The sequence below is a fragment of the Martes martes genome (assembly GCF_963455335.1).
Source record: "Martes martes genome assembly, chromosome: 9".
NCBI lineage: Eukaryota > Metazoa > Chordata > Mammalia > Carnivora > Mustelidae > Martes > Martes martes.
In genome coordinates, this window is record NC_137896.1 from 92,663,259 (window position 1) to 92,735,347 (window position 72,089).

Sequence of the window (72,089 nt, forward strand, 5' to 3'; positions counted from 1 at the left end):
TGCCTACTTGTGATATCTCTCTCTGTCAAATAAATAAATAAAATCTTTAAAAAAATAAATAACCTTTTATGAGATCTGTCCATGATGACGTATTTGTTTTTAATAATTTATTGGAAAATAAAGTAAAAAGTGAAAAATAATCATCCACAGTTTCATCAGAGTTTGACACTTTTGTTAATTTGATTTGTTTTCTTCCAGATGGAACATATGAAATATATAAATAAGTTGTTTTGTCAACAAATACTAGTCTATACTTTCCCAGTTATTTCTACATATAAATGCATGATATTTGATTTATCAGGTCTGAGATACCTGGAGATTGTTTTGGTTTTGTTTTGTTTTTTTAAGATTTTATTTATTTGTCCAAGAGAGAGAAAGAGCAAAGGGAACAGCAGGCAGAGGGAGAAACAGGCTCCCTGCCAAGCAAGGAGCTTGTAAGGGCCTGGATGTGGGGCTGGATCCCAGGACCCTGGATTCATGACCTTAGCCCAAGGCAGACAATTAACTGACTAAGCCACGCAGATATCCCAGAGATGGACATTGTTAAAGATGGATTTAAGTTAATAAAGACTAAAAGGAATTATTCTCTACTTTAGAGTGTATGAGACTCAATCAAGACCTATGGAATTTATGCCATTCCCAAGAGCCTACAGACAGATTATTTAGGAACATAGAAAGAATTCATAAAACCTTCTTGCTTGCAAGATTATTTACATACCAGATCCAGTAACTCCTGATATGGTATTTTTAAGGTCATAGATATAATGGGGTTACACTACAGTCATTTGCTTGAAATTAGATTCAAGATATATAGCAATCTCTCCTTAGATCCCATCCAAAGTCACTTAAGATCTAGCAAGATTCCTTATGGAATCTCAAACCACCAATGTGAGCTGATAAAATGAGCATTCTTAGTATCAAGTCTAGTAGAAAAAGATTTTTGTTTAGTGTATGGGTGAAATAATACCTATAACATGTTTTTCATTTTAAATTTTTTTTTATTTAAATTCTAGTGAGTTAACATACAGTGCAATATTGGTTTCAGGAGTAGAATTAAGTGATTCATCACTTACATAGTAATTTTAATTAACTTTTCTATAGTGGCTCAGATTCTTGATGTTTAAATTATATGCATCTGACATATTGACTTAGAGAATTAAGAATGGCAGAGGTTTCAGACATTACAAATTTAGATACTAATGGATTTGAAAGAACACATTTCTTTTTTTCATTCTTTGTCAAGTTTTTGTTTAAATTCAAGTTAGTTGGGGTGACTGGGTGGCTCAGTTGGCAAAGCATCTGCCTTCATCTCAGGTCATGATCCCAGGGTCTTGGGATCCAGCCCCACATCCAGCTCCATGCTTAGCAGAAAGCCTACTTCTCCTTCTGATAGCCACTATTCCTCTGCTTGTGCACGTGTGCTCTCTGTCAAATAAATAAATAAAATCTTTAAAATAAATAAACCAATAACATAATAAAATAATAAATATTATTTATATATTATATATAATAAAATAAATAAATAAGTTAACATATAGTATAACATTAGCTTCAGGTGTAGAGTCTAGTGATTCATTACTTACATACAATACCCAGTGCTTATCACAAGTGTCCTCCTCAATACACTTCACCTGTTTAACCTGTTCCCCCCCATCTCCCCTCTAGTAACCCTTAGTTTGTTCTCTACAGTTAAGAGTCTGTTTTCTGGTCTGCCTCTCTTTTTTTTTTTCCCCTAGTTCACCTGTTTTGTTTCTTAAATTCCACATATGCGTGAAATCATTTGGTATTTATCTTTCTCTGACTATTCTGCTTAGCATAATACTCTCTAGCTCCATCCATGTCATTGCAAATGACAAGATTTCATTCTTTTTGGTGGCTGAGTAATATTCCTGTGTGTGTGTGTGTGTGTGTGTGTGTGTGTGTGTGTGTGTATGTATGTATACACCTCTTCTTTATCCATTCATCAGTCGATAGACATTTGGGCTCTGTCCATAATTTGGCTATTGCTGATAATGCTACTATAAATATTGGGGTGCATATATCCCTTCAAATCAGTATTTTTTCAAAGATTTTATTTATTTGAGAGAGAGAAAATGAGAGAGAGAGAGAGAGAGAGAGAGAGCATGAACATGAGGGTGAGGGGCAGAGAGAGACATAGCCTCCCCACCAAGCAGGGAGCCTGATGTGGGGCTAGATCCTGGGACTCCAAGATCATGACCTGAGCGAAGGCAGTTGCTCAATCAACTGAGCCACCCATGTGCCCTCAAATCAGTATTTTTATATCCTTTGGGTAAATACCTACTAATGCAATTGCTGGGTCATAAGGCAGTTCTATTTTTCACTTGTAGAGGAACCTCTGTATTCTTCCAGAGTGGCTGCAACAGTTTGCAGTCCCGGTAACGGTGTAAGAGGGTTCCCCTTTCTCTTTATCCTCACTAATATCCTTTGTTTCCTGTGTTGTTAATTTTACCATTCTCACAGTATCTCTTTCTCTCATAGTTTTCTGGCTTAAAAATTTTAAGGACCAGTACATATATCTTGGGAAAATTCATGTTGAATGCACACATATCTATTAACTAATATATGTCAGTTGCTTTTACCTACAAATTCACCTAACTTCCCCAAGTTTGAACCAGTCCTTATAATTATAATTATATAAGTGTCCTTATAATTTATAAACCAAAAAACTGTGAGAGAGAATGAGATGCCCAGGTAGCATTAGTACTATAATACAAATAAAATCTGACCCTTAAGGACACGGATCTTTTCTATTTTCACAAATAGCTCCATAATAGCATTACATGCAACATATGCTACATATATACTTCCATACAAGTTTATAGTCATATAAAAAAGAACCACAAGGCACCTGGCTGTCTCAGTTGGTTAAGTGTCTGACTTTGCATCAGGTCATGATCTCCGGGACCTGGGATCCAGCCCCATGTCAGGCCCCCTGCTCAGCAGGGAGTTTGCTTGTCTCTCTCCCCTTCCTGCTGCTTGTACTCTCTCTCAAACAAATAAATCAAAATCTAAAAAAACAAAAACAAAAACAAAAAAAAACCTAAATAATGTAACATAAATCATATTCACCTAAAATAGTTGATTTATAAACTAACTAGACATATTTGATGTTAAAACAAGAAAAAAGGACTTATCTGTTAAGAGGTCAGTGAGAATGGATTAAAATGCTGCTTCTCAAACTTCTATATGTATTTCATGGACATCTTGTTAAAGTGCAGATTTAACTGTATTAGGTCTGGAGTGGAGTTTAAGGAGCTACATTTCTAACAAGTGTAGGTGATACTGATGGTACACATCCGTGGACTACATTTTGAGTAACCATGAATTGTAGGACTAATTATTTACAATTCAAAAAACTAAGCTTTCTTTTTTATGAGGAGCTACCAAAATGAAGACAGAAATCTACACAGATGTTTTTAAACCATATTAGAAGTGGCAAGTACTATGACATTTTTTTTCTGTATGATTTTTTAATCTTCATGGATTAGATTGGCTAACATTGGTACAAAGCTGACAGTGTCTCTTGTACCCATGTATCTACCTAAAATATTCAGTTTCTCTCTTCTCAGCAGGTAAGGTCTCATTAGCACCTGTGATTTAAGAAGCCCAAGTTTCTCCCAACAAGATGTGGTTTTATTAATATGTGTTATATTTATATATCTCTCATTTTATGATGTTATTATGTGCAACCAAATGTATAGTTATTGCTCTAGGACCTGTTTACTTCATAAATATTGATGGCTGAAGGTGTGAATCTTGCTAGGGTCTTTGCTTCACTATGTGAGAGTAAACATTAAACAAAAATGACTTAAGAATAAATGAAAATAATAACTTGTCTTAAATGGCAAGGAAAATGACAAGAATAAGAAAATGAAAGTCATGAAAAGAATATGTTTGCTAGCTGCTAATAAATTTGAATGTTATTATTTTTGAAGAAATAAATATATGGACATCTAATTATCTCTTTCAGGAGAATTATGAATTGTTCACTAAATATACTGTTTGAAATACCTTTATTTGGTTTTTCTTAGCACTGTGGTATATTGTAAATGTTTAACAACTAGCTTTCTGTAATAAAAAAGCCAGATTTGCAGCATTTTAAGATAACCACAGTGTAAACATTCACTATGGTCAATTTCAAGCAACCAACATGACATTTGTGAGCATAGAGTTAGGGAAAGGTGCACAGATGGGTCTCGCAGGCCAGTAAAAGACATTTCTAACACACCACTGATTTAGTAAGCTAGAGCACCATTTTGTTTTAAAAATGTATCATAATTGTCAATGAACATTCTTTGTACAATGTACTATATGTTTTCAATTATAAAATGTGGAAAATGCAAGTAAGATGAAGACAAAATTAGTTATAAATCTAACATCCAAGGATGAGAGAATTTTTTTATCATTTTATTTCTTGAGAATTTTTATTAATATATCTACATGTATATTCGTTATAAAATTAAAAATCATTTATTTCATTTTTGTGTTCTAACCATTCAGTAGATTATATATTAGGATTTACAACAATAGTTACTTATTCCTTAAAAATGCATCCTACCTTGAAGCTATATTCTATCGATATAATAAATTAAATCTATTCTCTATAGTTGAATAATATCTACACTTAGAGTTGTTTCAAAATTAGAACATAGTAGGTTAAGGAACATTCTCAAACAGAATTCCTTGTGTTTATTAACCTCTTGCTTCTTCAGGGTGAGTTCATAAAAGGGACATTACTGAGTATAAATATGTGATTAGTTTTAAGATTTCTGATATGTGTTGCTAAAAGTTTAAACTGCTATAAGGGTTGTCTGGGAGGACCTCTTTCATGAAATTCACACGACCTTACTTAGGAAAGAGAAAGAAAAAAAACATTTCTGAAGTTTAAATAGACCACACAATATCTCATTTAATTTTTAAATCTTTAACTTTATTGACCATTTTCAGTTTTCATTTTTGAATTGCCTGTTAACATAGCTGACCGGCTTTTTTTTTTTTGCTATTAATCTAAATAGGATTATTTATTTAGTAAATAATAAGATATTTAGTAAATAACTTATTTACTAAATATTTACTAAATAAATAACTTATTTAGTAAATAATAAGAAAGCATGACTTTCTCTACTTCTTAAACTATAATACTGATATTTTCTGCTAACTGATAATAAAGGAAGGATGTCCAAAAATCATAATCTATTTATCCTCCCTTCCAACTTCTATTTTTCTAATAAATTTAATGTATGCTCTGACTGCCCAAACTATCATTATTATTATTATTATCATTACTATTGTTTTATACAGTAGATACTCATTTTAACTTACCCATATATATACTATTTTGCTATTCCTCATTATTTCATTAATCTCTAAAATACCACCTAGTATCATTTTAGTTCTGCTTAAAAAATAACCTTGACTGTGGATTCTGTATTGGTGAGTTACTTAAATTTCAATAGTGTGAAATATCAACTTTGTGAAAAAAAATTCAGTGCATATGAGATTATAGATTGGAAATTATTTCCTTTTAGCACATCGAAGATATTTCACTGTCTTCTGGCTGCCACTCTCCCTCAAAAGATAGTTCTGAATCCAAAGACTCTTTCTTTGAAAAGTGCTATGTTTATTCTGCTGACTGTTCTAAAAGTTTCTCTCGTTTACTCTGGGTATCTACAATTCTTCTGTTGTTGGGCTATGAATTGCTTTCTGTTTTTTATGCTTTGAGATCATTGTTGTCTTGCAATTGGATAATTTAATGCCTAGTGGAAACATCATCCCTGTTCTCGCTCTCCTTTCTTGATCCCCTAATTATATATGTCAGATTTTTCATTGTTTCCTACCCTTTCCAGTATAATTTCTATATTTTCATGTCACCATGCTTGATTATGTATATTTTATTCTGACTTATCTGTGGGATTAATTCTTTTTTTAGCTATGTGTATTCTCAAATCTTTCCACTATGTTTTCTGTTTATTTTTCACATAGGAAATGCCAATTTAAAATTCAAATTATTCAATGATATGTTTATATTTTCTTTTCTATCTCCACAGTAATTTTAATGCCTGGAATAATTCTGCTAGCTGAATTAACTCTAGTTTGTTCTGTTGTTTGTTGTTTGTAATCATTTTCATTCATGTTGTTTTGTCTCCTGTGTTTGGTTATCTTTGATTTCATGCTGGATGTTATATTTGAAAAACCATCCTCTTCATTGGCAACATCCATGATAGGGTGACAGAAACTGACATTATTTTACATTTTTTCAGTTTCTTTAATGCCTGTTTAATGTAAGACAGATGGATTCTCATGTCTACTTTTGCTTTCAGTGTGTTGTGATATCAAATATTGCCTAGCCTCTAAAAAACTCTACTTACTTTATACCTAGTAGGGTAGGGAGGGAAAACAGATAGGGAGAGTGGGAGGGAGTGAGAAAGAGAGAGAATAGTAAAGTGAAATAATATCTTCTTTATGTCCTCTGTACCACACATAAAGAACCACTGATTTAAACAAATTACAATAATAGAAACTAAGTGGCCTAATAATATGCCATACTGGTTATTATTAATTTTCCCATACAGATGCCATCTCCAACTTTTATGTCTATTCTTTTCCATGAGAAGATGACCTCTTTTGACTCCCTTACTTAGGCTGCCTTGCCATTGAAAGGCAAGTGCAGAAATGTGGAGGGAATGAGGTCTGATGTAGGCCATGGGAACCTCTTTCAACCTAACTTAACAAATTCTGCAGCATTTCTTCTGTCCCCCATCTACCACTTTTCCTTAGTTGTCACATCACTGTTTCATCCCTTTGCCTTTTTAGAGATCAGATATAAATGGCTTTATATTTTTCCTGATTCTTGCTGCTTCACCATCTTTTGTTGGTTCTCTTAAGCTTGTCCGAACCACTGAAGATAGTTGAGACCTTACTGATAACAACCATTGACACTGATGCCTTTTTTTGTAATGTTGTGAATGTTAGCCCCAAAACTACAATGTTAAAGAAATACCATTTTCTTCTTTCCTCTAAATCACGTGGGTCTACAATCTTCCATCTTTATGGACAAGTAGAAATGTCTATCCTAGTTGCTATTTCACTAGTAAAGTGCCTGGGAAATGCTAAAAGTACTCCACAATAGGTACCCTCGAAGACAGCCCCTGATGATCTCCACATCCTATTATTCATATACTTAGGTAATCCCACCTTCCCCATAAGTGTGGACTAGACCTTTGACTTGTTTCTGAAGAATTCTAAAGAAATATTTCACTTTCAAAATTGTTATAAAAAGATGGTGGTTACTATCTTGGGTAATTTCTCTCACACACTCTCTGTTTTTAATGGCTCATTCTGGGGGAAACCAGCTTCCATGACGTGAAGTAGTCCTGTGGCGTAATCCACAGGGTGATGATACCAAGGCTTCCCAAAACCCACAGGAGGGAGCTTAGAAGTTCCCTCCATCATCTGTTTGAGACAAGCCTTCAAATATAACCATAGCTCCATCTGACAACTTGACAAAAAATTCAGGAGAGATCTTGAGCCAAAATGCGTTCAACTAAGCCATGCCTACATTCCTGACCCACAGAAACTGTGATGTAATCAATGCTTATTGCTTTAAGATGCAAACACTTGGGATAATTTGTCAAGCAGTAATAGATAACTAATACAGATGTTTCTTTCTTGGTTTATAAGGCTTATCTCTTGCACTCTTTGCTCAGGCGCAAATCCCCACTTGACCTCTTGTCCATCTCTTCTCTGTATCTTTCCTGAGGCAACTTCCTAAATGTGTACACCTGCCTAGACACAAAATCACTCATCCCTCCTGATGTCTTCCCACTTTTCAGGGGCATTGCTAGTAAAGAGGGTGAATGTCCTCACACCACACTTTGTTCTCAAGTCCCATTGATCTCTCTGCCCTTTCCAAACAAAGGAAATATTCTTTCCTTAAATTATTAAAAAATTCTACCTGGACTTTGTGATTTGGGGCACATCACATGATCTCAATGTGCCTAAAGGTTCATAAAAGCCTCATTACCTCCAATTGTCAACTTTTCAACTCTACTACAGTGTAGGAGGAAGAGTCACAGAACTTGCCTTTCAGTTTTCTATTGGTTGAAAGGGAAATTACACACACAAATTAATAATTTCACTTTGCCTCAGAGCTATTTTTCTTATGCCAAACTCACTAGAATTCTATAATCACAAACTTCTTTGTAGGAAATGGCTTTGCAGGTCTACTCCAAGCTCTCTCAGTATAAGATCAAACTTAATAATTTGTTATTAAATGCTTCAGTGTTATGACTTTCCCCTTAATGAGTTATTCATTATGATCCACCTCCAAGTGGAATGTATCTTTCTTTGTCATTGTTTGTACATATTTATAATAGTTTTATTTTATAATTCAGAAAGAGATCATATTCTCAGACATTGGCATGTCTGAGAAAGTTTTTGAAACCTTTACATTTGAATCACAATTTAACAACTATCAAATACTTTGTTCTTGTGATCAAATGTATCTTTCTCTGTAAAACTCCATTGTCTTATAGCATTTAATATTTTAAAAGTGATGTTTGAGGAGAATCAGAATTTCTTTTATATATAAGCTTATCACCAGGGACTCAAGGAAAAAACTTATTTCAGTCAACCTGCAATTTTGGTATCTTTAAAATTATTTCCACTGGGCTTATTACTGGCCTTGTAGCTTAGTCCTTCCATTATCTATACAAAACCTTCACCATGGTTGTCTTCATATGCCAACAATCCATCTGTATAAAAGCGAGCTAATTTTAATATATTTTATAGTCAATTCTTATCTCTCAGGCTAACACTGCTGTGTTTTCTACATACTACTAATTAGTCTTTTCTGTGGTCTCTGAAAGATGAATTACAATATAATCTGTGTTTTCCCTTTCATTCTGGTCCTGCAAACCTTGATTTATGCTAATTACTCTTCAGAAGGGTGAGGATAAATCATATTTTTGCAATTTTCTTTAATGACACATTGTTTTTGTCCATTCGGGCTGCTATAACAGATCACTATACACTGTGTGGGTTATAAATAACAGAAATTTATTTCTCACAGTTCTGGGGGCCAGAAAGACAAAGATCAAGGAGCTGACAGATTTGATATCTGGTATGAGCCCTTTTCCTGGTTCACAGACAGACATGTTCCTTCTTTGTCCTCACAAAGCAAAAGGAATAAAGGAACTCTCCACAGTCTCTTTTGTAAGGGCACTAATCCCATTCATGGGGGCCCCTGCTCTCATGACCTAATCACCTATTAAATTCCATACCATCACACTGAGGATCACATTTCAACATATGAATTTACAAGGGATGTAAACATGCAGTCCACTGCATGCATACACTGCAGACTTCTTCCATTCTTTCCTCTATACTAGAAATATAATTAAATTTTAGAAACAGGTATTTATTAAGATAGTAGTGGAGAAATTCTAAGTTCCTTCAATGATGACAATTGAATTTGAGTTGTTCAAATAACTACTGGGAAAAATTTCTGTTCAAAAAATACCTAATCATTAGGTAGCTAAGGAGCTCCTTGAAGCCTGGATATAAAGGTAAAGGTGCAGATTACTGCCTGGGAGTTAACAGTGAAAATATTCCTCCCACTGAGATTAAATCTCTCTACAGTAGGTTTTCATTGCTACATCTACCTTGTAATTAACATAAACATAGTTGTAAAAAAATTAATGCCTCATCATTTGGAAATAAGAGGTTATTTGGTCAAATTAATGACAAATAATTTAGAACCAATAAAACATTTAGGATAAAAAAACCCTTAGGGACACCTCAGTGGCTCAGTCAGTTAAGTAACCAACTCTTGATTTTGGCTCAGGTCATGATTTCAAGGTTGTGAGATTGAGGCCCCTGCTGGCCACACTGGGAGTGGGGCCTACTTAAGATTCTCTGTCTCCCTTTATCTTTACCCCCCCTTCTCTAAAACAAAACAAAACAAAAAAAGCTTTTAGAATCTGTTGCCATGAGAATCCCATACATGAACTGTTTTCAGTTGGTTGACTTTCAATCACTTAAAATGTGTTCACAAGAAGATACCTAGATGTCCACAGGCCTTAAGAGCTAAGTGATGAATAACGTGATGAGCTTTGTTTTATCTACAGGCAACAAAAAACACACCCCTGCAACTCTTATGAGGAATTTAGGACTCAAGCTCCATATGCACTCATAAGTAAACTTTAAACATTATTTTAGGAATGCATTCTTGATACACGTGACATTGTTCCACTGGTTTTGCAAATGTTTTTTCATTTGTTCATTCATTCACTCACTCATTGATTCAATAATACATCTATCCACCCAGAATGGTAATTGAGGTAAATAGCCTCTAAGTGGTTCCCAAATAAGCGTCACATATTAGAATTCATCCCCTTGTGAGATCCCCTCCTGGAGTGTGGACTAGACCAAGTGACTCACTTCTAATGAATAGAATGTAGCAAAAGTGATGTCACTTCAGAGATTAATTACAAAAGGATTGTGACCCCTTCCAATAAAGTCTGTCTCATTCCTTCTCTCTCTTGGAGCCCCTTATTCTTAAAGAAACACGATAGCATGGTATAAATAGCCCTATGGTGAGGCTTATGTGCCAAGGAGCTGATGTTTCTGGCCAAATGCCAGTGACAGTCTGAAAGTAGCGAACAGCCAACTGAATGACCTTGGAAGTCAATTTTCCCCAATGAAGCCCTGAGATAATAACAATACTGGCCAAGACCTTGATTGTAGCCTCATAAGAGATCCTGAATCATACACATCTCTATGTGGTATCTGAATTCCTGACTCAAACTGTGAAATAATAAACTGCTGAGTTTGGGTTTAATTTGTTATACAACAATAGATAAATAACATAGGAAAATACATGAACTCTGAAGTCAAATGACCTGTGATGGATTCCTGGTTCCATAATTCTTGGTTTCTTTATTTTGGACAATTTATAAACTCTATCAGTGTCCTTGCTTTTGAAAGATAATAATAATAATGATAATAGTACCTCTTACATTAAATTATTTTCAGTAAAAAAACTAAAATATATGTACAAAGAGCTTAGACCAGTGCCTGATCAAAGTAGACAATAAATGCTCTTTATTAATGCTCATTCATCTGAACAATGAAATAAAGGAAATAAAATCCTCCCAATTATATCTGTGAAATTGAGCATGTGACATAATAATCATGGGTCTCAGTATTCTTTCATTAGTCAAGAAATATTTTCTAAACACCAATTCTGCATCAATGTCCTAGCCTCTGCAGTGAACAAAATAGGGGAAAAAAAAAAAAACAACAAACCTACATTGAAGAATATTACTCTCAAGGAAAAGAGATAGCCAATGAAAAAGTAAACATGATAAATAAAATTGACGATATGTTAAATGGTGTTAATAAGTACATAGAAGAAATATATACCATGCATATTTTAATATGACATTTTAAAATCTCATTCAGTTTGAAATATTTTCTAAATGTCATTGTGATTTTCTTGGATTAATGAGTTGTTTAAAAGTGAGTTGCTTAATTTCCAAACTGTTTAGAATTTTTACAGATATTTTTAGTGATTTTGATTTTTTTAAATATTTTATTTATTTATTTGAGAGGGAGACAGTGAGAGAACACATGCAGGGGAAGGAGGGAAAGGAGAAGCTGGCTCCCCGCCATGCAGGGAGCCCGAAGTCTGGATGGGGCTTGATCCCAAGACCCTGGGATCATGACCTGAGCTGAAGGCAGATGCTTAATGAATGAACCACCTAGGTGCCCCCATATATTGTATTATTTGTTTCAGGGGTACAGATCTGTGATTCTTCAGTCTTACACAATTCACAGCACTCACCATAGCACATACACTCCCCAATATCCATTCCCCAGGCACCCTATCCCTCCCCCACCCACTCCAACAACCCTCAGTTTGTTTCCTGAGGTTAAGAGTCTCTTATGGTTTGTCTCCCTCTCTAGGTTCATCTTGTTTCATTTTTCTCCACCTTCCCCTATGATTCTGTGTCTTGTTCCTCAGATTCCTCAAATCAGTGAGATCATATGATAATTATCTTTCTCTGACTGACTTATTTTGCTTAGCATAATACCCTCTAGTTCCATCCATGTTGTTGCAAATGGCAAGATTTCATTTTTTGATGGCCGCATAATATTCTGGTGTGTGTGTGTGTGTCTGTCTGTCTGTCTTACATCTTCTTTATCCATTCATCTGTTGATGGACATCTAGGCTCTTTCCATACTTTGACTATTGTGGACATTGCCACTATAAACAACTGGGGTTCACGTGCCCTTTTGGATCACTACATTTGTATCTTTGAGGTAAGTACCCAGTAGTGTGATAGGGTAGCTCTATTTTCCACTTTTTGAGGAACCTCCATACTATTTTCCAGAGTGGCTGCACCAGCTTGCATTCCCACCAACAGTGTAGGAGGGTTCCCCTTTCTCCACATCCTCGCTAACACCTGTTGTTTCCTGACTTGTTAATTTTAGTCATTCTGACTACTGTGAGGTGGCATCTCACTGTGGTTTTAATTAATATTCCCTGATGATGAGTGATGTTAACCCCTTTAAATGTGTTTAATTTCAGGAGTTCTAATTTCTGTGTAGAATTTTCTTTTGATTCTTTTTAGAAATGTTTCTATTTTCTACCAAGATATTCAATTTGTTCATTGATTATAAACATGTTATATCTTCTATCATAATTATTTCTGTTAATCTAAAATTTCATTTATTTCAAGGTCTGTCAGATTGACTGCCCTGGGTCACCTGGGGGGCTCAGGTGGTTAAGTGCCTTGCCTGACTCTTTATTTCTGCTCTGGTCATGATATCAAGGTTGTAGGATCAAGCCCTATGTGGGGCTCTGCACTCAGCATGGGGTCTGCCTGAGATTCTGTCTCTTCACCTGCTCTTTCCCATAGATTTTATTTTCATAAGCATTTTATATCTCATAATGTATTTTTGTTGTTTTCAACACTTACTTATCCTTTGAAGATTTACTGTTTACCATTTTTATTAACTATTATTATTTACTTACTATTTTTATATACTATTTTTATTTATATACTATTCATTATTTTATTTACTCTTTACTTGTTATTTTTTATTATTTACTATTTATTTAGTATTTTTATTTATTTACTACTTACTATTATTTACTATTTACTATCATTTTTATTTACTAATTACTATTTTTACTGTTTATTTACTATTTTTAATTTTACATTTACTATTTTTATTTACTATTTAATTTTTACTATTTACTATTTTTACTATTTACTATTATTATTATTTACTATTTACGCTTTATTTTTTATTCTTATTATTTATTTATTTATTTATTTACTATTTTTACAATTATTATTACTATTTATTTTTACTATTATTTACTATTTACTATTTTTTATTATTTGCTATTATTTATTTACTATTTTTACTATTTACTCTTTATAATTATTTACTATTTTTATTGACTACTATTTTTACTATTTATTTACTATTTATTTTTATTTACTATTTATTTCACTATTACAAAATAGTAAAATTTACTATTTACTATTATTTACTACTATTATTTACTATTTACTAATTTTTTACTATTTATTTATTGTTATTATTTACCATTTACTATTATTAATTTACTATTATTATTATTTGCTATTATTATTAATATTACTAAAATTATTACACATATATTTGTCATTTCTAGTGTTCTCTGTTCTTTGAGAGTTTGGTCTCCATCTAGTATCATTTTCTTTTTGCTTAATGAACTTCTTTGTACAGTTCTGGATTATGTGTAGTAAATATTTCTGACAAAATAAAGCATACATCTCCTAGATTACCTTTCATCCAGGTATGAACATATAAGCAAGATTTAGCCAATACACAATTTCTGGTTGTGCCTTTATTATGATGTGTCATGACCAGCATTTTTTTTTCCTCTTCCTAACGCGTTGTAATGGTGACAAAGACTGGAGTGGTTATCACATTCCGTGAAATGGAAGCCACGTTTTGAGTATAGAAAAGTAACAAATTAGAGGGAACCTAGGATCATGTTGAATTCTAACATGGAAATCCAACATAAAATCTTCAACGCTTATATGAAAATAATATAAATGTCTAATTTACTTATATCATTGTTAATTTTGACTCTTTGCATTACCAAGTGAAATGATATCCTAACCAATATAGAATTTAGTACTTAGAAATGGAATGTTGACATAGTAAAACCTAGGATATGTAACATAGCTTAGCCACTGAACACTGGGCGTCAAGGACAGTGTCTGGAAAGTGAATGCTGAGGATCCTATAATACCTAGTAAAGTAAACCATGTGCCAATAGAAACTATAATTCTAAGGGAAAATGACTGGTAAAAATTAAGAATGTTTATGCGTGTGGCTGCTTTTTTTCTGCTTTTACAAAAATCCTATACAACAGGGATGGATTTTACTTAAATCTAGGCATTATGCAAGATATTATGCAATGAACTTTGACAAGGGTGCTTTTTTGTCTATAACTTAAACTCTAATATGACCAAAGTCTATGAGGATAGGAAAAAGCTTAGCCTCAACTGAAGCTAATATAAGAGATGGTTCTCAAGAAATAAGATTGTGCCCTTAAGCCTTACTGAAACATCTTCCAGTAATTGTTCCTCCCAGGTAATAAGAGCCAGCCAAGCAGCATACCTGAAATAAAGATCTTTTTCTTTGTACTCAAACCTATTGTTTCAGATGGCCCCAAGTTATATGTGATTAAGTTGAGAGTGACTCTGATAGGCAGAGCAAGAGTCTAGTAAATGAAAGACCAGAGATTTTAGGCTCTGAATGATTTCTAAATATCATTGCCCCAGAATTTCCCAGATTCCAACAGATAGGAACCTAGTAAAGGTTTTATTTTTGTTTTTTTTTTTAATTTAATTTTTTCCAATATTCCAAAATTCATTGTTTATGCACCACACCCAGTGCTCCATGCAATATGTGCCCTCCTTAATACCCACCACCAGACTAACCCAACCCCCTCCCTCCCTCCCCTCCTAAACCCTCAGAGTCCACAGTCTTTCATGGTTTGTCTCCCCCTCCGAGTTCCCCCAACTCACTTCTCCTCTCCATCTCCTAAAGTCCTAGTAAAGTTTTGAAGAAATTATATTACCAAAAATACCATTAGTTTTGCTGGAGAAAGCCTACGATTTTTAGACCCCTAAAACAACCTCAAAGAGAACCTCAAAACAGACTCGTAGAAAATAAGAAAACTGGCCCCAAGTGGGTCATACTCTTTAATGCCTACTTCAGAGGAGCCAGGGAAGATAATGGACAAAGAACAATCTCACATAGGTTAAGTTAGAAACCACAGAAGAAAATGGTTGAGGACTTACTGCTCAGGAAGCATAATCAGTAGTAGCCAGATGGGCTTACCAAGAAATTTATTTTTCTTCTGGAGTAGGGGGAGTCTTAGTAATCTGTCCATTATAAGAACTGATCATTTAATTCAATGGTGAGATTTATATGTTTCTCATTCCCTTAATGGGAGTTTGAATTGTAAATATCCTATTCCTACTTACCCACTGTATGTTGGGTATGCTTTTAATTTATACACACTCCCAACAAAAGGGAACCACATATGGACCTGAAAGCTGCCTATAAGTCAAAGATCCAAGACTTTGTATTATACATAATGAGTTTTGGTACTTTGCGATTATATACTTTAGGGTGGGATTGAATGTATTCTATATGCAAAAATACTTCACTGCCCTGATGTGTTAGCTGTGGGAATTCTCTTTTTATATAGAAATAGAAATTTAGGGACACCTGGGTGGCTCAGTTGGTTGGACAACTGCCTTTGGCTCAGGTCATGATCCTGGAGTCCTGGGATCGAGTCCCGCATCAGGCTCCCAGCTCCATGGGGAGTCTGCTTCTCCCTCTGACCTTCTCCTCGCTCATGCTCTCTCTCATTGCCTCTCTCTCAAATAAATAAATAAAATCTTTAAAAAAAAAAAAAAAAAAGAAATAGAAATTTAGCTGGGTAATAGCCACCAAGAAAAAAAAGCTATATTCCCTAACATCCTTTTTTTTTTTTTTTTTTATCAGTGTTGCTGTATGACCAATTTATTGCAAGACAATATAAAAACAGACAATACCAGGGGCGCCTGGGTGGCTCAGTGGTTAAAGCCGCTGCCTTCGGCTCAGGTCATGATCCCAGCGTCCTGGGATCGAGCCCCGCATCGGGCTCTCTGCTCAGCAGGGAGCCTGCTTCCTCCCTTCTCTCTCTGCCTGCCTCTCGGCCTACTTGTGATCTCTGTCTGTCAAATAAATAAATAAAATCTTTAAAAAAAAAAAAAAACAGACAATACCAGATCAACATGGCAATGGAACTCTGACTCACAAAATCTGCAGCAACCATTTTGGGAAACCAAACCACAAAGTCTATGGCAATTAGCCCAGAATACTCAGGACTCAGTGAACAATCGCTGGGTTATCTGCCTTGTTTCCTTCCCTAGCATGCAGCTCAGGACCAACCACACAAAACCAGATATGGACTCCAAACCAATCACATAACATGATCACTGCTAGCTGGCCTGCCTCAAGTTCTCCAGGCCAAACGATTCAGTCATGCATGAATCTTCCCTTTTTTTTTTTTCAGCATAAAACTTTCTCATCCCCTTCCTGTCTTTGAGTCTCCCAAATTCAAGTGTTGATGGCTGCCTCCCTTGTAAGAATAAATACCCTGTTTTGTTGTTGTTGTTGTTGTTGTTGTTGTTGTTTTGTATAGGTCATGTGCATTTGTTTTCATTTCTGGTCAATGGGAACTGTCAAGTACAATTCTGATTTGTCCCTTAAAAGAAATATATATATATTTTTCTTTCTTATTCTTTTTCCTTTTGCTACTGGTTGAACTGAGGCATGATACAGCATGATTGCGGTAGCTAGAGCAGTCTTATTCAACCTCCATATGTTGAAGGTGGCAGATGGGATGGCCTTTGCTGCCTTTTCAGAGTAGAGACATTATACCAACTCATACTTTATAGGAAACAAAATAAACCTCTATTTTGTTTAAGATATTAAATACTAAGAAATCTTCCTTACAGTGTCTGAATGGACACAATAAATAATAGAGAACTAAAAACACCATTTATTTTGAACTAAAATATAATCAACATATAATACAGGTAATCTTGTTTAATGATACCATTCAATGAATACTGACATATGTGTACAATTTTATAACCATTGCAAAAATCAAAACACACACTTTAATTCACCCCAAATATTTCTACCATGGCTCTTTGCAGTTAATTACCTCCTAGCCCATGTCAAGTGTCAATCTATTTTCTGGCCCTTGTGTTGTTTTGCCTTTCCTGAAATGTCACACAAATGGAGTTATGAAATATTTAGTCTTTTGTTCATTCACTTAGCAGGGTATTTTTGAGATTCATTCATATTATTGTGTGTGAAAATATAAAAATAAAAGGAAGGTTATGGATATCGGTAAATAGTGGATCTAACTCCAGCGACAAGTGAATTTAGTTCTATGGTTACAGTTGCTCTATAGACCCTAGAAGTCTAGTCTTTGTGCTCCAAGGCACAAAGGAGGACATTTGACATTTGATAGAGTAAATTAAACAAATCGTCACATTATGTAAATCATAGGTAATGTATAAAGGTGGCACTTTAACAAATATCTATTATAAACTATTATTTAGAGATACAAGGTAGCAAATAAATTACAAATATTTGTGAATATATGTTTCTGTAGAGGAGAACTGACGTGGCAGAGCTTGAATCATGGAACTACTATTTTTCATGATAATCCTCTGTGCGTGTATTTTTACTCTAATTAAGGCAATAGATGTTATTAATTAGAAAAAGAATTTTGGTAAAAGATCATAGAGGATGATATACTGATTGATAAGCTGAAAACATGAAGAAATAGAGAATAGAAGCTCAGGAAACTGGAAGAGAGAACATGATGATGTTGTCTCAATTCAGATCTAAGCCTGGCACAAGGGAGACTAATGTATGAATTCAAAGAAGTGGCCAGATTTGAATAAAGGTAAAGTAGAAAAATCCAGGCCTTTTGTTCCTACAGATTTAGGCCACTAGTTCTTCAGGTCTTAACAGGTCTTAGTACTGTTTCTGTTAGAAGAGGTCATATATCTGAACTGTTAGTACTAAAAAGAAAAACAAAATCTCCTCAGCACGTCCTCAGATGGTGTCACCCTGCTCTAGAATTAGGGACACTGAGCAGAAAAATGTAAGGGGAAGAAAAAGGTATTTCTAACAGTAGGTCATTAGGCAGGTGGCTAGTGGCAGACCAGATCCATGGCAGGACCGACATCAAGAGCCACAAGGAATGAATTAGGTTCATGGCTTAGGTTCAAAGCAGAAGACACTAATGAAGGTGGGTGTTGCTTTCAGGTCAGGTCTTGGGAAACTGCCTGATGTAAAACGGAAGAGTACTGATTGTAAGGACTCAAGGGAGAAATTGTAGAAGAGGAAATAGATTTTTGTGATTGAGTCTAACTTAATTGATCCAGTTGGACTTGTTGATCCCAAACTTGTTAAGTCCTGCTTCTCTTCTCGCTAGCTGGACAATCTTGGGCAAATCACTTCTTTCTGTGCTTTAGTTTCCTTTTAGGTTGCCTGGATGACAATTACAATATTAGCAAAATTAACAAAAACAGTATCTAAAGATATATATCCATTGACTATGTGGTAAACACTATTTTATTTTATTTAAAAAGTTAGGCAGTTTTAAGAGCTTTACAATTCTGATTAATTCTGATTTTATGAAGTAGAAGTGGAGATTTGAAAAGTAGCGGTATAAAGAGGTAACTGAGCATTTTTCCATTTTGAGACAAGTATCCTAGCCTAACCGTTATTTGATTGTCACAATTAAGTCCTTCCTATATAGATATACTATGTTTGCCAGATTCAAGTGCTTTCAGGATCCAAGAAGATAATAAATATTTGTGAGGTAAATGCATATAGTACAATAGGGATTTAGGAAATAATATCTGGTCATGCCTAGTCTGACAAGCATTCTTTTTTTTTTTTTTAAGATTTTATTTATTTATTTGACAGAGAGAAATCACAAGTAGGCAGAGAGGCAGGCAGAGAGAGAGAGAGGGGGAAGCAGGCTCCCTGCTGAGGAGAGAGCCCGTGTGGGGCTTGATCCCAGGACCCTGAGATCATGACCGGAGCCGAAGGCAGAAGCTTAACCCCCTGAGCCACCCAGGCGCCCCCTGACAAGCATTCTTATTCAAATAAATTTAAATGAATATAGTAATTAGGCAAAAATAAATCTACACACCAAAGCATCAAGTTTTTTATTTGATATAAATCTGCTTATCTATTATTTATCTATATAAGTCTATTAGTTAATTTCCTTGTAAATCTCTGTAACATTCTTCTGGTGACTCATTCAGACTCCTTTTGTATTGATGCCATCAGTGTAACTTAACAGACCTTGTTAGTGTAAGCTACTAAAGGCTTCTACTAGCTTCCTATTCCAAAGAAATGTCCTCAGGCAAACATGAGCTGTGGTGCAGAGATAATGAGTGAATGATTAACAAAAGACTCACCCTTTTTGGCTCAAAGAGAGGACTAACTCTGAAAGTCTACAGTCCTGTTCCAGAGCTTCCCTTCGAGATCAAGATGACGCAAGTCTCCACCTGAGAACTACATAGTTGCTCAGCTTTTTACCACCTTACATTGGTCCCATTACTCCCCTTCTCTAGGAAACACCCCTTTGGCAACTTGAACAGAATCCACATCTGGGGTCCTTGTAAGCCATCTAACTAAAGACAACATGGTATTTTCTTCAGAGAATATACATTCTTTCTATTATGGAGACCAAGCATGTAAATAAAATACTTCTAAAATAAAACAGATTATCTGCATACTCAGTTAAAAAAAAACAAACTTTAGAGGTAAAAAGTTAATCATAATAGGTTACGTTAAAACTGAAGGGATAACACTACCTTCCTTTCCTACTTTGAAAATAAGTCATGGGATTGTGAAATGTTATCTTAGTCTGAACTTGAAATTGAGGTTCTTACAAAAATTCATTCTACGAAATGAAGTAATCCATAAAACACATCAATAATCATAAAAGAAATTGTGGAGGAACAAAATGCACAGAAAAGTTAAATATGAAAAAAAGATTTAAAAAGTTTAGAGATAATTATGTTCATAAAGACAATGAATCTCCTAACTGATAAATAAAGACTTCTAGTCCACCTGTAATTCCCTCCAGAGTGTTTCAAACTACATTAATTCTTAATAAATATAAATAACTATTATACTGACAATTCTCACTTCAAAGGCAAGTATTAGAATACCTGTCACATTTGAATAATGTTTTATTGCTGTAATGTACAGAGACAAGATTAGGTGGTAAATCGATTTCTCAGTGTACTTACCGAAATTTTAAATTCTTTCCTACTGATATATCCCACAGGAGTGTGACCAAAATAATCTTGCTTTATAGAGACAGTCTATAAAGCATTTAATGTATACTGTCTTTAGAAAGAATCTCTAACATCTCTAATTTGTTATATATATATACATATATATGTATATATATGTATATATGACATATAGAGCATATTTTTCTTATGAATTATGTACTTGATTTAAAAAAAGTGGGATTGTGTGTATAAATTGTGTGTATAAAATTAAAAAATTTAATAACATAAAATGGAAAGGCAAATGTAGAATCTCCATATCCAGATATTTTGCAAGTTAATTTCATATTTATTCAGCTTACTGTTGATTTGACTTTGTCAAAAGTACAGTCAGATACTTAATTGAAGGATTTAAAACAAAATATTTAGCCTGAGGGTCAGAAATACCTATGTACCTGTCTTAACTTTCTAACAGGGAAAAAAACTGTATTGAACTAAATAAGGAGAAAGTATAAATTTTACTTCCTAGATTTAAAAAAACTGGGGTACAGATTTGGAAGTGCCAAGAAAAATGATAAAAGCTAGTTCACATAATTTAACTTTATTGTTTTTTTGTTTTTTGGTTTTTTTCCCTCTGTGTGTGGGGGGGTTAGAGAAAGGAAACTCCAGTGTGAATTGGTTACTTTCCCCCATAAGTAGAGAGTTTATTAGGCAGTGATTATCACTTATTCTCCATTTCCATGTAGAAGTTTTAAATGAACATGAGAGGCAGTTACATTGGGTACATTTATGAAGTTCTTAATGCCTGTCTTTACAGCTGAAATGTTACAATAGCATCTCCAAAAAGAGAATAGACTATACACCCTACTAGAAAAAAAATATCTCCCAGCATACAGCAGTTGAACAAGATGGATTCTCAAAACTTTTCTACCTCAAGATTTTATATATGTATATTTTTCACAGAAATTCCAGCAGAATGAACTGCATTAAGAACTGTACCCACAGAGGACACAAGCAGACAGTTTGCCACAGGCTCTTACTTCCACATCTCTAACAGTCATTCTCTTTCTTGACCCTTTAATTAGAAAAAAAAAGAAAAAGAAAAACTTAACTTTTTACTTTGTCTCTGTAATACCCAGTTTTTGTGCCATCTTAGTGGACAGGAAACGCCCATATGTGAACTCCCTTTTAATCCAGGGTAGCTAGCCATAAAAATCAGTGTGTTCTGTACTTGGTTATGAAGCTGTCAGTAGAATCCCTTGTTGATTCATGATCTTTTTTTTTTTTTTCTTTCACTTCATACATTAGTCTTTTCATTAAAATTCAGCATTAAGATAAAGTTTTGTTTGTAGTGAAAGTTTGTAGTGAAGAGTGGAGGAGTGAAAGGAAAAGCATTTTCATAAATCAACAATGATCCAGGGGCAATCTTATGGAAATCTCCCTCCCACAACATGTTGATTTGAGTCTCAGATGAAATTGTGCAGGAGTAAATTATTCAACTTGAGAAAAACAAGTTTATTCTGATAAAAGAAAAAAATAGTAAAATGGAAAGGAAATATGTTTAAGAATACTATATGTGGCAAAAATATTTTCTTCTAATTGCCTCAAAATAAAAAATGTTTTATATTACATTAATTGCCTCAAGAATTATTCATGATGTCTTTTGTCTGTTGGGTTATTCTTGTCTTATGCAAAAAAATAACATTTCTTTCAGTGGTTCTCAGACAGTGTATGGAATGGGTACATATACTGGGGGACCTTCAGCAATCCCAAAATAGTACTTTTCTGATCTACCCTCTAAAAGGCTGAAGTCCCCTGATCTAACAGAGGGTGGATAGGGTAGCTTAATACTAAAATTGAAACAAAATTCCTAATCTGGAGCCTCTAGACAAATGCACGCCACCAATGCTTTTGAAATCTATGATGTCAATTATATAGCATATATACATTAGTATGATGCCAGTTAGTATGATGTCAGTTATATAGCAATAGACTCTTAAAAAAGGGGGGGGCCTAATTTGTAGTGTTTGCAATTTTCTGTGGTGTAAATATTCCCAACAATGTTGATTCCAGACTAACAGTATATCACTGAACACTGGAGGGAATATGTGCAGTAGCACCCTATTGTATTTTATTTATAACATACGGAAACCATAGAATATATAACCTCAAGAGTATAGGTAATATTAAATTATAAATTTGAGTTTTTTAATGATTCACCTCTTTAAAAATAATTAAAATGTACATCTATGCAATTTAAGTTTTAACAATCAGTTTGAAAATTCCTGAAAATTAAGAAATTGGTTCCTATGACCTGGGTTGAGTTCGTTCCAGCACACTCTCATATATATGTATACACATACATGCACGCACACATATATATATGTCTAATTCAAGATGCTCTATTATAGACAAATTATAGTAATTAGCCATACATCTAAAGTCTATAATGTCAACTACTTCAGGGATAATCTGGTGACCAAGATTTAAAAAAAAAAAATGGGTCAATACAAAATAGTATTTGCTTTGAGAGCCTTTCTTGAGAGCTTAGTGGATTGTCCTTACAGCACCTACCAAGACACAAGAGAACTAAAGTTCCAAATCTCCAGTGCTTGTTGCCACCTGAAACTAAATTTAGGATACCTGAGTATACATGAGATAAATAATATTCCTAATTCTTAGATGATCCTTCTGTCCCAAATTCCCAGCCTAGGGTTCTATTTTGGTGTGCTGTGGTAAAACTCTTGGCAAGTGTCCTTTTAAGCCAATCAACTTTTTTTTTTTTTCTATGAAACAACGTCCTCCTTGTTTGTTTCCTTCCCACTTAGACTTCTGCCTTGAAATGCCCATGTGAAGAAGAGGATTTCATAAGTAAATGACATAACATTACATAGTAAGCAGAAGGAAGAAATTTTGCCTCCATTTTCTATTTCTTTTTTTTAAATGAAGACTCCATCTGAAGGTACAATGATTCTAGTGTTCTCTCTGTGACCTGAATGTCACTTATGAAGTTAAATTTAAGGAAGGAAAATGGCATAAAAATAAAGCTCTTAATTTTTTCTTCATTATATATGTATAGCAGGGTAAGGATCAGAAAACTGAAGTAACAAGTCCAGGATTAAATAAAATATAATAAACATCAATGCTTGAACCCAGGGATGCCCAGCCCTAAAGCTCATCCTTCCATCATTTCCTCTTAACTTAGTTCTGTAATAAATCTCAAAATTAAATGAGCATTGAGAGTTTTAACACTACTGACTTGAAATATTAGCCTCCAAATACTCCTCTATTTCAGAGTCTCAGTGAAATCTCAAACAAAGAAACTGCAGTTAGCTTTCAAGGGAGAAACACTATGGGAAAAGACCAATGATATGAAATGATGCTAACGGTAAATAAAATAGTTAAGATGAATTCATTGAGCAAAAAAAATCAGGCAATTTAACAATTGTTCATAAGAATATTTCCATTATTCCATTATCTAATTCAATCAAAATTGTGCAAATTAGATGTAGAGACATGGTCTAAGATAGTCTTTTCAAAAGTTTTAGAACATGGTCCAGAGTGGGTAAAAACAAAACAAAATAACTTTATGTCATGACAGAGCACACATCACACACTAAAAGCAAGCAAGCAAGCAAACAAGCAAACAGAAGTGTTACAAAGCAATGCTTACTCTTGTTAGGTGAAACTTCCTCTTTTTGATCTATTCTATTTAATTCATTTGACAATACTGTTACGACCCACGAAATTGGCTTCATGCCTACTAAAAGATTACAACCCACAGTTTGAAAATTATTTATGTAAGGTATTCTTCCTTTGGTAGTATACTGCTTAGCTTTGGTAAAATTTTCTACCCTATCTCTTAATCTTATGTCATTTCACCAAATCACAGAGAAAGAGATGAAGAATTTCTACAAATTACCTAGTGTCAGGGGCATCTGTGTGGCTCAGTGGGTTAAGCCTCTGCCTTCAGCTCAGGTCATGATCTCAGGGTCCCGGGATCAAGCCCCCTGTCAGGCTCTCTGCTCAGCAGGGAGCCTGCTTCCCCCTCTCTCTCTGCCTGCCTCTGCCTATTTGTGATCTCTCTGTCAAATAAATAAATAAAATCTTTTTTTTAAATTTATTTTTATTTGACAGAGAGAGAGATCACAAGTAGGCAGAGAGGCAGGCAGAGAGAGAGGGAGAAGCATGCTCCCCGCTGAGCAGAGAGCCCCATGTGGGGCTCGATCCCAGGACCCTGAGACCATGACCCGAGCCGAAGGCAGAGGCTTAACCCACTGAGCAACACAGGTGCCCCAAATAAATAAAATCTTTAAAAAAATTACCTAGTCTCAGTTCTGTTTCTTCATTCACATCTACCATATCATATTATTTGCTTATATTCTTCCCAAGCAATCACTAAATTCATTCTAATTTTTGGTAGGTTTTATTGATATGCTTTCTTTGTTTTACTGGGCAGAAATGTTACCTTGAAACTCACTTTCTCATCCTTGATCTGGATTCTGGGGTCCCATACAAATCTTCTTCTCCTTTCCTGCAGGACACCATAAAGATTTGAAGAAGTCTTTCCTGTGTCACCTTATTTATTTCTTCAAGAATATAAACACCCAGTTATTTAATATCCTGCATATGACACAGACTTGAGTATCTGTATTCTCCTCGCCAATCCTTCTGGAGTTCACTCTAACTCATTTATGTTCCAGTTAAAGGACTTTGCACAGAACTGAACACCATTCTGAAGGGTTGTCTCTCACTAACTCCCTTTTACTTTAACTCTCCTAAGATCCAAAACATTTATTCATATATTCCTTTCATATCCTCTTCATCTACTTCCTTTTTTACGTGTGAAAAATTTATTATGAGACATAAAATGCAGACTTCAACTATGAATTTAGAATTGATCTTCGAAGTTATTTTCACATACTGCATGCAAAAAGAATCCCTAGCTCACAGTTTTTAGATCATGTCAGCCAACATCCATTCTTTCTCCAAAACACATGACTCAATAAGATCTCTTTATAACAGACCTGCTTAGATTGTCTTTGGTATTTTTTTACGTTGAAAGCTAAAACTAGTAAAGAATCATTGTCTGTTAATTGAACTTTTTGTTGTAGCTGAAAAACCTAGTTTAGTGACCTCCAATTTTCTTCTCTCCTTAAAAAAAAAAAAAAAAAATTAGAAACTCTCATCTACTTAGTGACTCTAGTTTGGGGTTAAAAAGAGTTTGGACAAAATGGATCTATTGGGGTAGAATGGTGCTATGGGGAAAATTGAGTTGATAGGTCATTATAAGAATTTAAAAAATTAAGATGATACTAGCTTAGAAAGACTAATCAAATTTTAGTGAGTGAAAAGTAGACATGAATTGTATCACATTTTTTCCCATTCACTTAACACCTATTTTTTAAGTACTTAATTGTATGGGGTTTTTTTTGTTGTTGTTGTTTTTCATTTCAGCCAAACTGTTTTTTGTATTAGACCTTACTTAGTATTGGAAGACTAAAGGATATCACCATTTTCAGATAACTTTCTCCTATTTTGAAGCCTTATTTTATTAATACATACTTTCCTGAGGTCACCATTATGTTATTCTTTTTCTAGGAAGTGAATTTTAACTTGAGATGGCTTGAAACAGCTTCTTCTTTCTACTAGCCAAAATTAGCTACAAGATTGTACCATCCCAATTCCTTTTCCAAACTCATTTTTTTCCAACTGTCAGTTTCATATGCCATAATTTAAATGTCAGGAGTTATTGGGTCCAAACAGAACAACTAATGGTCACTTTCTTTTATGTCTTTCCTGGTGTGAGAATAGAAGTGTCCCCTTGTTTAATCAAAGTTATTAAAGCAACTTCAGAGGTAGTCTTTCAGTTTAAATCCCATGCCTCTTCTCCTGTCATCGCTTCCTTTCTCAAATCCCTAACATCCCTATATCATGGTCTTATTCTGATATTAGTCTACCAAATTTTGAGCTCTGAAAATTCTTTTCCTTTTTTTTTTTTTTTAAGATTTTATTTATTGATTTGAGAGAGAAAGCGAAAGAACAAGTGAGAGCATGAGCAGAGGAGGGAGGGAGAGGCAAGAGGCAGAGGGGAGACACAGAAGCAGACTCCCTGGGGAGTAGGGAGCCCAGTGTGGGGCTTGATCCCAGGACCCTGGGACTGTGACCTGAGCCGAAGGCAAATGCTTAACCAATTGAGCCATCCAGGTGTCCCATTTCTTTTCCTTTTTAATAGCTCATCACATCACAATCCTAGTCTGCAGTATTATTTATTCCTCTCTTTTTCTCTCTCTCCCTTTCATTGATATTGTTCTTTTGAGAGATGGTTGAAGAATTAACCAGAGGATATAACTTACTGATCTCCTATCCTGGAACTACCAAAATCCACTAATTGACCAAAGACACTTTAGCTCTATGGTTATCTTCCAAAAATGCGGTGACTCTGGGATAGAACATAAAATACTCTCTCTATCTATATGAAGTATGTAAAAGTAATTCAAACAGAAAAATTGAGAGACTACTCACAACACTATTTAAAAGAATCCCTGCACATAAAAGTTAAATTCTAGCCAGTGAATACTTATTACACAAAGGACCATGATTCTTAGATATACATGGGGGACCTGGGTGACTTAGTTGGTTGAGCACCCCTCTCTTGATTTTGGCTCAGGTCATGATCTCTGGGTCACTGGATTGAGCCCTGTGTGGGGCTCCACGCTCAGTGCAGAGTTTACTTGAGATTCTCTCTCTCTTGCTAATGCCTCTCCCCCCTTTCGCAGTCTCTCTTGCTTTCTTTCTGTCTCTCAAATAAGTAAATAAAATCTCAAAAAAGATTATCTATAATAATCCACCCCTTTGATCTCATACCCATTTAATGTAATGAATACTGTCACTGGTATTCTGCCCCACAGACTACATTTGCCTGGTACTTCTGTGTATTCTCTTTTAAATTAGATCAATTAAATTAAATTAGATCTAATTAGATAAATTAGATAAATGAGAGGCACTAGCAAGAGACAGGAATTTCATGCCCTCACTCTCTCTGTTTTGGGCTGAATCTCTCACATTGTCTACATTTTCATTGTGGTTTAAATCCTCCATGAACAGACCTTCCTTTCATGGACATGGCTCCCATTGGAAGTCCCCACTGTTGTTTCAACTCCTTCCAAGACAAGACTTCAGATTCTAGAAATATCTTTTTTTCTTTCTCTTCTATCTCTGGAAAGGTAAGATCAAATATTGTTAATCTTGAATCACTTTCCCACCTTTTTGGGATATTGATCTCATAAGAATTGTACTTACTAGTTTCATTTGTTTTACATATTGAACTAACTGGAATGGGATTTATTTTCCTGACCTGACCTAGACTAATACAATTTGAAGGGTCTCTGTATACCTGAGTGAATCTATGTGGGCTGCTGGGTTTCAACTTTAGCGAGATTCCTTGGCAAATCACTCTGGAGTGATAGGAAGAGGGATCTTTCTCCACTTTATTTCCATTCCCCTAGCAGGAACTACACAAATTTCCATTTATCTAATAAGCCTATTACAGTTTATCACAGACCTTATACCAAAATCTATTATGTTAACAGCTAAATGCAGACTCTTAAAATAACAATCAGAGGATGAGATCATTGGGTCCTATCCTTGACTAAAATAGGTCTGACTTTATGACTGATTTATCTGTAGCTTAGCATTGTAATAGTAAGGAAAGAATTTGTCCTCACTGCCTAATTTCTTGCCTATGACATCAGGAAGATGTCTGTTAAAAGACTTTTTAATGTAATTAATTGAGTTGTATAGGTACTTTGAAAATAAAGTATTAAAGAAATTTAACAGATATATGATTAGATGTCCATAAGAAAAGTTCTAAAAAAAAAAAAAATGTTCTTGGGACACCTGGGTGGCCCAGTCAGTTAAACATCTGCCTTCAGCTCAGATCATAATCCCAGGGTCCTGGGATGTAGTCCCACATCAGGGTCCTTGTTCAGCGAGGAGCCTGCTTCTCCCTTTGCCTGCTGCTCCCCTAATTGTGCGTGCACGCAATCTCTCTCTCTCTCTGACAAATAAATAAAAATAAAATCTTAAAAAAAAAAGTTCTTGACCTGAAAACTATTCCTATTCTGATTAGTCCTTCTAAAGAAAAAAAAATAAGAAGAAGAAATTTTATAGCTTACACAACTTTTTTCACACAATATTATTAAAAAGATAACATTGGCAAGTCTCATTTTGTAATCTCTTTCTGCATGATGATTTTTAACTTTCTTAAATTTTGTATCTGTATTACTCAATGCCACTTTTCAAGTTCCATTAAAATTCAAGAGAGTTATTCATTAATTTTTTAAATGCATATAATTAAACACTCAAAGTTCTGCCTATCAGACCAAAGTAGGTTTAAAATACATAGACCCAATGAGGGGAATTCAATTCTTTCCTAAGAATAATTTCATTGGCCAGTACACCAAAATTTTTCATCAGAATTTAAGTATGTGAAGTAAATCTAGTGTGTTTTACTTAGTATGGTACTTACTAATTGGTAGGTATCTCAACTGAATTTTATACAGAAACATTTTACACAAATTAATAATTCAAAATATATGTATATAAACCTCTGATGCAATGCCCTATTCTTTATACCAGCTGAGCAGACACATATCTTAAAGAATGTAGACCCTTTAAATGCCCACAATTACACCAACTTCTACAAAGGTACTCCTAAGTATCTTGGCAATTCAAATGTATTACAGTGAAATTCAGTTGAACTCTCTCTGTGCTGATATGGGAAAACCTTGATCATGTACTGTATCTCTGGGCCAAGTTGGCATTTCTGGACTGATTTTGGTCCACCTTAGTGCTCTATATGTTGGTAAAAAAGGAAACAACAGTTTGGGGGTGGAATATAGGAATTTGAATCAAGGACATCAATGATTTTATTGTTGTTGTTGTTTCCTGGCTGGAACCAGCCTTGTCTGCTTTGGGCTCCAGCAGGCCTGGCTGACCACAGGTCGAGTCTCCAGAGTCTCCCAAGAACACTGATGATTTTTGAGGCTTACAAGAACCTTCATTTTATTTCCTGCTTTTGACTTTAATATCCCACACTGCCAAATAGCTAAAGAAATTCATGTAAGGTTTCTTATCCTAGCTAACACCCCCCTTCCTAGAGATTATTAGCTTGCAGTGGCCCTTATTTCTTGATTCTTACATACCCCGCTCTTCTGACACCTGTACACCATGACACCATATCATTACCAAACTGTTTTGATGTCAGTGCCATCCTCTGTCAACCGCTTTGTCCTGGAAGAAATAGTCTGTATTATACTCTGTCAACTTTTCCAGCCATAGTCTAGTTTTGCTATCATTAAGACAGTATAAATTATAACTGAAATAATACTAAGCCTTTAAGTGAAATTTAAGCCTTTACTTAAAATTTGTTAAGTAAAACCATGCAAACTAAAATTTTCATTATTATTACCAAATAGATGAAATACAGAGCCTAATGTAACCAACATCTACAACTACTGATCTTGCTTTGAAAAGGAATTCTTACTTAAAAAATTAAATTGGCTACTGTTTCCAAGCAGCAGATGAGTAGGTTTGGATCTAATTTTCTGCTACTGCTGAGTTTCATCTCACGATGTCCTAATTTACCTCTTCACTCTCTCCTTCCATTGTGTCTTTCAGATTCACCATGACAACTGCTCTTCTATTCACTTCTTCTATAGTTTCTTTTATCTCATAATTTAGAATCCCCTTTGCTTTGCCTAATCATGTTCTCATCCTCAGAGGAAAAGTTATGTATTTAACCTTATGTATCCCTTTGATTCTTAGAAACACCGTGAGGACTTCAATTTCCAGAAAATGTCGATGATTTTTATTTTAGTTTCTGAATGTTAAAACAACATTCCCATCTCTAGATGCCTTAGAGAGGAACCAAGATAAGGGATCAAACACAGCTGCGGTAGATTAAAGACGGCTTCAAATTCATTGTCATTCCTCCAACTGAAAGGGTCTAATTTCCTTGATTTGAATCTGGGTTGATCTTAGAGACTTCCTTGACCATATGCTATAGAAGGAATGTTACTCTGAGACTTCTAAGGCTGAATCATAAAAAGCCTAACAGATCCTACCTAGGTTTCTGGAAACACTTGTTCTCAGAACCCTCAGCTACCATGTAAGAAGTCTAGCTATCCTGTTGTAAAGACCAAATAGCAGGCCCTGAGATTACATGAGGGGAAAAAAAAAAAAAAAAGAAGCTGTGCCGGTCTTCAAGTCATCTTTGCTAAAATGCCAGACATATGAATGAAGCTATCTTAGAGCACCTAGACCACAAGCTAAGTACCACTGAATGACTCCTGTCAATGCTATGCTGGAAAGAAAAAATCTCCCTGCAGAACGTTCCCTTTTATTACAAAGTCACAACATAATAAGATATATCAAATGATTGTTGTTTTAGGCCACTAGTTTTAAAGGTAGTGTGTTATGCAGCCATAGATAACTGGAACACAATTACCATTAAATGTATCTGCTAAGCTTATTGATCAGATGACCAATGACAATAACAAGATTGCTGTGACGCCACTTATTACCTACAATGATGCAGGTTATATTTGGTATTTTTAAAAAGATTTTATTTATTTATTTGACAGAGATCACAAATAGGCAGAGAGGCAGGCAGAGAGAGAGATGGAGGGAAGCAGCTCCCTGCTAAGCAGAGAGCCCGATGCGGGGCTCGATCCCAGGACCCTGGGATCATGACCTGAGCTGAAGGCAGAGGCTTTAACCCACTGAGCCACCCAGGCGCCCCTACATTTGGTATTTAATAATTTAAAATATTGTGGAATCTGGAAAAAATTATCTTGAAGTATACAAATTACTAGTTATACATTTACATTGTAAGGCACCTTATATTAATATTATTCTATTTTATAATCACTATGAATTTAAGAGTCTTTCTTTAAATCAGCGAGTAGTAGATTAGGAATAAGGAACAACTATGTTTAGTGTGAAATAACTCTATTCGAAAGCTCCAATTTCCATTCGAAATCTCCCCAGAGAACAAATGTGGTGTGTGGTATGTAATCTATGTCTACTTTTATTTATTGATTGATTTTGTTGATTAGTGGGCTAATTTAAAGCCAAAACACAATCTCAATCTCACTCGTTCTTAGGCTCTCTAGAAATACAAAGTTTTTCACATCCTTTCATTTTTTATTTTTATGACTGCATCTCCCAATTCAATAGCATCTGATGGCATAAACTGTGAGTCTCTGTGAAGCAATACAATAATAACAGGATAGCCATTCGTGCCGAGACAACCCTCTCACATCCTGAGGACATCACTGATGTTTCTTTTTGTTTTTGTTTTGTTTTAAATACATATAAACCTACAGAAACATAGGGCTGTCACTGTAGAATACTGCTAAGAAAGGCTAAATTCAATACTTAGAACTTTCATAGAATCAGGAAAAGAAAAAATAAAGAAAGCTTACTTATAATAAATGTGTTTGGTACAAATCAAAATTGAATTGTAAATGGGGCTCCCAGGAACCTAACAAAGAAGCATAATGCTTTTTTCCTTCCATCACCTATGTCTTTACTCTACCTTTGTAACCACTTTTACCACCTATACTCTTGAAAATGCAAACCACCAACCAACCAAATTGTGTTTTGCAGGTGAGCACTCTGACACTAATTTTAGATATTTTTCTTTTACTCTGTAAAAAAGAAATGAAATAAGCAAAATATGAAACATTATATTATTTTATCGTCAGACTTTAAGAATTTCTGACCATAATTTTTGTGAAACTAGCAAATATCTCTGACATCTACATGCTCTGCTAAGATGTGTTTAGTTCTTTTATGTTATTATTATTATTATTATTTTCCAAATCAATCTGGGGGAACCTGGGTGGCTGTCAGTTAAGCGTCTGCCTTCAGTTCAGGTCATGATCCCAGTCCTGGAATCAAACCCTATATCAGGCTCCCAGCTCAGCAGGGAACCTGCTTCTCCCTGTCCCTCTGCTGCTTCCCCTGCTTGTGTTCTCTCACTTTTTCTGTCAAACAAATAAAATCTTTAAAAATACATAAAAATTAAAAAATCAATTTGTGTGATTTCTCAATGTGAGAAGTGTATGAGCTTTTAAAATGCAGACATTAAACATTTTTAAATACTATTATAATATAATGAACTTTAAAAGATACAAGTTGAAATAAAAAAAATCTATAGATTCTAATCTGTGGATGAAGAATTGGATTCTAATGCAAAGATCAGGTATATATGCACAAAAACATAAAATCCTGACTTCTCTAAAAAGGGAACTTGAGTAGTTTATTCCTGGTAGAGTCTCTCTAAAATTCTATTGAAAATACCTATGAAGATATTATAAATATAAAATAACCTTCCCTACAACTCATTAAATACAACTAATCAGCCAAATGACACATTTGATAGCAAGACCTTGAAGAAATTTCATACTCACAATATAGTAATTAAGAGAGATGTATTCAGTTCCTATCCCTTTAAATAGATCACTTACAAAAGTAGCAAGCGTTACTTGTTTCTGCCATTATGCCTATACACACATTAAAGATTCCAGAGAGCCTGTCATGGCACTATTAAAGAAACTGAATTTCTGTGTCTGTTGAATAAGGAGTCAGAATTTTGTTCCTTCTTCTTGTTCCATGTACAATCCCCTTTATCTCTCTTAGAATACAGTCTCTTGTTTTAAGAAATAGTGCTGCCCTCAAAACTACCAATATAAAGGACCCTAAAGTAATTTTGGAAACTCTTTGGGAAGAGCAAAGAGTGGATGGGTTTTTTTTTTATGATTTTTAAATTTTTTTATATTAAAACAAAAATAAAAACACAACAACAAAATCAGGACATGAAGATGAGAGATGTTTCCATTTCTGGAGTATAGAGGATCACTAGAAGAAAGCCATATAAAACCCAGAAATTAACTGGAGAGTTGTAACCATCAATTTGCTGCTTTGTAATTGGAGACCAAGATAACAATGGAAGATGAATTTAAAGAATTAAAATAATAACCATAAGTTTGAACCCAGAGCCCCGGGAATAAACACTGCAGAACCAGGAAAACTCTTCTATTAAGATTCAAAATAATATGTCTCAGAAAATTATCTACTGATAGATACCATGTAAACTTCACAAACAGAGATAATGAGATAATAGAAGGAAATTGTAAAAAGTCCAAATAATGGTTAACTAGAGAATACCTCTTATAGTGAAGGACACATATTTCACAAAAGGAGCATTAATCTAGAGGATATAAAACCAGAGTGAGCCATTGCTAAAGAAAATAATTTGTTGATTAGAAAAGAAGAAAAAATATTTAAAAAGTACTTCTTAAAGGAAATAACTCATTAGAAAAGAAAAAGTGATAAATTGAACAAGAAATAAATAAGAGAAGAAAGTCCCCAACATGTCAAACTGAGATTTTTAGATTAAAAAGTTTGTGTGTCAGATGAACTAACTTAAAAATAAATCCACTTGTATCTTGGTGAAATTTATGAACTCATATGATAAAATGAAAAAAATATATAATCTGTACAGAGAGGAGTTGATGTATAAAAGAAAAAAAAAAAACATTAGCATAGGAGTCAACTTCTCATCCACAATACTAAAAAGTAGACGTCAGTTGAATTTACAGACCTCAGAAAAATAGCAGACTATATATTCTGAAAACTTTTCCAGCTACAGAACACCTAAAAATGCTGGATAAAATACTGCAATCATTCTCTTTCCACACAAATACAAGCACACAGGTTTGGGTGTTAAGAAAGTAAGGGAATGCCAGCTAGTGCAACCTTAGCATGAACTATGTGTTACCCAGAAGATACTTGCTGACAAAAATCCTTGAACCAACGAAAACCTGGTAAATGGGACAGACATTTTTGAAGAAACTGCGATGCTTTCAGTGCACCATGAAAAAGGTTAGAAAATACTTTTTCTCTTGCAAAATCATGTTTCTTAGCTGTACGTTTGGATGGAAAATAAAGGGTCTCCCACAAGAATTTGTATCCATAGCCTTGCCCTGTGTATATTTAGAATATGAAGATATATTATCTCTATGATCTGAAAACCATGAGCTCAGACATCATTTTAAAGTGCTCTCTTCTTAGCGGTCCTCCAGTGTATCAGGAAAAAGCAACTAAAAATTCTCTCTGGAGGAACATACCTTAAACTCAGACTTAGGAGGTCACCCAAATGTGAACACAGATCCCTGCATAAAGAAATGTACACAAACACGTAAGAAAAGAAACAAGTTAGACCCATGAGTATTTCAGGTATAGATAAATATCTACATAGATAAAGATATTGTCAGAAAGGAATATAAAGTAAGTATATATGAAAATTAATGAAGTGAAAGGGGGACTCAAAACATGAGCAAATAATTAGAAACTATAAAAATGTCAAGATAAATATGAATAAGTATAGATTTTAAAATGTTTTTAAATTAAAAATTAAGAGGTTAATTAAAGGGAAGATTAGAAATAATTGAATACAGAATTAACAAATTAGAAAATAGATCTGAAGAAATACCCATTTCAGTATAAGAGAAACTAAGAGATATTGTACTGAGTGTGGACTGGGGGTTAGGAAGTGTATGTTGCTTCTCAAGGCAGAGGTTTCTGCATCATATTCAAGCAACAAAGTGAGCACAAGCTCCTAACAGAGAGGTGTGGGCCTCATCTGATGCACATATGACTGAGAAGAATCTGGAGACTGCAGCTATTTGAGAGAATCAAACTAACCATCCCTATACCACCTCTCTGAGTTCTAGTCCCTCCAAGGGCCTTGACCCTGGTGCCCCTGATAGGCCAGAAGAGAATTCAACCTTCTCAGCAAGTATGCTATTCTTACATTTAATCCGTGGGCTTTATCCTTAGCTTTTTCTGTCTTAGCCTGCAGACAAACCCTGGCTTTCAAAATATGTCATCTTCAATTGGTGATTCATCACCTTCAGTTTTTCATTCAATGTACCTATAGCACCCAACAAGAGCTGTCCAATTCTATAATCTTTTTAAAAATATATACTTTTCCCCCAAATCACCAGACACCAGAGATACTGGAGGCACCATCACACTCTTGTATCAGTATTCCACTAGTGTTTACCCTTAGAAAAGATTCAGTAATTATACCGGAAAAGATTTCCTGGGGTTATCAATTCTTTGTCTACTACCTTTGATGGGAATCTTCATTGTCAGCCAATGGATAAACATGATTTGTAGGACCACTTTTGAAAAATAAACTTCATTATTTGGAACAGTTAGATTTAAAGGAACAATGAGAAGACACAAAATTCCCATATACCCTAATACCCAATTTCCCTTATTAATAACATTTTGTATTAGTATTGGAGACTTGTTATAAGTAATGAACCCATATTAATACATTATTATAACTTAATGTCCATAACTTATTCATATTTCCTTAGTTTTTACCTAAAGTTATATTTCTGAACCAGGATTCCATTCAGAATATCACATTGTAGTTCACTGCTGTGTCTCCTTAGGTCCTCTTGATGGTAATAATTTCTCAAACTTCATTTTTAATGACAATTTAGAGGAGCACTGGTCAGGTATATTGTAGGATCTCCCTCCATTGGAATTTGTCTATGTCCTTCTTATGATTAGACATGGGATTTTGAGGAGAACAATCACTGTGGTAAAGTACCACTTTCATCACATCTTATAAAAAGTGTATGACATCAACGTCATTTATCACTATTGGTGATGGTCTTGATCATCTCACTGAAGTAGTCCTTGTCAGGTTTCTTCACTGAAGAATGAGGGCTTTTTTTTTTTTTTTTTTTTTTAGCCTCCTTTTCCTATTGTGCTCTTTAGAAGGAAATCACTATGAGAAGCCCACACATAACAACTGAACAGTTATACTTTTTTCTTTTGTGGAGAGTATATAGATAAATTATTTGGAATTCTCTGTATAAGAGATTTGTCTCTTCTCCTCCATTTATTGATTCACTCAATCATTTGTATTAGTATGGACACATGAATATTTCTCTTACACTTTACTCATAACCTTCTGTGTTATATTAAGCTAAACATGAGTCCATGCTAATAACTAATTCTAATCCATTATCATGTAGATTATTTAGCTTCCTTAATTTATCTGTAAATTCTCATCTCCAACAATGACAAACGTGGCTTCAACCACCTGCAATTGCTAGTTTCAGCATTCTCTCCTCCATCTCCTTCAGTGAGATTGGTTCATTTGTTTGTAGTAGAATTATAGTATCTTGAAACCATCTAAATTTCTTCCTGAGATCTCCCTATCTCCTAAATGATATTATTAAAATATTATATATTGAGGTTCATTTTCTATGTGTCATAAATTGTTGAGTTTCGACAAATGCCTGTTAGGTATCCATGATTAGAGTAGCATACAAAACAGTTTCACTCCCCTAAATATCCCCAGGTTTACCTAATCATTCCTCTCCTCTTTTTACCCCCTAATTCTGGCAACAATTGATCTTTTTACTCCTTTTGTAGCTCTTGTCCAGAATGTCCTAGTGGGGATCACATAGAAAACAGTCAATTGTATCAATGTACCACAGTTTGTTTTGTTTTGTTTTGCTTTGGTTTGTTTGTTTGTTTTTAATTCATTCACCTTCTCAAGTATACATCTTGGTTGCTTCCAGTTTGGGGAGAGTATGAATAAAGCTTCTATAAACATTCATATGCAGGTATTTGCTTACACCTAAGTTTTCATATTAATTTGGTAATGCTTAGGTATGGAATTGGAGTCAGTGCCACTCTATTTTACTTTGTAAGAGACTGCCCATCTTCCAGTATAATTGTGTGCTTTTCTGCATTCCCCCCAGCAAAGAGTAGGAGTTCCCATTGCTCTGTATCCTCTTCAGCATTTAATACTGCTACATTTTGTTTTTATTTTAGCCATTCTAATTGGTATATAGTGGTATCTCATTGTTTAAATTTGTAATTATCTAATGATGAGTTACATAGAACATACTTTCATATTTTCTGTCATCTGCATATCTTCTTTGGTAAGATACTTCTTTCAGATCTTTGGTCTATTTTTAATTGACTTTTTCTTATTGAGTTACACTTGTAACTTGTATATTTTCAATACAAGTCCTTTATCACATATATATTTTGTGTTTCCTCCCAGTCAGTGGCTTATCTTTTCATTCTCTTCACAGTATCTTTCACAGGACATTTTAATTTTAATGAAGTGAAATTGCCACTTTTTTCCCTCTTAGCTCTTGTCTTTGATGTTGTATTTGATGACTCATTGCCAAACCCAAGTCACCTAAATTTTCTGGTACTTTTTCCATATAAAGTTTTATAGTTCTGAGTTTCACATTTACGTCAATTGTCCATTTTTAGTTAGTTTATGTGGAAAAATAGTCTATCTGGATTCATTTTTTTTGAATATGGGCATGAAATAGTTCCAGAGCAATTTGCTGAAAAGCCTATCCTTTTTTTCTTAAATCGCCTTTACTCCTTTGTGAAAAATCATATAAGTGTATTTATACTATATTCTATGCTATCACATCTATTTGTCAATGTGTCTATTTTTCTCTAAAACTGTACTCTTTCTATTTCTGTACTTTAATTTAGTCAGTTATTTTCATCCTTGTTGTTCTTTTTCAGCATTGTGTTGACTATTTTGAGTCTTTCTCATTCTCATATAAACTTCAGTTAGCATCAATTTCTTGATACCCACAAAATAGCTTACTAGAATTATAATTAGCATTATTTGAATCTGTAAATCAAGTGGGGAAGGATGGACATATTAAAGATATCTCAGAACATGGACCATCTCTTCATTATTTAGATTTTTTATTTCTTTCATCAGAGTTTTATAGTTTCTTACATATAGGTCTTACACACATTTATTGTATTACACCTAAGTATTTCAACTTGGGGAAGTATATATTATAAATGGTATTGTGTTTTTGTTTCAAATTCTAATTGGAATAGCAGTTCCAGTTTCAATATGATAGCATTTAACTTTTGTACATTAATCTTGAATCTTACAACTTGCTGTAGTTATATATTAGATCTGGGGATTTTGGTCAATTCTTTGGCACTTGCTACATACACTATTTTCATGTTAACCATGGACTAAGACAATTTTACTTTTTATTCCCAATCTGTATAACTTATTTCCTTTATTCCTCTAATTGTACTGGTTGTGTCTACAACTGTGAGGATGAGACTGTTTAATAGGGTACATCCTGCCTTATTCCTGATTTTAGGGGGGAAAATCCAGTTTCTTACCATTAAGTATGATGAAAATGGTATATTTTTCCACAGGTATTCTTTTTTTTTTTTTTTAATTTATTTGATAGAGAGAGATCACAAGTAGGCAGAGAGAGGCAGGCAGAGAGAGAGGAGAAAGCAGGTTCTCCACGGAGCTGAGAGCCCGATGCGGGGCTCAATCCCAGGACCCTGGGATCATGACCTGAGCCGAAGGCAGAGGCTTTAACCCACTGAGCCACCCAGGCGCCCCCCCCCCCACAGGTATTCTTAATAAAGTTGAGCAAGTTTCCTCCTGTCACTACTTTGCTGAGGTTTTTTGTTTTTGTTTGTTTGTTTGTTTTATGAATGACGTCTTGGATTTTGTTAAATATTAACTACAGCTTTTTAATAACATTATTCACTAAATTATTTTTTAATTTTTATTGAAAGTCAATATAATTAACATATACTGTATTATTAGTTTCAGAGGTTTAAGTTAATGATTCATCAGTTACATACAACACCCAGTGTTCATTACATCAAGAAGCCTCTTTAATGCCCATTATGCAATTAGCCCCTCCCTTCCAGCAACATGTTAGTTTCTTATAGTTAAGAGTTTCTTATGTTGTGCCCTCTTTTCTGTTCTCATCTTATTTTATTTTTCCTTACCTTCCCCTATGTTCATCTGTTTTGTTTCTTAAATTCCACATATAAGTGAAATAATATGGTATTGTCTTTCTCTGTGACTGACTTATTTAGTTTAGCATAATACGCTCTAGTTCCACCCATGTCAGTGCAAATGACAAGATTTCATTCTTTTTGACGGCTAATATTCCATTGTAAATATATACCACCTCTTCTTTATCCATTAATTTGTTGGTGGACATCTGGGCTCTTTCCATATTTTGACTACTATAAACATTGCTACTATAAACATTTGGGTGCATGTGCCTCTTCAAATCACTATGTTTGTATCCTTTGGATAAATACCTAGTAGTGCAATGACTATATCTTAAGGTAGTTCTATTTTTAACATTTTGAGATACTTCCATATTGTTTTCCAGAGTGGCTACACAAGTTTGCATTCCTACCGACACTGTAAGAGGGTTCTTTTTCTGCATCCTTGCCAACATCTGTTTTTTTCCTGTCCTGTTAATTTTATTCATTCTAAATGGTGTAAGGTGGTATCTCATTGTGGTTTTGATTTTAATTTCCCTGATGCCAAGTGATGATGAGTGTTTTTTTCATGTGTCTGTTAGCCATTTAAATGTCTTCTTTGGAGAAATGTCTGTTCATGTCTTATGCTCAATTTTTGACTGGATTTTTTGTTTTTTGGGTGTTAAGTTTGATAAGTTCTTTATAGATTTTGGATAAGAGCCCTTTATTTGATAAGACATTTGCAAATATTTTCTCCCACTCCATAAGTTGCCTTTTAGTTTTGTTGACTGTTTCCTTTGCTGTGCAAAAGATTTTTTATCTTGAGAAAGTCCCAATGGTTCATTTTTGCTTTTGATTTCTTTGCCTTTGGAGACATATGTAGCAAGAAGTTGCTGTGGCTGAGGTCAAAGAGGTTGCTGCCTGTGTTCTCCTCTAGGATTTTGGTGGAATCCTATCTCACATTTAGGTCTTTCATTCATTTTGAGTCTATTTTTGTGTATGGTGTAAGGAAATGGTCTGGTTTCATTCTTCTGCATGTGGCTGTCCAATTTCCCAACACCATTTGTTGAAGAGACTGTCTTTTTTCCATTGGATATTCTTTCCTGCTTTATCCAAGATTAGTTGACCATAGATTTGAGGGTCTATTTCTGGGTACTGCCCAGTGAACTAAGATGTGAACAATAAGTATTATATGCAAGGATTTAAAAGGAAGTGGTGTCTCATTTATGTTATATAATATTATTGATTGCATATACAAATAGAGACAGAATAAGAGGCAACATGAAATAACGAGGAAATCAAAATGTAAAACATACTACAGAATACAGAGAAGAGAGGCTTAGAGACACCATCTGGGTAATAGGTATCTCAGAAGGAAAGAAATGTAAGTAAAAATTTGTATCAGATGACAAAATGATGATAAATTTCTCAGAATTAAGACAAATAGGAAGCTTCAGAATGAATGTGCTCATAGAATCATAAATAGGAAGGGTACAGTGAAAACTAACCTAGACATATTATAATGTTCTTAGAAATTATGATTAATTCTAAGTTTAAAGAAAAAAATACAGATTAACTACAGAGGAATAAAAATACAGTTTATATCAGAATTTTGAATATAATATTAGATATAAGAAGATAATGAAATATATTTTTAAGTATTCAAGGAAAAAAGAAATTATTTGGTTCTGTATTTAGTCAAATCACTACTCAAATGTGATGGTCTACCTAAAATATCCAGAAGTTTTAACCCTCAGAATCTTTACCAAACAAAGACCCACGTTAAAAATGTGTGGTAACTTAGTCAACCATTAAAAAGAAAGAGTAATTAGTAGACTCTAAAAGATTTTTGATGTAAAGCTGAACAAATACCTTGTAACTATTTTTGTCAAAATAAAAAAAGGAAAAAATAAAGATACACAAAGAAATGCTACTTAAAAAAGAAAAAAAAAAGAGAATGCAAATCCATAAAACCTAAAATTGAATTTTAGAAAGTAGTAAAATAATGGAATGCTATGATTTTATTAAATTAGCATTTGTTAAAGGAGAACCTGGGAGGCATAGTCGGTTGGTATTGTACTCGGTTTACATTCAGGTGGTGATCTCAAGAGTTGTGAGATTGAGCTCCATGTGGGACTCTGTGCTCAGTATGGAGTCTGTTTAGATTTCTCTCTCCCTCTACTTTTACCCTCTCTCTCTAAAATAATTAAGTCTTTAAAAAAAAAATCTGTGTAAATTAACATTTGTTAAGTAGAGTCCCAAGTGGACTGTTGGATGTCAAGCCACGGTTCAACAAAGATCCAAGGGAAAATAAAATAGAAAAGTCTATTACTTACAGGTCATGTAGGAGATACATAACAAGCCTCGAGGGGTCACATGGGGAGATGATGGAAGAATGAAGGCAGAGTACAAGCAGCAAGGTAGAGTACATGTATAGAATGCTTCTGGGGTTCCAGAGTTAAGGGTGGATTGGTCAATTCAAACCAAAAAGACCTAGGGTTTTGATAAGCTCCACAGAGTCTTTTCTAAGGAATGTCCTAGGAGAAGGATCTAAGAAGCAGGAGAAACTGTCACCAGGAGCACTGGGGAAGTCATATCAGGAACTTAAACTTATGACTCCATCGACTGTTATCTAGGGCATGCACTGACGAGTGGGGCTAATATCAATTCTAGGCCCTCAGTCACATAGAATGGATATGGAGGGCAGCATTATTATGCAATTATTCAAACTCTCAACATGGGAATTTAGGGGAGGCATAGAATGGTGTTGAACAATTGTGATCTAATTGCAAGTTATTGGAAAGACTGTATCACTTACAAGTCTAGGGAAGGTCTATCCCTCATTGTTGCTGACAATTACCACCGAGCCTTACTCCTTTTCAATGACTTAAGTTTCTAGAGTACTTCGTATCTTTCTAATATGACTCCATATAATATGACTCTAATATGACTCCTTATATATCTTAATTCTCTGTGACTTCAATATACACATGGATGATTCTCCCAATATTCTGGCATCTCATTTCCTTTAACTCTCTTTCAGTGGTATTGTCCATCACCCAGTCTCAACCGCACATTCCATGGCCATACTGTACAATTCTTTTCCAATAATTGCAATAATTCAGTGAATTTCATTTGCTACATTTTCTCATGACCACAAACCCATATCACATTCTCACTCCCTCAACTATCTGACTCCACAGCTCTTTGCACACTAACACATTCAATCTATTTATTCTTTTACCATTCTGACTCTTCTTATCCATCTAAAATCCCATGACTATCAAATCACTTCCTTGCAAATATCCTCAGTTTCCCCACCCTCAGATTGACTCTTGCATCATCATGCTCACTTGCTAAAATCACCCCTGATTAAATATAATTCAGCCTACTCCACACCTACACCCATGCAACTGAATGTAGCTGTGGACAGGAAAAAGAGCTATATTGACAAGTCCTACTTTAATCATGACCATTATCATAAAGTTGTCTTTAAATCCTGTAAAATGATTATACTGTATTTTTCTAACCATATATTCCACCATTTCCCTAGATAACTACATCTAACCTAAAACCTATGACATATCTTCCCTTATACTTACTCTCAGCTGATGAACTTTTCCTATTTCACTGAAAAAAAAAAATTAAGCAATCAGAAGCAAACTTCCACAAACTCCCACAACTTCTTTTCCCAACCCTCCACCATCTGCACCCATATTATCTACCTTCCCACCTGTTACTATAGTGAACCATCTGTGCTCTATATGAAGCCAATCTCTCCACTTGCATACTAGATCTCATCCCTTCTCAGTTACTTAAGGAAGAGCTCCAAGGATTTTCCCTCTCCTGCTTTGTTAATCTCCCCTCTTCATCATTTCTTTCAACAAAGAAATATATTATCCCTCCATATTGTGTAAAAATCATATGCTATCATTTCCCCACTTCTCTCCCAGGTTATGTCCCTCCTTTTTGTTCCTTTCCACAGCAAAATTCCTTTATATATATATTAAAATAAATATATAAAACATATAAATAATAAATATATGTAGTATAAATATATAATAAATATTATATATATAAAATATATGTAAATATGTGTGTGTGTGTATATATATATATATATTTACTCATTGTCTCTGTCTTTAATTTCCTTATCCTAATTATTTCCTAAATTCTTTCAAACCAGGATGTTGTTTCCACTTTTCCATTGTTCATCAATAACGTCATAACTGTTACATCAGTATAGCATGGCTAATTTTAAGTACTATCTTACTTGAAGCATTGGGCACTCATTCATCCCTCTCTCCTTTCTACACTTAATTTCTAATATACTATTAGCACTTGGTTGTGTTTCTTTCTTCACTGATTATTCCTTCTCAGTCAACTTTTCTTTCAAAACCCTTAACATTGAAGTAGCCCATAATTCAGTTCTTGGTTCTTTTCTCTACTTTAATGACACTAACTCCCTTTTTGATATCTTTAAAACCTGACAAAATTCTAGTGACCCACAAATTTATATTTATAGCTCATATTTATTTCCCTAATTCCAGAACCATATCTGACTCTCTTTTTAAAATCTCCACTTGGAGTTCTAATAAATATCAATATTTCATATCCAAATTGAACTTCTGTTTTTGCCTCTCAAATGCAACCTATACATAATTTACTCCTTTGTGTTAATGATGATTTATAATCTAATTATTCAAATTTAATATCTCATCATTTTTCTCTAAAACATCAAATATAATATTCCAGAAAATCCTGTTGATCTACTATGATAATATATCCAGACCCATATTACTTGTTAGAAACTCATAATTAATATCTTGGTACTTTCTAGCCATCATCATCTCTTAGGTAGTTTTTGCATTAAAGTCCTATTTCCCTTCTTTTGTCTGTAATTAAAAGAACAGAGTGATCCTTTTAACATATAATACTTTTAATTTTTCTTGCCTTTAAAGCCATTTCATTGCTCTGCATCCCGCTCAAGGTAAAAGCCAAAATCCATATAATAACACACAAAGACTTGTGCAAAAAATACCTTTAGGATGTCCGGAGAGTTGAGTCGGTTAAGCATCCAAATATTAGCTCAGGTCATGATCTTAGGGTTGTGAGAGCTAGCCCTGGATGGGGCTCCATATTCACCATAGAGTCTGCTTGAGATTCTCTCTCTCTCCCTCTCCCTCTCCCTGTCCTTCTCCCACTGCTTTCACATGCAGTCTTTCTCTCTCTCAAATAACTAAAATCTAAAAACAAACAAGCAAACAAACAAACAAAAAAAACCATTATCTCTTTGAGCTCATGTTTACTACTCTGCCCCTCACACACTTTGCCACCATCACTCCTTCCTCTTTGCTTCTCAGACACACTAGATATCCTCTTGCCTTTATACTTTTATGCTGGATTATTCCTCTGTCTGGTACAATTTCACTCTGACATTTTCATGGAAAAATTCCTTTATCTGCCTCAAATCTTTGCTAACAGTTCACCTACCTTTTCAAAGAACATACCCTGAACAACCTGTTTAAAATAGTGATTCATGAACTCTACACTCCTTTGTTTTTTCCATAACTCACCACCTTCCTAACATTTTATGATGTAATTATTGATGATTATTGCTTGTGTCTGTTTTATTCACTCCTGTATCCTAAACAAAAGAACTATGCTTGTCATTTGGTAGACTCTTGCCAAAATTTATTGAATGAGAGAATTCAAGATTGAAAATTAGGATGGAAAAAGTTATACAGCCACAAAAGAACAGGAGTTCAATCCAAAATAATTAACACAAAGGACAAAGCAGATTATAAATTGGCAAGACAAAAAACAGAACACAAGACTATAAATCATACACATTGATCTAATATAATTCTAATGACTATTAATTTGAGATGCAGATATTTTCTTGGTAGGAAATAATTATTCTGTTCCTATTTTACCTATGTTTGGTATATTAGAGGTAGATATTTCACTTTCTAAATGCTTTTTTCAGTATCTACCATGTTTTCTAAAATTTGAATTATCAATATTTATTTTTTATCCCCACCAAATCTATTATTGTGAATAATTGCAGTCCCTCCTGTCCCCTCTTTTATTTTTTTAAGATTTATTTATTTATTTCATAGAGAGCTTGAGCATGAGCAGAGGAAGGGCCCGAGGGAGAGAATCTTGAAGCAGACTTCCTGCTGAGTAGGGAGCCCGGACATAGGGCTCAATCCCAGGACCCATGAGATCACGACCTGAACCCAAGTCAGAAGCTTAACTGACTGAGCTACCCATACAACCCTCTCTCTATGTTTTAAAAACACTTATCATCCTCTAGCTAGCTATATATTGTTTCTTGTGCTTTATATCATTTTCTTTCTCTTACTTTGAAATGTAGTTTTCATGAGGGGAAATAATTTTGTATTTGTTGTGTTCCATGGTCAATTTAATTGTGCTTGGCCCATAGATGCTCAGAATATGCTAAGGGCACCTGGATGGCTCAGTCAGTTAAGCATTCAACTGTGGATTTTGGCTCAGGTCATGATCTCAGGAAAGTGAGATTGAGTACCCTCTCAGGTTCCACACTCAGTGGGGAGCCTGCTTGAGATTCTCTCTCCCATTCCCTCTGCCCTTCCACCTCCCCCACGTGTGAGCACGCATGTGCTTGCTCTCTTTTTCTCAAAAAAAAAAAAAAAAAGAATATGCTGAATAAATGAATTATTATATTTTCTATATGGAACCAAACTTGAATGTCTAAGATATTTCATTCTTGAAACATATTACATTATTCTGTTACTACACTGATAAACAGTTTACTTAAATGTATTAGTATTTTAAAATCTGTATTATGATAAACTATAGATCTGTAATGTTCTTTAATGTATCAAGATTTTGTATCATAAATATTAGCATTAGAAATAATTTATTTTCCATGCTTTGCTTCTGCTTCATTTTTAAGCGTGGAAACCTATTTCTATAAATACGTTCCTTAGTACATCTTAGTTCTAATAAATTTGTCAATGGCCTTGCAACATGAAACTTAGGAAACACTACCTTCACCGGTATAATATGATGTAAACTTAATTATCAAATTGGATTCAGCTGATTATCTGAATATAAAGTCCAAATACTTCTATGTTAACAAACACTATTTTTATAAGATTAAATAATAAGAAAGTGGATTAGGGATATAATACTATTTTCTTACTTTCCAAATTATTTTTCTGCGAATTTCTCAATGACATTTTTAATAAAGAAGAAACTAGGAAGATAATTTTATTACAAAGAACTGCAAAAAGAATTAAGGAGTTATTATATCGTAAGTGTTTGTTTATATTTATTTGTGTGTGTGTCAATATATGTAGCTATATTTGAAAATCATGAGGACATTTTTATAGTTCCTTTCATTCTAGAATTGAGACTAGATTAAAAGACAAAGTATAAAGCCATCTGCTATATCACACATAATGAATTTAAGCCCTGTGATGAGAATGAGCTTAGCATGTTAAAAGAATATGTTGAAAGTCAGTGATTCTGATGCAGGGTGAGTTAATGCAAGAGTTACTTAAGATAAGATTTTAGAGGTAGTTTGGAGCCACATCATACTGTGCCTTGCAGAGCATGGGAAAGGCTTTTGAGGTTTTTTTAAATGTTATTTAACATTTCAATTACAAACCCTCTTTCTTTCATATAATTAACACACAGAAGAACTACATAGCAATACCTATTATTTGAAAGGTATAAACATTGTTCGTTTTACCTTGAAATTTCTTAGGTAAAGTATAAGTACTCATTAAAATTACATAACATATTGACTTATATCTCTTACATCAAAGCAAAACAAAATAATTTTCTGCAACTTAATTTTATTCAAGCAGTAGGCTTATTTGGCCCACACCAAAAGAGGCAGTTATTTTCAGAAAAGGAATTCTTTTTATTGGACGATGGCTCAAAGTCAAAGTTAGTTTATATTCTGAAAATTCTATTCATTTTACCATTTTATATAAGACACAAGCAAGTAAATACTAGGTAATGTAGGAATCATAGCTATTCTTTGTCTCAATTTTCCTTACAGTAAACCACTGAGATATGAAAGTCAAATTTTGTAGTGTTACATATTTTGTGTTGCTTAGTCCATTTCAAAATTTGCATTGCTGAAGCACAAAGCTTAGGAAAAATGGGGCAAGGGGAATAAAAAAGAAATGTAGACACATCTATGATCCATGAAGAAAAATTACATATCAGTGGTAAATTATTCATTATTTACATGTGTCAAATAATTTATCGCTACAGAAAATGTTAATTAAGAACTTGAATTCAGATATATGCCACTGAACATCTATTTGCTTTGGGTGAAGGTACAAAGTAAAAAAAAAATGTTTTGATATTTTTATATTTTTAAAGCATGCAGAAAAACTTATATCTCACTTCTGATAGGATAAAGGCAGAGATTTATGATACCAGGAAGGTAATGTCTAATTCAGTTTCTTTCCCCTGAATATCTACAGACTAACATGGAGTCAAACAAAATAGAGAATTATAAAATAGTATGTTGCTTTTTAAATTTATATTTTAAAAATGGAAAATACTCAGAAAGCTACATTCTCTAAAATGTAAAAATAATGTCTATTTTAATGTTTTCCAAATGAAACATCTGTTTGTCCAGATAGTTTCATTTGTTTCGAAAATACTCCTTTCTGCTTCAACAAAATTCTGTGGCATTGCCTCTTTTAATATTATACCAATTAAAGATTCCTTTTGAGAACAACTGATATTTATTCCATTTAATGTATCTCAGAACTTCAAAAAAAATACTGCCCCTTATCTTTAAAAAGAGAGAAAAAGATGAAAAAAAAACAAATTTTTGTCTTTATAAGAAAAAACATTGGCTAAAAGTTGTAGTATCTTTTAGTTCACACTAAGTAACAAAGTTCAAGTGTATATGTGTTGTTCTTTTCTTTGAAATTTCTTTTTAGCTAAGACGTGATGATGCAGACCCATCCATTACCTCCTTTTTAAAAATGAACAGTGCTCAAATGTCCTGAGGCAAAGGAGAATCTAATTTACTTTTAACAACAATCAGAAATTCTGAATTATTTCACAGTCCTTATGACATTTTTGAATCAGCTTGCATTGTTATAGATTTAAAATCTAATCTAGTTCTATAGCTCCGTTTTCAAACAAGGCATTGCTACATGGATAGCTCATTAAATTAATAAAACTTGACATGTCAAAACATGAACACATTATCTTATTTCTACTCCAAGCTTGCTTATTCTCACTACTATGGAAAATAAGACCATAGATGGAAAATTCAAAATCTTCTACAGATAATTTTAAAGGTCTTAAAAAATATCTAAATTGCAGGCAGGAAGGAAAAAAAAAAAGTGCTCAAAAGTCAGGGACTGGTGCTGCCACAGCCCCTAACACAATAAAAATTCTGGGTGTGTTGTGTCCAGAGCACCACCTAAGACCCTTTCCGGGAAAGCACTGTGAGCAACAGGGAGAAAGACTCCATGAGACTCAGGGTTGTGCAGGAGGTGAGCGGGAATTCTCTGGCACTCAGGCAGGGGACATGCGTGTGACACTCTATAGAGATGACATTTTAGTAATAAATTAAGAAACTTCAAAAACGCTATTTGAAAGGCATGCTGATAATGAATATTTGGAAAGGGCTGCAGTGTTACTATATAATAAAGCCTTCAGAAAACATTTCTTCTCATAAAGTGGTTGATCTCTTCATCACTACTGCCTTGCATCAGGAGCCCGGTGTAAACTTCTGTGGCCATTAACGAAAGTCACCGCCATCTCTCTCTCCCTTCTTTTTCACTTTTCATAACCAAACTCCTGGTTTTGTCCTTAGTCATACCATATAGCAACAAAAATGTGTTCACTCTCATCCTTGTTTCTTCATTTTCTGGTCAACCAGAAATAAACTTTTAATATCATAGTTTTGTCATACTAAGTACCTTTATACAGATATATGGACATCTTAATCCATGCAAAGATAAAATCCAAATTACACAGTTTTCTAAGTTCTGTATAAACAAAACTGCCAAATTCAAATTGAAATGTATGCAATATCTAATGTTTAATGCTTTGAGCATGTTAAGTTAATATATTTGTGAATTTTCTTCCTGTCAGTTGCTAAACAATTCAAATTTAAATAAATAATTGGATTGTGTATGTTTGAGGCACATAGTTTGCACCTAACCCCTTTCAAACAATAACCCTCATAATCGTCAACACAAAACAAAATAACCATATGTGTGAAATATGTGTCGGCCATTTATTTCCCTGTTTTCCTAGAGAGAGACTGAAAGAAGGAAGAGAGAGACAGAGAGAGAAATTGAAGAAGGGGGGTAATATGGCATTTTAAAAATAAAAAGTAACTTAGTCAAATTATATTAAAATATATTTCCTATATAGGTTTTTTAATACATCTTGTATATTTTACTTTATGTATAATATTTCATGACTGCATGTTATCTGTTTCATCATATGGCTGTATAGTAATTGTTGACATAGATTATTAATAGCTTTTGATAATTTGCTGGTTCTTTCCTGTTTGTTCTCTTAGTCATTTTGACTCTGATCTCAGTGACTCTTGCAGTTTTTGTTGGGGGTCCTCCTAGGTCAGCCGTCTTCTGGCTGGTTTGATCAATAGACTTGGGAAGGCAGGAGGAAGAGAGAGTGTACTTCTTTTTTTCTTTTGGGTGAAACCTCTCACATCAGCTTCATCTTTTATGAGGCTCCAGCACCCACTGGAAACACTCACCATGGCTTTAGGTCTTACTAGGAGATCTGGATCTCTAGGTGTTCTTCCTTTGTCCCTCCAGCTTAAAGTGGTGAAGACTCCCTGCTCTTGATGACCTTAGAATCCCTTGCTGGCATCTCAACCCTTCCATTAACCCATGTAGCAAGTTCTCTATGGTGAATTCCCTCTATTTTGCTTATTGGAACTGAATGATCATTAAGGACATCCTTGTGTCTACATCTTGGCTTATCTTGATATTATTTTGTGAATAAAGGCCTCTCAGTTCATTGCTTAGCTAAAGGTTGTGCTTTTTCTTTTTTTTTTTTTTTAACATTTTATTTATTTATTTGACAGAGAGAGAGAGATCACAAGTAGGCAGAGAGCCAGGCAGAGAGAGGGGGGGAAGCAGGCTCCCCGCCAGAGCAGAGAGCCCGATTTGGGGCTCAATCCCAGGACTCTGAGATCATGACCTGAGCCGAAGGCAGAGGCTTTAACCCACTGAGCTACCCAGGTGCCCAAGGTTGTGCTTTTTGATACATATTGCCAAAATATTATCCGTAAGTTTTAAATTCAATAATAGTTTTAAAAGTATGTTTTAAGAATTGCTACACCCTCCCACCAATTCTGAAACTGGCATTAAAAAAATAAACACAGCATTGTAATTTAATAGCTCAACATGTTATATCATTGTTTTCTTCATTTCTATTTCTTTGATTACGGCAGAGGTTGCAAAAAAATCTGATATATTTTTATTAGGTAATTTAGGGTTTTAAATCAGTCCCAACTGATATATTAACCCTACATTAGAGGTGGAAATGTGTAGCATAATCATATCATGAACACTTTCTCTCACATTGAAGTTAATTACATCCCTTAAGTCTGCCCATGTGATTTTAGCACACTACTACTACATTGTCGCAGCAAGGGTGCTTCAAAACTCTGATCAGCTCTGTTCTAAATTATAAATGGATGCTTGAAGAATAAAACCTCATAAAATATAATACATTTAATTAAAGTAAGAAAAGGCAACAATGTGAGGTAGTATTATAAGAACAGATTAAGATAAATGGCAGTTTAAAATTATATTTCTTAGTACAGAAGTTAACACTTGACTATTTAAAACTCTTTTGAGAACACAGAGAAACAAACCAAATCAGCCATAATTCCCTTCTAAATAGGAGAAACCCTTTGCAAACATCATTGTCATTTCAGCGTTGTGAGGTTATTTCCACCCTTTATATCAAAAGAAGTTTAGATAAAATTGTGGGTGTGCATCTATATACATTAAAAACATACACAACATATATTTATGACATATATGTGTTTTATGCATAACACTATATGTGGACATTTCTTCGACCAGTAGAATAAATAATCTATTAATTTATTTTTTACTTAGTCTAACATTTGCCCATGCCTCAAAGCTGGGTAAAGCTGAGAAAACTGGGTTCCCATTCAGAATTTATTTTTATTCTAAACAAACACACAAGCAAACAAACAAGCAAGCAAATAAAGGAATTGTCCTCTGTTGTCTGATATCATCAGCTTATAATGAATGAGATGTTATAAAATTTCTTTTCCTAGCTGTTGCTTGAATGGGATGGAGCAGGCTCTTGTTAACTCTGTCCTCTTTATGAGGCTTCCTGAGGAAATTCTTGCCTGGCTTTGAAGTACAACAGGATATTTGTGTCTCTTTTTGGTAATGGACCTGTGTTTAGCTTGTGAGCAATGAACTGTGTTACTGAGCAAACTTCCCTTTCCATGTTGTCCGTAAGAAACCTTAATCAACTATAAGAATTTTGTAGGCCATGAATAAAATATTGAACATTTTTCCTGATTCTATTTCATCTCTCCACTTTTGTGAGTTTGATCTATCTTTGGTATATTTCTCTGTGTTACATATCTTTATAGTTCTGTTGTTGAAAGAAAATGTGTTTGCGTTGCTTAATCACATATTTAATAACAGCACAATCAGATTACATGCAAACTAAACAATAGTTCAACAACTTTCATCATAATGATGTGAATACAAGATATTAAGCTTCTGGGTTATTCATTTAATTTTATGTTATCTATATACTTTTCTATTTTTGTACTTAAAAAAAATAACTCAAATATGCATACAGTTTCTCTAGTTCTAGAATCCCATCTGTTTTTTATTCAGAAAAGTCTTCAGAAAAAGGCCAGAAAATGAAAGTATCATAACAGACAGACACAGAGCTTATTTAAGCTTGAATTGTAATAAAAATATTTTTAACGAAATACAAATTACTGTTGAAATAGTGTACTAAAATATAGCAGGATTCAAAAATTTGCATCTGTTGATATATTCTTCCACCTGTGAATTTAAACTGGCTATATAACAACTTAATCCTAGGAAACATCCCTGTTTCTTGTAAAAAGTAAGATCATGCATTTGAGAAAGTGTTGACCTATCAATTGTCCTCTGGGTTATTTTACACAGGGTGAATTGAGAAAGAATTCATGATATAAAACAGGCATGGCAAACTTTCTATAAAGAGCCAGATAATAAATATTTTTAAAATTTGCTGGCTATATGGTCTTTTAAACAACTACTCAAATTTGCTGTTACAGTATAAAAGTAACCATAGACGGTAAGAGAGTAAATGGGCATAAATGGACATACCTATAATGGGTATACCTCTAATAAAACTTTATTAGAAAAATACATTAATGGTGATATATTCAAGCTGTTATCCTTTTTTCCCCCCTCCTGTTAACATTATGCTAATATTCAGGAAAGAGACTGCACCGTATTTGTGTTTTGAAAATGCCCATCCTATGGTACATTCACTCCCTCTCTTCTCCAAACTCTATAATAGGTTCTTATAGGGTCCTGTACTTGACTTCATTTTAATTAGCATCATCATAACCATGATAAAATTGCTTACCAAAAAGTTTATGCTATTATACATTCTATACAACAGTTTATGAGTTTGGATTTTTAATAAGGCAGCAGACCACCAGCCAAGAGATATTAGGGGGCCATAATAAGCATAGCTACAAAACAATCTATCTCTGTAATTCTAGCTTCTCAAAGATATAAGACTTAAAATTCATAATGCTAATCTTTTACAAATAGGATAAATTTAGTGTTCTCAAGGACTTATACAGCTACCAGGATTATCTAAAATGCTAGTAATATTCCATTTAGTTCAGTACTTCCTACAGAAGTTATAAAATGGCTACATATTTAGTTATGAAGTTTTTATGGTTTTCCTTGTCATCCATTCCTCTATCTAGATAGGAAAAGAAGGGAGGGGATGGCATGTTTGCTTTTCACATGTACAAACATAGTCACATTCCCTGTTTCAAGGGGCCTGTAGAAATGGTGATTATTGGGTGCTGATAATCAAAATACTCTTGAAGCTTAATGTAGGTTCTGTTTGTATGCATTTCTGTGGAAGTAGTATTCAAGACTTGATAATTTTTAAAGATATGTAAACTACTTAGAGTGTTGTCAACAATAGTAAAATTAAACAGTCAATGCAAAAATGTGATTAAATCAGAGAGATAGCATTAAATACCAGGAATTTTAAAAATGTTTGAGGAGGTTCTGGAAGTATACTTGGAACTTTCCATTAGAAGGTAACATTGTATTCACTGCCTCATCAGTATATGGGAAATACCTTCCACAATACCCACTCAAAGGAACAATTACAACAATACCTATATTTTTTTAAGTGCCAAAGAAAGTTAAAAAAATTTTTTTTTGGAAGGTAAAAACAAGCATACAAACAAAAAGCCCGACAACTTTAAATTTATAGATTTAGAATTGGTTAAATCATGGATGCTGGAAGGAGGGAGCCACTCTGGCAACAACATGGTCATAGAGAGTAGAAAGAAAAAGACTATAACGAAAATGGTATTCTTCCCATCTAAATTTCAGAATGGCCGTATTTTAGTGATAAAATCTTCTGACTCTGATGTATCTAGAAAACACCTAATATCTTTCCCTCTCAGTCAGAAATTTTGCTCTAGGTCTAACGCAATCAATCTCACATTGATAATTTAGGCTTAAGAGTTTTTCTTGGCTAAGTTCTAAGCTTCTTAATAGCCTTTCTAAAGGGCTCATTATAGTATATTACTCTAAATCATTTCTCAATTTTATTCAGTTCAAAATGTTAATTGTCCCTGCTGAGGGCATGGTAAGCTTTGACAAGGATGTAGAAATCCATAAGTATAGAGCCTGTCCTCAGAGAACTTAACAGAATGTTAAGGAAAGGGGATATAGATAAAACCAGATTCCCAATGTAATAGTGCGAGTAGTGTGGTAAGAAAAATGCAAAGACCTAGAGAGGTGGGAAGAAGGAGATCACATTTGGCAAAATGGATCAGGAATGAACACGACAGTGGAGATGGACATGGGGAACAACATGCTGAAAGTTACCTTGAGAAAGTTTGCTGAGATAACAGAGTGTAGGGTATATTAGCAGCATATGAACACTTGAGTTTGAAGCCAATGGACTCCCATGACATGTGAAAGTGAATAGGGTAGAAATAATGTGAGAAGGTAGTCTGATGAAAGTATTCAAGAACTGGAGAATAATTTTTTTTCCACTGCTTTTGAACCTTGGGCCTGCTTTCATACCCATTTCATCATGACTTTTGGCCCAGGTGAAAATTTTTCTTTTTAGTTCCTTATAGATGTATAGAAAAACTAAATCAATGAAAGAATGGGATCCAGGGATAAGATAATAAGAGAAAATTCAAGAAATATCTGTGCTTATCAAAAACATCACATCTCTATAAAAATGGGCATCATATTTCATTATATAAACTCCTTCTATTTTGGTGTGTGCTTTAAGCAATACAGAACACTTTTACAGACATATTCATATTTAGTTCCTGACTATACCTTAACATAGAAAGAGGGCACACAATTACGCTAAAGATGAGGAAACCAAGAATCAGAATATGGGGGTGGGAGGTTGTCCAAGGGATAATACCATCTAACTTTTCTAAAGCAAGATGAATAATAAAACAAAAGTATTGTTTGGCACTAAGGAGCACTTGATGATTGTCCTGGGTTGAGATGGTGAAGAGAAATTCCACTGAAAATTAGAGATGGTAAGAATCAAGAACAGCAACAACAAAAAATCAAGAATAAGATTATTTGTTAGAAAAAAGCAAATCTTATCTCAGTTTGAATTAGGAAAATTAGTTTAGTTGAACGATCAGATGGACTTAACCAGTGAGTGTTAACACAAAGTTTATTCTGAACAGAAACAGAAAATAGAAACCAGTAAAGATTGAATCAATACAAGCATTCGTAATGAAGGAAAAGCACACTGTGACCACACTCTTAATTTCCCTTGTGTAGCAAGTAAGAGATCTGTTGTACAGGGTGATCAAGACCCTGTACAAGTGACAAGTGCAAAGAAATTTAGCAAACTGACAGTGGCAGAGACCAACTAAACATTTAATAATAGTATACATTCATACTACCTGCCACCCCACTGTTCCCTTATGTGGAAGAATAATATTATAGTAGACCCTTGACTGATCCTGCATTTGGTATGAAGACTGCACTGGTGGTACCAGAAATTTGTACATTTATTTAGGCTTTTGGGGAATAAAAGAGATAGGGATCTTTTAGATAGTCCTCATAGAGGCTCAAGGTTACCTTAAAACTTAGACTTACATTTGTAATACAACTGGCATCCCAAAGCCGACTCTTACTAAAGGGGGTCAAGCCAAACATCTGCTTAACTGATGCAGTGTCTTTTATTTATCTCATAAAAATTAGGTCCATGCATCTGATGGTTACCGGATGGGAAGTGGGTCGGGGGGATGGGTAAAATAGGTGGTGGAGATTAAGTAGTGTACTTGTGATGAGCACTGAGTAGTATATGGACATGCTGAATCACTATATTGTACACCTGAAACTGTTATCAGATATTGCACTGTATGTTAACTAACTGGAATTTAAATAAAAACTTTAAAAAAATTAGTTTCATAGACTGTCAGAATATTTTCATTTTATATTAGTGATTACTGATATTGCTATAGACCAAACCATCCCAACGATTATACCAACCTAATGTAGTCTGTATCATATAAATGCCACTCACTGCTCTCCTTCTTCAACTCTTTTATCCTCCGTAAAATCCAGGAGACTATTTTTATTGCCAACTACAGAGAATAGTCATTGAAATGCCATTTAGCAGTCTGGACCTCACTCCCACAAATGTGTTTCTCCGGAAATTACTGAAGGTATCTTCTGTATTCCTTGGGGTAACACAACTGAGTGGTTGTAACATGATAAATTACTTATAGCATTAAGTTTTGGCTCTTTTTTCTCTTAATTTTTAACATAATTACTAGTTTTGTTGAGAGCAGCCACTAAAATATTTAATTGGAATTTGATACCTGTGACAGTGGTAACAAAATTATTCTAGCCCAATGTAAAATTGTGTTTTTTATGCTCTTCAATTCAGTTGCTCATATCTCTAAAAGTCTTTTCTTCAAAGTGGACTTTATTATAGGTGATTAGAAGGTAATTGTCCTTTCTTATGTGCAAAAACCCAAAATCTTGTTTAGGTTAACTTAAGTTAAAAAAATCTATCATCTATCTATCTATCATTTGTCTATCCATACACCATTTATCTATTTTTTTTCTTAGATAGTGTTTGTGTGTATGTATATAAATACATATATATGAAAGAATATATATGTTCATATATACATGTTTATATATATATGAAATATAATGAGAAGTTCAAATAAAAAAATATTTGAAATCTTGTAAAGGTAGGCATGGAAGGAAAGAAGGCATGCCACAATCTCATCTTAGGAGGAACTGCTTAAGTTTTGTCCACTGTTCAAATTGCTAATATCCATTAACTGTCATGTTACTAGGCCCTCCAGTCTGTCACATGTGTAACAAATGATTTCTGACTACCCTTCTCAGGGAGTGAAATCATATAAAATCTTACTCACTGTGACTTTGACTTTGAGAGGCCAGACACTATCACTTGTCTTTTTTTTTTTTTTTTTGGATAACGTTTTCCTCTAGTAGAAAGCATTTGGAAAACCAAAAATGTATACTTTATGTTTAATGTTTTTCTAAGATATTTAGTAATTAGACTGCCCCCTTTCATCAAATATCATCAAAATTTGCTCTCACCAATATGGTAGCTACATGGCATAGACAGTGATAAGCCAGTGAAAGCTAATGGTAGAGAAAGAAAGAAATTTATGGTGTGTGGGTTGTATTTCAATCTAATTAAAAACATGAACTTTTGTGTCAGCAGGATTTTGACTCAAAAGCCAATTCAACTGTGTGGTATTAAACAATAATTTATTTAATCACACTTATTCTTACTTTTCTTACCTGATCTAGTAAAGGTAACACAAGTGCCACAGTGGGCTTAACTGGAGTTACTTTTTGGCTGAGTTTGCAGTCATCCACTCCTTCTTCCAAAATCTGTCTGTTTTCTCCAGAAGTCATACCAGAGAATTAAATGGAGATGTGGTGGGGACTATGGTTCCTATATCCTTTTAGGTCTTTAAGGATGTCGCTATTTTCTATTATTCCTCTTATAAGTACTATTGGTTTTTATTTACTATCTTGGCTGGGAATGAGAGAGCATAATCATGTCAAAGGATTCTATTTGGTCTTCTCACCTATGATACGTCACATAGGTCAAGAGCTCAGTGTGGTTATTGTGTCAGCTACTAAGTATATCAATTCTAACTACAAAATTCAAGAGTGGGGAAATGACTCCTAGTGTGTCTGTGGACCCAGGGAACCCAATATTAATTATAACTTGGGTAGACCTCCATTCTTACCTGTCTCAGGTACTCCTTTATTAGGGAACAATAATGGTAATTTAGGTGCTCAAATATCAATGTCAACATATATCCTGTATTTAAAAGTTCTGAATATCCCTATTTCCCTGGTGTATGGTTATCTGAATAAAACGTTATGAGGAAGGACTCTGGAAATCATTACTATATAGTCATATGATAATGCTACACAGGAACCCCATTCCACTTTCTCATGGTGTCCTGTACTTTACTTCAGTCACTGATTTTGGGGTTTGAGATTTACCTCAAAATAGGGATGTTAATTTATTTTTAACTATTGTGACTGATAGTCCTCAGCCTCTGGATCATCCATCCAGGTGGATATTTAATTGTGTAGACTGATGAACGCTCTTGTTGGTTACCCATCAAGAAAGCATGATTAGTCAAAGGAGAAAGCTGGATTGTGATGCAGTGATAACATAGGCCTCGGCTAGATCTGGCTTGTGCTCACCCTCTCTCTCTCTCAAATAAATAAATAAAATCTTTTAATAAAGGACACCCTTAAAATAATATAAGAAACCAGCTTAGGGGCACCTAGGTGGCTCAGTGGGTTAAAGCCTCTGCCTTCAGCTCAGGTCGTGATCCCAGGGTCCTGGGATTGAGCCCCACATCAGGCTCTCTACTCAGTGGGGAGCCTGCTTCCCCCTCTCTCTCTGCTTGGCTCTATGCCTGCTTGTGATCTCTGTCTGTCAAATAAATAAATAAAATCTTAAAAAAACAAAAAAGAAACCAGCTTATATACTAGGGCATACACTTATAGATGAATATTGATGCTTGAAGGCACAGTACCCCAAGTACTCAGCCCTTTTTCTCAGAATTTTGAACGCATCATTTCCTCTCAATTTTAGGGCCTTAAATATGACATACAGAGCTTTTAATATTAATGATAAACTTTCATACATCATTTATAGTTATAATCAATGTCTGGCCACTCTAATCAAATCTCTCTTCCTTTACCATACCACACAACTTCTTTTTTTTTTTTTTTAAAGATTTTTATTTATTTATTTGACAGAGAGAGATCACAAGTAGACAGAGAGGCAGGCAGAGAGAGGGAGGGAAGCAGGCTCCCCGCTAAGCAGAGAGCACGATGTGGGACTCGATCCCAGGACCCTGAGATCATGACCTGAGCCGAAGGCAGTGGCTTAACCCACTGAGCCACCCAGGCGCCCCACCACACAACTTCTTAATTTATGTCTTCAAAACTGTTACTCACTTTGTTTCAACTCAATTAGACCCTGCATTTGTGTGTTCAAGGAATGCTTCAGAGTTTACACTAAATTTCTCTCAAATCCTTTTGCTCATGAAGAGTTGCTTCCAAGTATCCAATCACATTTTCTACCTTGTAATATCATTCTTTATTTATGGACATTTTTTGATTGACCATGCTATATTGGATCACACATCTTCAATCCACAGAACCTGACACACAGTGAAGAGTAGTAGTCATCCTTTCTGTTTCTTATACCATCTGTGTTTTAAGATACCTAAAATTTTCATAACTGAATATCAGAATGTCCAGGAAAGCTGGGCAGGACATTGCCTTGCCTTTCATCATCTTTGCCATCCTATTCTACCTTCAAAAGTTACAGATGAAAGATGTTTCATTTTTATATATTTCCAGGGTGATAGCCTGCTACAGGGCATGAGGTTATCCTATAAAGCTCAATTTAATTTGACAATTAACTCCTGGATAGGTTCATTACTATAACATTTAGGAAGGCAAGCCTTCAGGAGATATTAAAAAGTCCTTAAAGGTTTGGGTCTACATATTGCATACAGTGCTTAGATACGGTTTTACACATTTTTGTTTAGTCCTCCCTATTACACCCCCGCCTCCCCACACTTTGCTCTTACTACGTCATAGTGCATTTACTTCTTTTATACTTCTATCTTTGTTATCACACTTTTTGAATGAGAGGCTGTGGGTGGCTTGGCACCTAACCACAACCTACAGTACGTGTTATATTAATATTAAAGGCCCTTTTACATACACTGTGATTCATAACCCCAATCACATTGTTGACATTTTTGGAAGTTGATCCACCACGAAAAGTGTGTGTTCATGCATGTGGGTGTATATATTTGTGAATTATGTACTTGTGTGATGAATCATAAGTTAAGAAGAATAATCTATGATTATCATCTAAATTAGAAATATGGAGAATTGGAAATAAAAAATCAGTGGTTTAAAAAGTTAATCATAATGGAGGAACAAAAAATAACTCAAGAGGGAGAAGGAAGAGTACTGTTCCCTCTACATTTATAATTTTTCTTTTATAAAGATTCCAATTAGATGAAATTATTAACTTTATATTACAAAAGGAAGAAAGCTAGTGTTATGCTTCATCTAAAACACTAAAAAAAGATCCTCTTACTTCCCCCCACTAAGAAAATCTCATGACAAATATGAGCCTCTTCTCTGCAAATTGGTGGGGTCGTGGTGGAGACATTTGTAGATCTAGCTAAAGAACAGAGTCTGGAAATTGTGTGCGGTTGACACGGCTACAAAGTGCAGAATGAATTTACTTTTCTTTTGACTTATAGGTGTTTTCGGATTTCTAAGTCTATATTCACAGTTAGTTTTACTTAAATATCTGTTCCTGTGTTATCTGAGTTCCAGAAGTAGTTAATAATGAACTCTGGGATATATCATGTTTGTATTTGCATGGGATGTATATATGAAATATAATCACCTTATAGGCATGGTTGTTAGGTTGGGATTTTTTTTTTTTTTTAAAGATTTTATTTATTTATTTGACAGACAGAGAGCACAAGCAGGCAGAGAGGCAGGCAGAGAGAGAGGAGGAAGCAGGCTTCCTGCTGAGCAGAGAGCCCGATATGGGGCTCGATCCCAGGACCCCGGGATCATGACCTGAGCCGAAGGCAGAGGCTTTAACCCACTGAGCCACCCAGGTGCCCCTAGGTTGGGATTTTAAGCAAACACAAAGTTGGAAATAAACATGATGGATTTCAATGTACAGTTACTCATTGGTAATAGAGTACCAAAATGCAATGATCAATATGCATTATTCTATGAATAAGTTACAGATTTTACTGATTTGACTACTCTCTTGTCAAGGCATTTCAGGGCATAATTGATTAAAATGTTGCATAATTTCACAGATGCCCGATTTGCTCAAAATTTTAGATTGCTATGCAACTCAAGGAACAAACTTTACTGATGCAGTTAAATTGGGTGTTTTTCCCAATTCAGTGTACTTGATTGAGGTGCATGCTTCACTGATTGAACTGAATACTTCCTAGACAAAAATTTTAGTTTTTATCAATGGAAAAATATATTTCTATATCTTGGTTTTTTCAGTAGAGAAGTCAGAGTATGCAAAAATCCTCTTTGGAAGGCGAGGTTTGTTGTTACAGATTATCATTTTTATTGTATTATTTTCATTATTTTGTTTAAGAAGTCTTCCAGGCTCATAAACATTCTCTCCAATGTAGTTTTTAAACAAACAAACAAACAAACAAACAAAAACAGGAACAGAATTCACAACAACCTGCTGCAGTTAGGCCTTCCATTTAACTGTAGGTAGTGTTGAATTAAAGCGTTTGTCTTTTTGACAGTGTTGCTTCTTTTCACTGTACATGGGACAGATTGTTTCTGAAGCATACATTTTCTTAATTGGAATAATGCCTTAAAAAGTTTCTAAAAAGTAATAAAGAGTAAAATGATAATCATTTTCTTTAAATAAATACCAACATTCTTATGTTATACTCTTGTTTCTTTATTTTAAGATTTTTGGAACATCATAGCAGATCTTCAGATTGGTAAAAAGAGACCACAGATATATTTGGCAAGACTAATTTAAGTTCCTAATTTAAACAGCAAAGCATATCAAAACTTAGCTGAAGCTCTTTGGCAAGATAGAGAAAGAGAAGCAAACCTAACATTTAATAAACTTTCTGTACTTTTACAAGTTTTAGATTTACAGAAGAGTCTTCAGATATTGATGGGGGTTTCCTTACATATACCATATACCCTGTACCCAGGATCTGCTATTAGTCATATCTCAGATCACCTTCAACTCAGAAAGAAACCTCACAAGGAGTGAAAGATAGAAGAACATGCTGTTCATGGAGAAAGAACTCCAAGTGACCAATGATCAAATAAATAAATTCTCAACCCTACTATGAATCATTAATAAATCTTATTATGACAGCAAATTAGCATTTTTTTGCTGAGTAAATTAAGAAGAAAACCAATGTCTAAGGTTTGGAAAACATATGGGGAAAAAGAAATTATTATATTTTGGACATAGTAAAATTTGTAATTATGTGGCAAAGATTTCCAAGCAAAGAAAAGGCATGTAATTTACAACCCATCAATTCTACTTTGAAGTGTCAACTCCAGAGAATCCCTTATGTTTTCAAAAAAGACATATACGAAAGTTCATTGTATCTCTGTTCATAAAGACTAAAAATGTGGAAATCTTAAATATCCCTCAAACGTGAATAAATTCATTGTATTTTAGTTTATTCTAACACAGGAAGGGTACATAGTAATGAAAATGAATTCTATCTACATGTGTCTCTGGATAAGTGTCAAAGACATAAGTTCAAGTTTAAAAAGCTAGTTGCCAACATATCAAACACAATGAAAATGGGGCAATTGTAAAAAAATTAAGGCATATTTATTTATTTACAAATTTATATAAAGTGAAAAGTCAAAACTTGCATGGGAATGATTCACTCTCACATTAGGTGTTGCTTCCTAGAGGTGGAGTAGAGAAAATATGAGGAGGAGCGGAGACTTAGCAGTATCTTTTTTGCTTCTTTGTTTCTAGTTTTCTAAGTATTAATGTATTGCTGCAATGAACAACCATATGCATGTCTTTTGATAAAACATACATACATTTCTGTTGAATTTTATCTGGTAGTAGAACTACTAGGCTTAAGGTACAGAAATATTTGATTTGATTATATTGCCATTTGTGAAGTTATTGTACAAATTAATATTTGTAAAATTCCAGCTATAACATGTCCTGCCAACACTTGTTATTGTCATTATTTCTTGTCACTCAGTGACTGTTAATTCATATTATTATAGATATTCATTTGAGTATCTTTTTTTTTTAAGATTTTATTTATTTATTTGACAGACAGAGATCACAAGTAGGCAGAGAGGCAGGCAGAGAGAGGGGGGAAGCAGGCTCCCTGCTGAGCAGAGAGCCCGATGCGGGGCTCGATCTCAGGACCTGAGCCGAAGGCAGAGGCTTAACCCACTGAGCCACCCAGGTGCCCCTCACTTGAGTATTTTCTTAAATTATGTACCTATTGAGTCACTGTTTATTAGCTTTTATTGCATAATAAAATACCTAAAATTTAGTATATTAAAAATATTTTGCTCAGTCTGTGAATGAATAATTAGGATTGATTTCAGGTAGACTCACTCATGGAACTGCATTCACTCATTCTGCTTAATGATGCAGCTTTGTTTTGGGGATTGGCTAGTTTAGGTTAGATGGTAGGGATGACTAAACCACATGTCCTTAATCCATGTCTTGGTGGAAATAGTTGAAAATCCATGTTCCAAAGGCTCGGATACAAGAAGCGTCAAACTTCGTGATCATTTTTCCAATCTATTACTGAGTATGAAACTTTAGCCATTTTGTTGTTGTAAACATCTTCTACATTGTGGCTTTCTAGTCACTATTTTGGGGGGATAAGTAGTATTTAGTAAGAAAAAGGTCTTAGTATTAATGTGATTTAATTGATCAACTTACCCCTGTGTGACTAATGCTTTAATATTTTATGTAATAAGACCTTTTCAACTTTGGAGTTACATGTTTTCTTCTGCAAAATCCCTTAACTACTATACCATCTGGACTTTTAAATTCAGATTTCATTTTTATTTGAAGTTGATTTTTGTGTTGGGGGGTCAAAACCTTTTTTCCACTTTGAGAGTCATTATCTCAATATAATTTGTAAGACCATCATTTACTCTGAAGTCACGTCTTTCTAAGAGATTAATAAATGAATAAATTAAGTGTCCATATAGGCATTGGTCAGGCTGTTTCTTGATCTCTATTTTGTTCTTTTGTTCTGTTTGTATACCCTTGCACCAAACATACTGCTGAAACTAATACAGCATTCCAATGTCTTTTTATCCTTTATAGTGTATCTGCTGTCTTCCCACTTTGTTTTTCTTCTGTCATAGCATCTTGGCTATTCTGAGCCTTTTGGAGTTACATATAAAGAATCAGCATATAACTTTTCAAAGGAAAAATATTTGGAAGATTGAGATTTTATTAATTCTACAGACCAATTATCCCAAACAATATCTTTTATATCAAGTCTTTCAATCCATTGCCTATGTCAATCCACAGCAATCCACTGGATTATCTTTATGAAAGTCTTGCATATTGTCAGATTTATTCCTAGACTTTTAGAATTTTTCATGCCACTTTGAATGGTATCAATTCAAATTTTATATTCTGTATCTTTCAGATATAGAGAAATTAGAATAATTTTATATCAATCTTGTATCCTGCAACTTCGCTTTAGAACTAGTAACATATTTACTCTTAATTAATTTTTTATAAAACATTCTGTGAATCGGTCATACCATATGGGAATAATACTGTTTTATTTATTTCCAATCCTATAACATTCAATTTCTTTTTCTTACCTTACTAGACTGGCTAGGAGCTCGAGTAAACTGGTAAATAAAGGTAGTGTTAGTGGATATGCCTGTTCAGTTACTAGTTTTAAAAGGAAAACATTCAACACACATAAGTATAATGTTTTATTTTTTTTTATTTTAAAGATTTTATTTATTTATTTGACAGACAGAGATCACAAGTATGCAGAGAGGCAGGCAGAGAGAGAGGAGGAAGCAGGCTCCCTGATGAGCAGAGAGCCCAATATGGGGCTCAATCCCAGGACCCTGGGATCATGACCTGAGCTGAAGGCAGAGGCTTTAATCCATTGAGCCACCCAGGCGCCCCAGTATAATGTTTTCTTTCAAGTTTTTAAAGTTTCTATCACTTTAAGTTCCTTTCTTTTCTTATTTTGCAAAGGTTTTTTTAATTAATGATTTTAAATTTTATCAAATCCTTTTTGCAGATATTATATTTTTCCAATTGTTCTAGAATTTCCTAAATTACATGGTAATTTTTAAATATTAGATAAACTTTAATATGCCAAAATCCCGATTCATTCATTATGTAAACATATGAGTAACTTCTGATAAAATTTTTAAAATAATATTTTGAGGTTCATGTTTTAGACTAAAATTTCCCTTTATATATTATTCCTCTTATGCTTGAATATAAGTTGGCTTTAGAAAATAAGCTGGGGAATTTCTACTTCCTTTATAACCTCTAGAAGTTTTCAAGTGATATTAATGGCTATCTTCCTCTCTGTTGGATAAAATCTTACTGTTAGGGCCTGAGATAATCTCTGTGTGAAGATTTTTAAGTACAGATGTAATATCTCTTTTTAGGCCTAGAATTTTTCAGAGTTTTTATTCTTTATTGTGTCAGTATTGGTAAGTTTTGTTTGTCTAGGATATTGTCATTCCACTTACATATTCAACTACATCAATATAAAATATTTTCATGTTATACTTTTTCACATCTTTAAGTAAGAACTGAGTACGTATCCTTTATTTCAATTTCTTTCATGGATTATTTGTGTTTTTATCTTTTTGTGATCATTGTAGCTACTATTTTATTTATTCGTGGGTCTTTTGGAAGTAATTTTAACTTTGTTGACCCTCTCTGTTGTGCCTTTGTTTATAGTTCAAAAATGACATTTCCCACTATCTTTTTTCTTTCTTCAAACTTTTGAGGAGTTTTCTTGGTTATTCTTATTACATTGTGAGGGTATGGCATACATTTTCTTTAATCTTTAACTCTTAATAAGATTAAAATTTCTTTAATTTGGACACAATTTTATTTCCAATTTATTTTTAAAGTAGAAGCAATGCTGTAATGATAATTTTTGTAGCTTTTCAGAATCCTTAATTGTCACATAAAATTCAGTGACAATAGCTTCTTTTTCTTAGGATGACAACCATGTTTTATCAACTAGGTACCAGGCAGCAGCAGTAACATTCTTTTTTCGTTTGTCTCTCCTGGTATGGAAATCATCCCTATGATTGAGTTGGGGTAAGAAGAATAAATGCCCCTGATTTTTTTGTAGAGGAGAGGGATCCAGAGTTCATGACTGGGAGCTAGGAGATGAAGCAGCCTAATCTTAGCCATACCCACTCAGATTGGAGTTTTGGTCATATTGACTTGAGGGTAGGAAGCAGGAAATGGATTATGGTACAAGTACCATGGACTCCCAATTTTCTGACCAAGATTTACTAGAATTTTTTGACTAAATATTTCTCCATTTGATATATGCCTTTAGGATAATTTCCAAAATTTTTTCTTTATATATAACTTTTAGCAGTTGTGGTTGTTGCACTGGGGAGCATATCCACCGAGCTACTCACATTATCATTCATGAATTTGTTGTCCTATTTTTTTTTCTTTCCTCTCATTTACACTTTCATACTTTCATTGCTGCACCTGCTCTTCCCTCCCAAAAATATTCTTTTGAGCAGAGGTGATCACACTACAGCCTGTACACCAAATCCGTCCCACTGCCTGATTTTGTAAAGGAAGTTTTATTGGAACACAGCCATTTTCACTTGTTTATGTATTGTCTGTGTCCACGTTTGCTGCCTTTGTGTTACTATGGCAGAGATGAGCAGTTAGAACAATGACTACATGGCCTAATGAGCACATCTGCTATCCTGCTTTTTACAGAAAAACATGTGCCTAATCTGTTTTAATGCATTTTTTTAAGGTTTTATTTATTTATTTGACAGACAGAGATCTCAAGTAGGCAGAAAGGCAGGCAGAGAGAGAGGAGGAAGCAGGCTCCCCACTGAGCAGAGAGGCTGATGCAGGGCTTGATCCCAGGACCCTGAGATCATGACCTGAGCAGAAGGCAGAGGCTTTAACCCACCGAGCCACCCTGGCACCCCGATGCTTTCTTTTTTTTTAAATTAGCATATAATGTATTATTTGTTTCAGGGGTATCCAAATGGGCAAAGAAGAAGTCAAACTCTCACTCTGCAGATGATATGATACTCTATGTGGAAAATGCAAAAAACTCCACCTCAAAACTGCTAGAACTCATACAGTAATTCAGTAAAGTGGCAGGATGTTTCAATGCATTCTTATTCTTCCTTGCTAACCTATTTTTTTTTTTTAAACTACTGGGCATAGATGACAAACTTTTAAAATTTTACTTCCAAAATTATATTAGAAATTTCTTTACAATGTTACATTTAATATTTAAAAAATAATTCTTTCCTATTTGCTCTCCCTATAATGCTGCTTTTAAAAAATATTTTTCAATGGGTTAGAACATTTTCTCAAGTACTTCTTTCATGTTATTGATATGAATGCTACCCATTTTGAAACTTTCTATAATTACATTTTTGCCTGACAAGTGAATAATATTTTATTTATTTATTTTTAAAGATTTTATGTATTCATTTGAGAGAGAGAGAGAGAGGGAGAGAAAGGAAAAGAGATGGAACACAGGGGAGAGTGAGAAGGAGAAGCAGACTCCCACTTAGCAGAGAGCCTGATGCAGGGCTTGATCCCAGGACCCTGAGATCGTGACCTGAGCCCAAGACAGATGATTAACCGAATGAGCCATCCAGGCACTCCAAGTAAATAATACTTTAATTGGGAATAAGATTTTGTTTCTTTAAGATATTTGTCCTCAATTTATAAGGCCATTCTTTTTAGTCTTGGAATCCAAAAATTTACTTAATGATAACTAATATTGATATTTCATTTTAATTTTTAATTGTTTTTCATTCATCTTTCCTGGGTCTTATGTAAACCTTCCAAGCTATAGTCAATTCCTTATTTACATAATGAACATTTTTCTCTACTAATTGAGCCTAGCTATATGTCTCTTTATATTTTTCTTTTTGGGGATGGCTTATATGTCCCATGTTATAGTTGATGTATATGTACACAGTCATTTATCTTTGCACTCATTTTTTCATCTCTCATTTTTGCTATGAATTTAAAGATATTTATCCAACTTGAAATTGCAGAGCATTTAGCTTGTTTTTAATAGTGACCATCTCACATCTACTCTATTAAATTTCCAAATTCAAAATCCTTGATCAGAATGTTTGAAAATCTTTTCTTAATGTATTCCCTTAGAAACTCTTATATTTTTCCATGTATTTAAATTTCCCATGTGGATTTTTTGAGAGTTCTACTTCAATGGAAACTACCTATTCTTTATATTCGGTTCACTTTCCACTCAACAATCTGAGTCCACCTAAGTTCAGCAGTATTCAACCTTGGCTGCATATTGCAGTGACCAGTGAAGCTCTTAAAACTGGTGTTTACTGGTTCCTCAGAGGTTCTAATTGAATTGTCCTAAGGAGGCCCCAGGTGATTTTAATGGGCAGTCGAGGTTGAGTTGAGTTCTACTACTCAAGTTCGTTGTTTTTGATTGATTATGGCTTGGTGTACTCTTCTCCCCAACATCTGTTGGTTGAAAAACCAATTATGGGAGTGGAGAATAGAGCAGGAATATTGGATCAAATATTAGAAGATTCACACTGAGAATCTGCAGAGCCACAAATGGAAAGAGCTAATGCCCCAAAACCATTGTTATTATTCCTAGGTCATATACCTGGAAAAATGGATTCTAAATAAAAAAAAAATAAACTCTGGGGCACCTAGGTGGCTCAGTCAGTTGAGTGTCTGACTCTTCATCTCAGCTCATGTCTAGATCTTAGGGTTCTGAGTTCAAGCCCTGCATTGAAAAATATAAAAATAAACAAACCAACAAACTTATAACTTACAAAACCTGTGATTTTTGGTCTCTTTTTACAAGTGCTTTAACAATATCCTCCTTAGTACCTAAAAGGTACTAAGTGCTATGCCAACTGACATTGGGGGGAATAAAAAGGCAAATACAATTTTCTGGTCTCATATACCCTTCATATTTCTTAGGCAAGCACTATTTTCCTTTACTTATATGCTTCTTTTTTATATAAATGGTCATTTAGCATGATGCTAACCCTGTCTTACTCATAAATCTGAATGTTTTCAGATTAAGAATACACAGTTTTAAAATGATTTGCTGATATCAATTTCTCTCTTGGGTCTTTGTACTTAAATAACCCCTGCTTTAATATACTGTACAACTCTAGTTGGTTTATACAAATAGAATTCCCCAATTAATATTCATCTCAAGTTCAATCATTTTCCTATTCTATCCTACTCTGAACTTTTGGCTCAATGAACTAAAACAAACCACTAATTTTCACAATTAGTCACATACTTTCTCATATAATTATGTAGTTTATATCTGTGTTTCTTGTCTTGATAATACAAATTACCTGAAGTTAGAATCAGCACTTTATTCTTCTTTATAACCCCTTTGATTTGGGCATCATGCTAAGCAAATGGCATATATTCAATATATATGACATAATTAATTTTTCATTATTAAATGACTTACATGTGTATATTTTAAGAAAATGGGAACATTATAGAAGCACAAAATTCAGAAAACCTACTGTATTCCCATGTTTTCAAAGTAATCAACTATGAACTATTGAATTTATCATTTACTCTTCAGAAATGGGGTCATCCCATAAATACTCTACAGCAAAACACTGTTTGCCTTAAGAAAATATCTTAGCTATATTTTTGATGTTAGCATATATTTTGTCTAATTTTTTATAAGATCTAAATAATTCAAGTAATATTCCTGACCAAATGGAAACACCTCCATATCATAAGGCTTAAATATCATAATTTATAATTTCATATGCAAAACTGAGGATTTTTAAAACCCTATATTTGAAATAAAGATGAAAATCTTTGAGAAAAGTGCAGTATCATTTTTTAGGGTTAAAGGTGAGCAAAGTACAAAGATCTCTTTCTTTTGAACACTTCTTTACTTTCTCCTCTTCCTAATAACCTTTCTTGTCTTCTCTTTGTGGATCTGAGCTGATAAAAAGAAGCTAGATTTGCCTTCTTTATTGGAATATGTCACTCCTGTGATACACAGCACTAATTGGAGGACAAGGTGGTTCCTTGTGCAGTAATGCATGGAATATTATATATGTGCAGCCTGGGTCTAGGATTAATAGTTGAAAGTATTTTTTGATATTTCTAGACTGATTACCCTAGCTCTCTAGAGAATTAAGACATAGATTTCAGTAATAAACATGGCAACAAAATCAGGAGCTCAGGCATGTATGCTCTCATTTCTGCTATCACTCTAAAACTTAATTAGAAAGGATTTCCATGAATGATTGGAGGTTGACTATCCACAAATTTTCTCAGTCCAGTAATAAGGTAGAATAGGCTCTATTCCTGAGGCCAAAGGGAAACAGAGAAAAGGCAACAGATTTGATAGTTCAACAAATTTTTAAGATACAAAAGAAAATGGAGAAGTGATAACTGAATTGGAGGCAAAGTTATTACCTTGGTGCCTACAGTGTGGGATACCAATGAGCTAAAAGCCACAGAACATTTAATTTTCCACAAGACCCTTAAAGCCTTATTATGTGGAGGAACCAGCTCAGTACTTCAGTCTGGGACTGAAAAAAAGACTTGTCAAAATCTAAGTACAGAGCAGATGGAATCTCCAGGTCCCCTCTCCCATTGAGAACCATCCAGCAACAATCCTTTTCTATACTCACAGGGCACATAAGATTTATTTTTTGGGTAAATTGAATGTGAGCTACTCCAGATGTGGGAGCATAAGCCACTTCATAAGGCTGGAGTAAATTACCTTTTGCAAACTGAAGAATTAATTAAAAACCTACATGTTAACTGGCACATCTACCCTTTCTTGTGTCCAGCTTCTGCAAAGCAAGTGGGTAGACTTATACCCTGTAAACAAAAAAGAGGCAAAAGGAATTCCCAGTTTTTTACTGGGCACAAATCCAATAGTGCCAAGTTTAATTTGATGTTTGAGGATGAGCACTGTAAGGAGATCTCCAGGGAGAAGTGGGGAGGTTAATGGGGAAGATTGAACAGCTCGATGCTTTGTGGGTTTAACTTTGGCAAAAATTTTGATATGTATATGACAGATCCATTTCAGAATTTAGAATAAAATAACTGGAAATATTGTTTAGAAGAACAATGAAAATAACTTCAAGAAGAAAAGACTAAGCAATATGGAGGGGTTAACTATGAGAATTGGGTATTAAGGTAGAAATAGGGGATGGGCATGTTGTTTTTCCTTGTAAGTGTTTTTAGGATTTATTACTATTTTTTAATACCATGGCTTATACTACTTTGATAAACAATAAAGGTAGTTTGAAAATAAGTAACATCTAGGGATTCAGAGATGTATTGTAGGGCAAAAACGGCAACCACTGAGTAATTTCCCAGTTGTTCCCTTCATTCATAGATGGTTTTTATTGATTGTCCATAAAACTATGCATATTCAGAACACACACACCTATATTAGTGAGTTTATTATTTACATAAGACATATATTAATGGGTAAATATTAAACTTTTATAGAGGATTTGGGATGATAGAAAATAATCACAAATAGTTGGAAGTGAGAAAAAAGTATGAGTGCCTAGGTAAAATAAGGTTGTATTTTAAATGTGGATGTTTGTTACATAGCAGAGGCAGAATAAAGCAGAGCAAAGAAATGGAAAACTTTAAATCAAGCATGAATAATTTGAACGTTTCCATTTTGAAATGAATTAGAATGTGTGATGGGTGCTAAATAGCATGAATTTAAATTCATAACACTCAAAAGAGAAAACTAATATGTGTTATTGAAAACATCTCCCTGGGAACATAATTTCTCTTTTACATTATGGCAGAGACAGGCAGGGTATTCACCAGGATTGTATCTTCTTACTCACAGAGACCTAGTCTACATTCACTAGCCTACCATACAGATGTCAAGGAGCAGGCTATATGAGCAACAAAAGCTTTTATCTGTCCATAAAAGCATTCACATATTTTCCTCCAAACCCTTTCCAGTTCCACTCACTTATTCCAGTTCTACTCACTCACTTGAAAGCCCCTGTTGAAGATGTCAGAGCCCCAAGGAGGAGGAGGCAGGTGTAAATCTATCACCATTTTGAGAAACTGATATCAATCAGAAACATCTTTTGGACTCTCCGTGAACAAAAAATAAACTTCCATCGCATA